At 34.4% G+C, this 70,922-nt stretch overlaps 8 protein-coding genes across 9 annotated transcripts; 3 read left to right on the top strand and 5 right to left on the bottom strand.

Moving 5' to 3' along the window:
• Positions 1–1,558: 1,558 nt before the first annotated feature.
• Positions 1,559–5,437, top strand: LOC130941742 (GDSL esterase/lipase At2g04570-like). Its single transcript, XM_057870319.1, has 3 exons — positions 1,559–1,986; positions 3,864–4,356; positions 4,963–5,437. Exons 1-3 carry the CDS (start codon positions 1,609–1,611, stop codon positions 5,157–5,159), a joined length of 1,068 nt encoding a protein of 355 aa, XP_057726302.1. The 5' UTR covers positions 1,559–1,608; the 3' UTR covers positions 5,160–5,437.
• A 955-nt stretch (positions 5,438–6,392) lies between these two features.
• On the bottom strand, positions 6,393–8,461 carry LOC130941674 (transcription termination factor MTEF18, mitochondrial-like). Its single transcript, XM_057870239.1, has one exon. The coding sequence runs from the start codon at positions 8,361–8,363 to the stop codon at positions 6,603–6,605; it is 1,761 nt and encodes a 586-aa protein (XP_057726222.1). The 5' UTR covers positions 8,364–8,461; the 3' UTR covers positions 6,393–6,602.
• Positions 8,462–9,059: 598 nt separating this feature from the next.
• On the top strand, positions 9,060–14,681 carry LOC130940872 (centromere/kinetochore protein zw10 homolog). Its single transcript, XM_057869145.1, has 14 exons — positions 9,060–9,800; positions 10,144–10,281; positions 10,438–10,596; positions 10,812–10,973; positions 11,299–11,532; positions 11,608–11,757; positions 12,148–12,240; positions 12,481–12,576; positions 12,862–12,990; positions 13,093–13,170; positions 13,327–13,485; positions 13,587–13,731; positions 13,837–13,919; positions 14,331–14,681. The coding sequence occupies exons 1-14, from the start codon at positions 9,228–9,230 to the stop codon at positions 14,412–14,414; spliced, it is 2,283 nt and encodes a 760-aa protein (XP_057725128.1). The 5' UTR covers positions 9,060–9,227; the 3' UTR covers positions 14,415–14,681.
• A 270-nt stretch (positions 14,682–14,951) lies between these two features.
• On the bottom strand, positions 14,952–19,146 carry LOC130940873 (protein disulfide isomerase-like 2-3). Its single transcript, XM_057869147.1, has 9 exons — positions 18,898–19,146; positions 18,237–18,395; positions 17,518–17,631; positions 17,071–17,231; positions 16,841–16,940; positions 16,422–16,598; positions 16,188–16,333; positions 15,565–15,711; positions 14,952–15,462 (listed from the first exon to the last, which is right to left on the bottom strand). Exons 1-9 carry the CDS (start codon positions 19,033–19,035, stop codon positions 15,288–15,290), a joined length of 1,317 nt encoding a protein of 438 aa, XP_057725130.1. The 5' UTR covers positions 19,036–19,146; the 3' UTR covers positions 14,952–15,287.
• A 9,473-nt stretch (positions 19,147–28,619) lies between these two features.
• LOC130940262 (triacylglycerol lipase 2-like) lies at positions 28,620–34,383 on the bottom strand. Of its 2 annotated transcripts, XM_057868363.1 has the most exons (13): positions 34,145–34,383; positions 33,989–34,061; positions 33,829–33,893; positions 33,624–33,733; positions 32,723–32,832; positions 30,955–31,067; positions 30,349–30,489; positions 30,076–30,186; positions 29,843–29,986; positions 29,705–29,745; positions 29,394–29,473; positions 29,213–29,308; positions 28,620–29,077 (listed from the first exon to the last, which is right to left on the bottom strand). In XM_057868363.1, the coding sequence occupies exons 1-13, from the start codon at positions 34,256–34,258 to the stop codon at positions 28,758–28,760; spliced, it is 1,518 nt and encodes a 505-aa protein (XP_057724346.1). In that variant the 5' UTR covers positions 34,259–34,383; the 3' UTR covers positions 28,620–28,757. The 2 variants fall into 2 exon arrangements, with proteins under 2 accessions (XP_057724346.1, XP_057724345.1); XM_057868362.1 differs by lacking the exons at positions 32,723–32,832; positions 33,624–33,733; positions 33,829–33,893; positions 33,989–34,061; positions 34,145–34,383 and adding an exon at positions 31,178–31,448 and having other exon boundaries at positions 30,955–31,065.
• A 1,764-nt stretch (positions 34,384–36,147) lies between these two features.
• On the bottom strand, positions 36,148–44,866 carry LOC130941509 (E3 ubiquitin-protein ligase BRE1-like 2). Its single transcript, XM_057870042.1, has 20 exons — positions 44,825–44,866; positions 44,542–44,656; positions 43,760–43,921; positions 43,466–43,553; positions 43,168–43,398; positions 42,845–43,012; positions 41,170–41,363; positions 41,009–41,092; positions 40,776–40,895; positions 40,476–40,662; positions 40,236–40,396; positions 39,622–39,693; positions 39,366–39,442; positions 38,769–38,963; positions 38,128–38,200; positions 37,956–38,042; positions 37,362–37,499; positions 37,061–37,263; positions 36,599–36,761; positions 36,148–36,492 (listed from the first exon to the last, which is right to left on the bottom strand). Exons 2-20 carry the CDS (start codon positions 44,638–44,640, stop codon positions 36,361–36,363), a joined length of 2,634 nt encoding a protein of 877 aa, XP_057726025.1. The 5' UTR covers positions 44,641–44,656; positions 44,825–44,866; the 3' UTR covers positions 36,148–36,360.
• Positions 44,867–53,088: 8,222 nt separating this feature from the next.
• On the top strand, positions 53,089–54,875 carry LOC130939349 (uncharacterized). Its single transcript, XM_057867459.1, has 3 exons — positions 53,089–53,701; positions 53,780–54,293; positions 54,464–54,875. Exons 1-3 carry the CDS (start codon positions 53,089–53,091, stop codon positions 54,873–54,875), a joined length of 1,539 nt encoding a protein of 512 aa, XP_057723442.1.
• Positions 54,876–60,826: 5,951 nt separating this feature from the next.
• Positions 60,827–62,312, bottom strand: LOC130942085 (ethylene-responsive transcription factor 3-like). Its single transcript, XM_057870770.1, has one exon. The coding sequence runs from the start codon at positions 62,025–62,027 to the stop codon at positions 61,368–61,370; it is 660 nt and encodes a 219-aa protein (XP_057726753.1). The 5' UTR covers positions 62,028–62,312; the 3' UTR covers positions 60,827–61,367.
• Positions 62,313–70,922: the final 8,610 nt, after the last annotated feature.

Here is a 70,922-nt window from a genome sequence, read left to right as displayed (position 1 = left end):
AATTAGCAAGAAATTCATCTTTCATTTTGTTTCTGAGTTATTCTTCACAACATTCATAGCTGAAAAAGATCTCTCGATTGTAGTAGTTGAAACATAGAGAATTAATACCAAATGAATCAAGGATGACGCTCATAAGAAGGAAAAAAAATCAACTTTATGAGATTTAAAAAGTTTTATTTAATTTAAAAATATTAGTAATAATATCTTTTTAAATTTTTTTAATATTGTTACTTACTTTTAGATATTAGAAATTATAAATATTTAAGTTAGATTAGACTTTTATTTATATTGAACTAAATATTAAATAAATTTTTTAAAAAATTAAATTATACTTAATAACTTATTACTATTAATCTTTTTTTTTTTTTTAAAAGCTGGGCCGAGGTTTCCACTCGCCCCGTATCTTCGTCCCTGCAATCACCCACAAACATATTCTTAGACTAACATATATAATATTAATTAAGTTTAATTACTTCCTTAGCTAAAATACACCTCTTTTACATTCGCTTCTGATACCATATTAAAATTAAAATGAGTATATCTAATTTAATTTCAAAAACTAGTTTATAAGATAAAAAATATTTTATATTTATCAACTATTTAAAGGCCTTTTATTCTTAATAGTTGTGAGACATATAATAGAATCAAACTAAATAAGTTGAATTTCTAATAATATAATCTAAAATAAATAAGTATGAATTGAAAATAGGACTAGCAATACTAATCATACTGCATACATCCAGTCAAATCCAAACTATTTATATAGAATTGGCAACTCGACCAGTAATATATTAGGTTAAGAATGAAGCGATTGAGTTGCGAGTAAGATTGGGTGTAGGGTTGTTAAACGAGTTAGTCTGATCATACATTTAGGTCTGATTTGTCTAATTTTATGTGTTATATGGACTGATCCGTTTAAATACGTTTTATTCATAAGCCATAATTTTTCAATCCAAATCGTTTATTATTAGTTTAACAAATTAAATAGACTAATTTATTTATTTATTTATTTATTTTGACTAAAAAAACTTTTTTGAATTAAAAGTTTTAAACATACTGTATTTTTTTAGTTGATAAATTATGTTTTCCTTCAAATAAAGAAAATATTAACAATACAGAATTTTATTATATAAATAAAATTTATTAAAATTTTGTTGCTTTTGATTTTAATATGATTTTTTTGTTTTATTAATATATTTATAAACTATGAAATGGTTAAATATATTTGACTGAACTTTTTTAATTTGTTATGGGTTGGATCGGTGTTAAACTTTAGAATACAAATATAGTTAGATTAAGAAATTTTTGGATTAATAGAATATGATTGAATTTTAGAGAGGATTTAAAATCGTTAACGGAACTATAGAAGAGATACTGAAGGCTAGATTAATTTTAATGTCCAGAGCCATCCAAAAGAACTGTGGGCTTGCCTAAGCAATTATGGTTGCCAACAACTTCTTCACCCAAACCTCAAAAGATCAAAGGTTCCATTAATAGTCCCTAACCAATTAATATATATTTATTATTTCACTTATTCACCCCCACCCTACCTTATAATAATAACTAACTAACTTCACTCCAAATTCATCATATTCACACTCAAAAATAATGGAACTCCACAACAACATTCCAATGTTCATCCTTCTAGTCTTCATGATCATGATCACAAGTAATGGTGGTGCTGCTGCAAATGTTCCAGCAATAATTGTGTTTGGTGATTCATCAGTGGATGCAGGGAACAACAACTTCATTCCAACAATTGCTAGGAGCAATTTCCAGCCATATGGACGTGACTTTGAAGGTGGGGTTGCAACTGGGAGGTTCAGCAATGGAAGAATACCCACTGATTTCATTTCTGAGGCTTTTGGACTCAAACAATTTGTGCCTGCTTACTTGGATCCTAAGTACAATATTACTGATTTTGCCACTGGTGTTACTTTTGCTTCTGCTGCCACTGGTTATGACAATGCAACCTCTGATGTTTTGGTAATTTCTCATCATTATGTGATCATGCCCTGTTTTTTATTTTTATTAGAAAAACATCATGTAACATAAATATTGAGACAAAAATAATAATATATAAATAAGTAGATGATCAAATTTATTTTTGAAAGATCATTTGTTTTTGGAATTGGTATTTAAATTTTTTTTAATCAAATTCGTCCTTAAAAAAATTTAAGTTGATCATTAGTCCTTTTGTCATTTTCATTACTTATGATGTAGAGTTTGCTGATATAATATGATACGTTAAGTGACATCAAAACACACACCTAACAATTCTCATTAGCTATTAAGACGATAAGTTTATGAAATTAGATCAAATTAACTTCAAATGGAAAGATTTTAATGTCTCATAATCTCCCTCAATTTAGAGTTAATTTGATTTAATTGCATAAATTTATTATGTTAGCAGCTAACTAGGACTGTTAGATGTATGGTCTGAACAATGTGATAGCACGTAATATGCCACATCAATACTTAATATTTTTTAAGGATGAATTTAATTAAAAAAGATTAAAAACTAATTTGGAGAATATTTTGACTATTTACTTATATATAAATACTCTGTTCAACTTATTTCTACAAAAATATCTTCATGTAATAATAATAGTTAAGAATTGTTAAATAATTTGATATAATTGATTAAATTACTTAACACAATACATATTTATATTATAACTATTATCTTTACATAAAAATATCTTCGTATGTGTAATCACTTTATATTTTAAGTAGATATTCACATAGCAATCAAACTTTTTATTTCATATTTGACTAAATATGTTTATATTTCAATCTTAAATTACATACTAAACACATTATACATAAAAATCAATATTTTTTAATAAACTCTCATAAGGTCTTATTTTAATATGCTTTTAAAAATTAAAATTACGTTTTACATTCTAATTTGTCTCCTTGTTTTTAATAGTTACTAACTTTGGTATCACTCATAATGTTAGGGAAAAGCTTTTGAAACCCGTGAAATATGTAGAAATGGTAAAAGTATTATTAATGTATGTAGTAATGTAAAGGTATGGAGCGGAGATTCACATGTATGTGCATATCTAAATCAGACGATATAAATATTTATGTGAAAGTGATGTGTTAAGTATGGTGTCCAATACAGAATGATGTGCAGAACTGCAGATATACATTATTTCTCTTATTTTATACATAAAAAAAAAACACAAAAAAATTCCTCACCCATGGCATATATTTAGGTCCCCTCCCTCCCTTTCTGTATTTATATTATTTTACTTTTAATGAGCAACCACTAAATTTATAATTTTAAAAAGAAGCTAAGCTTATTATAATAGTTATTATGTTCTTATTAATCTATTTTTTATTTATTCAATATAAAATTTTTAAAAAGTTTAACTAATATATATTCTAAGAACACATATTAAAGTTACTTATTCAAAAAATTTTATGAAAATATACAAAGTTAAAGTTTTGAATGTATTTATTATGTATATATTAAAAAATTAAAAAAATATTAAAAATATATAAATATATGAATACTTATATGATAAAAGATATTTTAAAAAAAAAAGTTGTACACCAAATTTCTTTCAGTTGGCCAATTCCTTTTGTATAGTATAATATAAGACTATAAGTATATAGGTAAAGGTGAGTTCTATGGTGCCTAAATTGTCTAACTTGCTTTTAAAGGTAAAAAATAAAATGTTTAAAGTAAAAAGTAAAATATTTAAAATTTATTAAATATTATGTATTTGCCTTTTTTGGTAAATTAGGCACAATGTCAAAGGTACCATAGCATTCACCGTGAGAAAAATGTAGAAAGTCAATGTTTGCTTAAATTTTAAGAAAAATGATCCAAAATTTTAATTTGAATGCAGTCTGTGATACCATTATGGAAGCAATTGGAGTACTACAAGGAATATCAACAAAAGCTAATGACATATGTTGGTGAAACAAAGGCACATGAAATCATATCAGAATCACTATACATAATGAGTCTAGGAACAAATGATTTCTTAGAAAACTATTACACCATGCCAGGTGGCAGAGAATCTGAATACACACCACAGCAATACCAAAACTTTCTTGCTTCAATTGCTGGGAATTTCATCAGAAATCTCTATGCAACTGGTGCTAGGAAGATATCACTAGGTGGGTTACCTCCAATGGGGTGCTTGCCATTGGAGAGAACCACAAACATTGTTGGTGGAAATGATTGTGTTGCAAGTTACAATAATGTTGCATTGGAGTTCAATGATAAGCTCAGGAATGTGGCCATTAATCTCAACAAGGAACTTCCTGGGATCAGATTGGTCTTCTCTAACCCTTATTACATCTTGTTGTATATGATCAAGAAGCCTTCTACATTTGGTAAGCTACTTTATTTTTCAACTATATATAAATGAGTCCACCATCCAGTGTGCATCGGTCGATTCGTTCCTTTTGCAATGCGCTCCTGCTTTAACTGGTTAGGTCGTGTCTCCAACGCTGTTACTTTGAAAAAATAATTCATAATACTCAAAGTAAATTTATGCTTTAAAAACATTAGCATGGGATAATATTATAGAATTATGATCTTATTGTGTTGACCTTTGAAATTGGAACGTTTAATTTTCTAAAATAATATTGTATTAGAAAATTAGATTCTCATTGATGCATTTGCAAACACACATGAAGAATATGTGCATATTTTTTACAAAAGATCTAGGGTTAAATAATTTTCTATTTTTATAAAATTAACTATTTATGATTTTAGTGGTTATAAACTTTTTTGTGATTTTTCTGGGATTTTGGTCTAATATATGCTGATATTTAGACTTTATTTTAATCATAAATGTAAAGTTGATTCATATATAAGATGGTAGTTACAAATTTTACTTATGATTAAAAAAATTATAGATTATTGATACCACAGAGGAAAATTGGCTAGTGTTGATTTTGGAAATCCATAATTAACATAATTTTCTCTATACGTAGGGTTTCAATCAACATCAGTGGCATGTTGTGGGACTGGAATGTTTGAAATGGGATATGCATGCAGCAGAGGAGACAGGTTTAGTTGCTCAGATGCCACCAAATATGTCTTCTGGGATGCTTTTCATCCAACTGAGAGAACCAATAGCATTGTTGCTGATTATGTGGTTAAGCATGTTTTAGCTCAGTTCTTAAAATAATTATCATAGTTATAATTAAATAATATCCACTTATTACTTACTAGGGAAATTTTATTTGATCTTATTATGAACCCTTATTCTTCCTCTAGTTTCCTCCTCTATAGTTGGAATTGATGAGATGTGAGGTCATGCCATGTTAGGCTTGTGAATGATTATAATTGGGTTTAGATATTTGTATAATATATAATATATAATGTTAATACAGCACATTCACTGTGAAATGTGCTTAAAATTAAAAAGTGCTTCATGTTGTTTCTAGTTATTTATATTTCTTTTCATATATGACATATCTGCTCTGTTATTGTACCATTAAAGTTTTTAATTAAAAATGGGAATGAAAGTTAGATGAATAAGCATATCACTTCCTCACTCTAGTAATATAATTGAATGCTACTTCTGTGGTTCTATGTCAATATATGGCAAAATTTCATCCTAATTTGTGTTAAAAGTACAAGCAATTTACCTAACTAATTAGACTAATTAGGCCAATTTCTGTGTTTCCTAAAAAAGATTGAAAAGAAAGTAACAGCCATTAGGAATCTGACCTACATGATTGTAAAATTATATGGACATATATTATATTATAGGAAACAGCACCTACCAACCAACCAATAACAGGAATGTCCATTTTCAATTCAAGGAATTTATATCTACCAATTTCACACCAAAGAATTCTGCATAATTAAAGACATTACTCTTTAAAGTAATATCAGGAAGTGAAATGTCAGAAGTCACAAATTCAGTTAGGGACCATAACTTTCACAGCATTGGTTCAGTGCATTATGGAGGACAAGACAAAGAACTTTGCATATCTCAACTCTCAACCAACTCAATCTATTAACCTATTTTTGATAAGATTTGTTATTATAACAGTCTTTTATTATTGAATGTGGTTTACCATCCCAATCAACATTAATACAAAGCAGAGTGAATATATAAAATGTTTCAATGTTTTGATTAATAACTCTGATTGCATTGCACAGTTATTATATCAAGCAAGGTCATATTACCATGCAATTCAATGGTATTATCTAATCAAAGATTTTGCAGTTCAATGCATATAATAGAAGTAAATCTGATCAAGGATCAGCAACAGGGAATCTCAATATGTACTTTTAGGCACTGAATTTGCATATGGTGTGAGCAAAAAAACATATTAAAGATTGTACCCTTTTTGAATTTTATATAACTTGTTTTTTCCTTATATTCCTTTTTGATTTCATCACTTATGGTGGGTAGCAAACAGAAACCCTATTCATTTGAGAGGTATTTCCTATCTTTCAAACAGAAAAAATATCAAGGCATTTTAGGTTAATGGACTTTGCATTAACGTGGGATGCTTGTGCACCCGGCTTCCCTTTAGGTAAAAGGAGTTAGTAAGACTTGTATATATTAGTAAAAATTAACATGTTAAGGAAAATAATACAAAATAAGGAGCTGTTACTACTTGTTCTTGTTTTTCTTTGATAACCTCTTTATATTTTTCCAAATGGTTGGACCTTGAGGATGCACATTTACAAAATATTTTTCAAACCGTTTATCATTGGATGAAACTATGGTACTCAAGGTTAAGGAAGGATTCACTACTTTCCTCTCCTTCAACCATGCATACATTGAAAACCTCTGAGCAATCTTCTCCAAATCATAGCAAAAGTATGTTGGGAATGCCACAATGCTTTCTAAGGGATAGCCTAAGATGTTTGTGGCAAAATGAATCTTCTCTTTAATTACATCTTTCTTTTGGTTCAGAATCGTAGGAGCTCTTTTTATCATTCCAATCACACTGTTATAGTCCAAACCTGCTTCTACCAAACAATCAAACCTCTCCTGTAATAGATCACCTCTCCCTCGAAACACTTTTAATGCATTCGCCATCTCCTCGGAGTTCTCTGCATACCCCAGTTTCAGCAGGAAAGTGATCTTGTCCAAATGTCTGCGCGGATCATAAACTGATATCTGTTTGGGGCTCTTCTTTTTCGAACTTGAAGCCATACTTATAAGTTTCAGTGGATCGTCCTTTATGACTTGGAGTAATTCGGCTTTCTCAACTTTCAACTCCGAGATAACAGTTCTCGGACCTTTGAAGGAATGTGTGCTGAATAGATGCATGTAATTAGACAAAATTCGTGCAATTTCATCTGTTTCCATTCCAATAGCACACAAAATATCAATCACTCTCAACAAATTTTTTGCACACTTGTTTAATAGTATATGAGGATATTCCGTAAAATATGAATACATAACATTCACCTTAACACCTAACTTATGTGATCTAACCAAAAACAAGCGTAGCTTCTTACCAAAACCTTCCAATAACAATTTAGGATTTGCCTTGAACAAATTGTGCATTTGTTCCTCAGAATAACCAACTTCATCAAGAAGTTGAATAGCATCAAGCATTTTCTTCCAACTATATGTCCTTGAACAAGACATGTAACTCACAATCCAATCATCTTCAATCCCAATTCTCTTTAACCAATCAAGAACCACCACAAATTCACCATGATGATCACCAACCAAAATTGAAGGGCAACAAACACCAAGCTTGATGATAAATGATTTACTTAGCCCTAATTCTTCATACTCTCTAAATTTCTCCAACAAGAACCCCTTAGGGTACCCAAATACCTCTTTTGCTTCCTTATAAATCTCTCCAATCCTGTTCCTAGGTACACCATAGTTACACAGAACATGGAAATTATCAACCAAAGCAGAATCATCAGCTAAGAAAAACATGCCACTAGGTAGAAAATCTTGCAACTCAGAGGGGCTAATCCCTATGCTCTCAAAGAATGGTTCAAACTCGTTAATGGGATTGTACCTTAGAAACTTCCTCAATGAATGAGCAACACCATCAACATCAACATCAACATCATTTCCACCAACAAAAATATTTGCAATCAAAGATTTAACAAAGTTGGGGCAATTCTTACTGATATACTCAGCATCCAAGAAGCTGTAGCCACGTGTTGAATGCAAGTAATCCATAAGAACACGCTGAGCTTCAATTTTCACATGACGAGGCACGCGTTTAGACTCAACAGGAGAGAAGTTATTCAAAGTAGCGATATGGGTGGAGTTAAAAACTCGAAAGGTTCGAGCTTTGAAGGAAAAACGTAACCGGGTTTGTGGTTGAAATGGTGGTGGTGGTAGCTTAGGGTTTACGAAGAGAAAGGAGCGATTTTGACTGAGGTGAAGAATCATTTCGGTGAATGTGAGGAATGCCCAAAATTTATTTGAAGCATTGGAAACGGATTTAGCTGAAGAAGATTGAATTTTGCAGTTGAAACTTGAAAGCTGAAGTGGCCTATGGAGTATCGGGAAAGGGGAGTGAGGTTGTAACTGTAATTTAAATTTTGGAGGGAGGGTGTAACTGTAATTTAACATCCAAGGATTGGGTCCATATTTCAGATCATAGGATCCGATCCAAACAACCGGTTTAAGTGTTTGTTTAATAAAAAAAATAAATTACTTTATTAATTTTTATAATTTTATTAAATTTATAATTAAATTTTTATATTTTAAAAAATTTTAATTAAATTTTTATACCAATTTTAAATTTATAATTATGTGTTTAATATTTTTAAAAATATTTTAATATAATAAAATATGTCAAAAATTTAAGATATATTCGTTAGTATTGTAAGGTGGATAAAATGTTTATATAACATTTAATGTTAAAAATATTTAATTATAAATTTAAAATTAGTATAAAAATTTAATTAAAATTTTTTAAAATGTAAAAATTTAATTATAAATTTAAAAAATTATAAAGTTTAACAAAAGAATTTAATTAAATAAAAATCACAATTGAAGATCTGGATCCATTTGTGAACCGGGTCGGACACACACGAACAACGACGCACGTTCCAGTCCATGAAGTCCAAACTCAGTTTACCAGTCTCAACCCTCAACCATCACTCATCACTCGCGGAGCGCACGTTAGCTCTCACCCAAAACATCCCCAAACGAAGGCGCACGTTAACTATCACCACCGTACGCCTCCATTTTATCCAACTGCAGCTACCTGCACCCTCAATCCACCTCTCCCTCTCTCTCAACCGTCCGATGGACTCGATCTTCGACGCGATCAACGTCCGAGATCTCCTCTCGGCGCACGACCTCTCCGATCCAACAACGCCGCTCTCCGCACCGGATCTCCGCCTCCTCATCCAGCGACTAGAATCGCATTCCCTTCAGATCCGATCCAAGGTCCAATCCTACATCCTCTCCCACCGCGACAACTTCGAGTCACTCTTTTCTCTCGCCAATGACGCCGTTTCCCAGTCCCAGCTTCTCTCCGACGACCTCGCCGGAGTCCTCAAGCTCATCTCCGACCAGATGATCGATGCCGAGGTGCGCGAGGTTGTGGCGGAGATTAGGGAGAAGAGGGAGGAGCTGAGGGTGAAGAGGGAGCTGTTAGGGTTGGTGAGGACAATTCTTGCGGCGAATGAGATGTTGGAGAGTGTTAGGGAAGCGTTAAGGAATGGACGGTTTGGCTTCGCTGCTGAAGGGTTGAAGGAGCTGAAGGTGGCGCTTAGGGTTAGTGGAAATGTTGGTAATGGTAATGGTGGTGTTGAGGATGGAGAGCCATTGGTGTATGGATTTTTGCGGAAGGAATGGTTTCAGTGCTTTGATGAGGTATAAAAGAATTACCTTTAATGATTCGTTCATGTTGAATGTTTATTTTGACTGGTTAGAGATGCTGAGAATCTTTTAATTCATATGGAGATAGAGTGAAGTGAATGGATCAGTGTTGGTGCATGAAAATGTTAAAATGAACAGAGACGAACATTCATGGATGTTATGTGTTGCATTGTTTCATCATTATGTCTTTGCCCCGAGCAGAGACTAAGTACAGGTGTAATTAGGTTTACCCATATAATCAGTTCCTATTATTTCTGTGATAGTAATGACGTTTGGATAATTTGTGATTTTTATTTAGTTTGTGATTGTTTTAGAGGAATTCGGTTTGGGTTTGTAGATTCAAGAGGTCCTTTTGAAGTTAATGGAAAAGTCTGTGCGATTTGATGGGGACTTGAATCAAGTTGAAGTTAGATATCACTTACAAGTTGAGAATCTGACTGGGGTTCAGCTACAAACAGTTCTGGAGGCAATGGATGTAAGTTAATTTATCTCCTTTTATTTTTGTGTAAATTTCATTACTGCGGTCATGTAAATTTTAAATTTGAAAAGCTCAGGTTTATCTATTTAAATTTGATAAGCTCAGGTTTATCTATTTGTGCTATTGCTTCCTCTCACTTAAAGCAATTTGTAGGCAGTTGGTATTCTAGAGTATGGGCTTGCTAAAGTTGCTGATTTGATGATCAAGCATGTTATGAATCCATTTGTAAAACATGGGCAACCTCTTTCATTTATAGAGGAACTGAATCCTGAATTAGCTGTACTGAAGCTAGTTCCATCTCCAGATAATAAGGTGAATGTAATGTTCTGCACAGTATTGGTATCAACTTGATGATTTACCCATTTCATGATTATTGTCTTTTTGTGCGCATGTGCACCTGTGTGTGTGTTTGTGTTTTTTACTTTGTTTCTTTACGGAGGTGTGCTTTTGGTTTTATTCTAGACTCAATTGAAGAATTGTAAATTACACTGCTAGTTTGTTTCTAAATATATGATTTCCATTTTCAGCATGAAGATGTTGCTGGGGAGTTGCTTTATTCAGGGATTTTGCTGTTTATCAAATTCATTTACAGGAGCATTTGCTTCCAGAATGATTCTTGGATCCGGTGTTTTGGAAGGTCAACATGGCCAAGGATAGCAGAGCTGATAATATCCAGCTTTCTTTCAAAGGTTAGCCTGTAAGCTCTATTTATATGAATCCTGATTGAACCGAGACTGTATCCATGCATTGAAAGTTGAAACTATTCTAAGAGTTGTATACTAATTATTTTCAGTTGACAATTGGATTGAACCTAGTTATTACTTCATGATATGCAAGCTCAGAAGTAACTAATCCCAGTCAATGAAATATACTTGATGAATTGATCATATCCTTGGGCTATATTATGAACTAGGGCAATTATTTCATTGATAGTTTCACTTTCAGTTTCTAAGAACCATGGTGTAAGTGAGTATTTAACACTTGCAGATAGTCACTCTAGGTGTCTGGTTTCAGGTTGTACCAACAGATGCATCAAAACTTCCCGACTTTCAGAAAATCGTCAAATGTACAATTGAATTTGAATCTGCTTTAAAAGACCTTAAGTTCATCTCCGCATCAGATGACAATGATAGCAGACTGAGCAAGTTTGCTGATGATGTTGAGGTTCACTTTGCACACAAGAAAAAGACCGAGATCATGTCAAAGGCTAGAAATCTGCTCCTAGAGTGTGACTTTTCCATACCTCAAGTGAGTTTCCAGACTGGGCGAATTGTTCTGTTGCTATTTCAATCTTCTAGTTATTGATGGAGAGTATTGCTACAGGAGTATACAAGGAAGGGTTCTATTGGGAAGAATGATGGAGCTTCTATGCAATCATCCAGCCATGTGGTTGATTTGCTTTTCTTGTCAGAAAGGTGTTTAGTATCCAAAGCAGCCAAACAATTGATGGAGCTAGTTCATCAGACTCTGCAGGTATTCTAAAAAAGAATTGTATTTTCTTTTTTTCTCTTTTTTTTTTTTTTCCAAAAAGAATATTGCTGGAAGTACATTGTGTGACATGATGGAGAAAGGAAACTAAATTCCAATAACCAATTTTTCCCTGGTAGAATCCATGATGTTGGAAGATTTAAATAAGTAATTTTGTAGTACTGAACTTAGATTGTGAAGACTTTGAATGATTTGATTTGATAACATACCAGGAGATGGTGAAGTGCATGATTTGTTAATATATTCATCTTTCATGCAATTATTAGTATGATCATACTTTTAGTGTAAGGTTACTTAAATTGCATTCATGTAAATATTTTCAGTTAGTTGACCTACAATTAGTTTCACATTAATAAATGAATGATTAATTTTCAGGATGTTTGTCTGTCATCTACAAGAGTTGCATTGGAATTTTATCGTGCAGCTAGAGATGCTATACTCCTCTATGAGGTTGTTGTCCCTGTCAAGGTCAGTCCATGCTAGTTTTCTTCAATCAGTTACTTCATAGTGTGAATTTTATGAAAGACGAACAATTTTATGTCCAATGTCAAATGTTACTATATATATATATATATTGGCAGATATGCTTATTGTGGTTATGACGTTAGTGTCACTTCGGAGTTCTCAGTCGTCACTGTATTTGACTGTTCAATTTCATCTTTGTATGCTTTGGCCTCACAGTAATAAGTTCTATTTTGACTTGTGAAGCTAGAGAGGCAGCTAGATGGCATCAATCAAGTAGCTGTTCTGATGCATAATGACTGTCTTTATCTTTCACAAGAGATACTTGGTCTTGCATTTGAGGTAAACATACTTCAATAACTAAAGATGAAGTGAATTCATAACATTAACTAAAGATGAAGTAAATTCATAACATTTTTAATCAAAACGGATCTTTTTTTGTTCCTCCTGATTTCGTCTTCACATGGATTATTTTGATAGTAGATTGTAGCTTTTGCTTACATTACTGGCTCTGTTTTGTAAATCACATGAAATAGTTGATATGGATATGCAATGTATACCTTGTGTATTTTATATATTGGTTGGTTGTTTTTCCATGGCTCATTCATTTGGATGCTGTTGTCTCAGTATCGAACAGACTTTCCAAGCTCCTTGAAAGAGCATGCTGTCTTTGTTGATTTGGCTCCAAGGTTTCAGCTTTTGGCAGAAGGAATACTGCAGAGACAAGTTCATCGTGTTATTTACAACTTGAAGGAGGTACTGGCTCTGTTACAATCCCTGTTCATCTGTAGGGATATCTCATATCCATGAAGTTATGTTTTACTCACAGCCTTAAGCCTTTTACACATTGTTTTATAGGCCATAGATGGTGCTGATGGATTTCAAAATACCCATCAGATGAAAGAATTTGAGTCAGCTAAATTCAGCATAGAGCAGGTAAATTTTCTTGCCAGTATAATGTGTGGATGATATCATTTATTAACCTATAGGTTTTTCATTTTTCCTGCTTTTCTTCCATTCCTTATTCTTGCAAGCTACAAGCTGATTTCCTCTAATTTTCATAAATGACATGAAGTTGGGTGTCTTGTTTAGGTTGTGTTCATCCTGGAGAAAGTGCGTATCATATGGGAGCCACTCTTGCTTCCTTCAACTTACCGGAAAAGCATGAGTACAGTCATAGAGTCGGTTTTCTCAAGAATTGCAAGAGATATACTCCTCTTAGATGACATGGCAGCAGATGAGACTTTACAGGTAGAGTCTATACTCTATTCCTTGAATTTATGAAGTAATGCTTGTAATTGTGCCATTGATGTTTCGGAAGTTGGTCTAATAACTTCCACTCACATTTCCAGCTACAAAGACTAATCCAGTTAATGCTGGAAAGCCTATCACCTTTATTCAACTCCCTGGCCACCATGGATCAGAAATCGCACGAGTTCTCTGGAGAATCTCTTGATAACCTTATACCATCTTTAAGTAAAATCCGCAAACTATCAGGCATGTTCCGTCATATATGTAATTATTTGATTAGAAGTTATGTTTGATTATCTATCACTAGCTCATCTCTTCAAAACTAATTTCTTCATCTTTCATGTGCATCAGAATTGTTAGATATGCCTTTAAAATCCATTACAGCATCTTGGGAGAATAAAGAACTGATCTCTTGTGGCTTTACGATAACTGAGGTATAATGATCAATGGCTTCATCACTTGCGACTATAAATTTTATTCCCTTTCTTGGATGCTTTGAAACTTCTGCCATGATCATAATTTCATACAGAACTTTCCAACGGTTAATCATCTGAGTTTTTTGTAATTTTATAACTAAATATAACTTTTGAAATTTCTAAATATAGACTGGATGAAGTTTTCAATCTTAAAATAAAATTCCCAAACAACTATTTTTTTTTATCCAGTGCTTCACCATAAAAATAGAAAGAAAAAGAAAAGAAAGGGAATAACTATTGTCGTTTCTTTTACAGTCTTAGTCATTGTTATAGAACTAAAAATATTGGAACCATGTTTGATATAAGCTTCTTAATTTGTTGTTGCACCTTGTTATGTTACTTACATTTTTGTTGGTAATCTCTTTGTAGGTGGAAGATTTCATCAAAGCCATATTTACAGACTCACCTTTAAGAAGAGATTGTTTATGGAAGATACACAATGCTAACTTTTAGAATTCATCCTGATTCCCACAAAATTCAGAACCAAATAGAAACAATAATAGACAGGATTAAAAGATTAGAATTCCAGAGATGCTCCCTCCAAATTTCAAGACTGGAGAGTGCATTAGAATTAGGAAGCACAAGGCACTTGGTTGTGTAGGTTTTTGCATGTAATGTTTATAGATGTAGGTACATAAACTTTCATGGTTGAAATTTTGGAGATAGCGAATTCTAGTGTATAACCAGTTTCAATATCTATATCAAAAGGGTTTGGCATTAGCGTTTGGTTTTATTTTATGTTGCAATTACTTTATTTTATTAAATCAATGCAGATGGCTTGATAACAGTTAACTGACTTAGCTTATTTATCTTTTACATAAGGTAATAAAATATAAGTAAATTATACCACCCTTTAATAATATGTAGTAATTTAAGTTATGCAACATATTTATTATTCTTATTCTTATATTCTATAGAATATTATACTAATTCTTTCCTCTTAATATGAATGATATGACAAAGCAAGATATGTGTGTTTGATATGACTAATTTTTACTAAAATCAGAGTATAATTTTATCTAAAAATAACAGAGGTTAACCTTGGCACTGTTTATATTACCAAAACACAAGATTTTCTCAATATGTTCCATTGAATATCAGATTTTATGCTCCTCAAAAGATCACCAATTGGTCTTTGGATTGGAACATGAAAAAGAACAGTCAGCACAACATCATGACAACAATCTATATTCCTTCAAGGTAGTCTCCTCTCTAATCATCATGGAAACAATGACCCTGGTACACTAACATTGCCTCCAAGGCTCTAACTTCAAAATCGGTTGACTTGGAACCTCAAATTCTGTATGAATTCCCTTCTTGATTTCATCACAGTTCATCCTTGTTTGAGGAATCTTCCCCCATGAGCTCTTCAAGTGAAAATTCATCCTCCTCCATTATCTCTCCATCTTTCCCATCCCATGGTTCTGTTTTTACAATGGTTGGGGTGCCTCCGAGTGGCAAATTGCCTTTGCCGCCTCGGCCGGCTTCTTTCACGAATTCACTGGAGACAAAAAGAAACCCACGAATATTTAAATACTTTTTCATTTCATTAGAAGGAGTTCTTAGTGTTTGTTATTTTAGGCTAAAATTAGAAGAAACTTACACAATGTGCTCATGCTCATAAGCGCTCTTGAGAGGAGCATATACAGCTTTCTTGAGGTTGAGGGCCACCAAGGCTGGATAACCATAGCCGCCAACGCCGACATGCTTCTCAAGATCCGGCTGCTTACCAGCAGCTGCCCACACATAGCTGTTGAAAACACAAATTCAAAGAGGAAAAAAATCAATAAATATTAACTATAATATAATACTATGAAATTGTCTGATTCATAGACTTTGGTTGTTATTCAGATGTTTGCATTTGTAAGAATTTAAAGTTGGTGGATAGTTAAGTCAAACACTTCCATTGATGTGACACTACATGACTGAAAGTATGTAAAATTACACTGCCAATACATAAAAATTTAAAATGACACTGACATGAAGATATCCGTGAAGATGATAAATGATAACTGTTAGATGATTTGACATGTTTGACTAAACTGTTTAACATAATATGTCAATATTTTAATTATCATCTTCACATGAGTAGCCACCAAAAATTAAATCCATATTATAGCTTTTAAGCATGGATGGAATTAACAAACAATTTTGACATGAAAAGATTTCTCACAAGGTGCAATTAACGGATGGATGAAAAGCAAAAGCCAACCCTTCTTTACTTACCTGTAGGGGCTCCTTTTGAATTTTTCCGCAACTGATAATAGCTGTTGAATGTATCTGTTTCTTCCCTCTGCCTTGGAATCCAAGATGTCAGGAAGGAAGGCGACAAAACAGATTGCGGCAGAACCACATTTCTCTTCCATAACATCCTATATAAACAAGGCTTATGGTACATCATTGATCTCATTCAAACTAAAAATCCCAAAATCAAGTAAAGATGGAAAGGAAACCACTTACTGGACCATGTAGCTCCGTCACTTCTGGGGGAGCAACATTTGTTTCTAGCTGCTCTAGTGCAAACGATTCGATGGCTGCAGCAGTTCTTGCACCCTCATAAGGGGCTGGACTATCTTTATCAGCACCAAATACCAAGATAGTTGGGAACCCTTGAACTTTGAACCTGCTCATTAGGGACTGAGAACAACCACCACATCAGAACAATAGAAATTTAAGAGGAAAATACAAATCTTTTCCTCTGATCAATGATGAATTTAAGAGTCACTAGTTCTTACTCCCGTCCGTTCCATAATATATATCAATTGTAATTTGGTGTCTTCATAATTTATACATTTGAGTTATGAATGTACTGAATTTCCATATTGAAAGATATTTTGGAATTCAGGGTGTATTATTAGTTACGTATTGTGTATTCTTACCTTCTCGGCATCACAGTCAACATGACCCAAGTTAACCTTCCCCTTGAGGTTATTGGCCGCCTTCTTCCACTCAGGAGCCAATCTTTTGCAGTGGCCACACCTTTAAGAGAGAAATGACAATAGATTTTATGAGAACTACGGATAAAAAGGTATAAATACCTCAGGTTCGGCGAGGTTATATATAATGATATCTATCTATGGAATATTTTTAAAGCATAGGCAACGCTTACCAAGGTGCAAAAAACTCCACAATCCAAAGTTCTTTACTTTTGATAACCAATTCGTCGAAGTTGCCGGAGTTCAATTCTACTGAAGCGTTGGTTTCTTCTTTCTTTTCACTTGATCCTCCTGTTGACTTTCCATCCAACCGATCTTTCAAAAGTTGCTTTACCTGAACATAAAGAAATTATTTATAGGGGCAGTTTGGCAACTCTGAGAACTAGTTTGAATTTTGAAAGTGTTTAAGGAAAACTAGTTTAAATAGTCTCTTAGTCTGCTTAAAGTTTTTCTCAACCTGTTCCTATAATGAGATATTGTTAGATATATTCCATAGAAATAGGGTTTATCGAACACACAAGCTATCTATCTAGTCTGCCCAAAGTCCAATATGACATAAATGGTAATTTTTTTTCTTTTGCCAAAAATACGAGAACAACCAAGAAGAGATTCCAACAAACCTGTTTAAGTGCAAACTCTGCGATTGGTTTGACATCTCTTGCTCCTTGGTAATCGACTGGAGGCTTTCCAGGTGCAAACACTTTTATGGTTGGAAATCCTTTAATCCCATATTCCTAAAAGTGATTTGAAATAGCACAAGACACAAATTTAATTTCTTTGAACTGTCAACAAAAACTTATCATTAGAAATGAAGAAAATATCCAAAAAATGACATCCTAACCCCATAAGATTTCCAATTGCGAACAATCAGATGTTATGCAAAAGAAAGGAAGAGGATAATAAAGAATCTCCAAGGGCATACTCACTTATTTCATCAAGAAAATTCACAAAAGAACAATGCAACCAGATATTTTTTTTTTAAACTTTACATACAAAGAGTAGTGTTAAACCATAGGAAGTAAAACTTTAAAATTTAAAACATTTTCATTCTTGTGCACTAGGTTCTTCGATCAAATATGCAAAATGGCAAGTGCTGAGCCTGAGAGGTCTAGTTAATCACATTTTAAATAATACAAAGACATTGATGATGTATAAAAAGGCACTCATTAACATACATAGTGTAGGAATTGTAAAACATGCATTATAGCAAGTTCATATGCCAGAAAAAAACTTACTGCAAGAAATGAACAACAAAGGAGTCATATCTTATTTATTAAAAAGATGTTATCATTTCATCAAACCTAAAATGGAAGTTATGGAGAAATGAACAATGAGTAACCTGAGCGAGAGATTGGTGAGCATCAGCATCAAGTGCTGCCACAGTAGCTACACCCTTTAACACATTAGCTGCCTTCTCCCATGTAGGAGTTAGAGCTTGACAATGGCCACACCAAGGAGCAAAGAATTCAACTAGGACAACTCCATTTGAATTAAGAACCTGCAAATATTCAAATAGTAACCATAAATTCTAATGATTAACTGGATAAATAAAAGGTAACTCATAACAATATCAATGACATATTAAAAACACAATATTTCATCCACCTAAGGCGAAACTGGCATACATTCTGATGAAGAAACTTAACAACATTGTGATACAACAATGGAACAACTCCCAATGAGTTTTCAGCTACCAAATTGAAATCCCAACAATATTTGCTTGCAAGAAAAAATCATCAATCCAACTAACATTATAAAGATTTTGTATGCCAAAATTAAATTCATTTTACTACTACATTCACTAATGGGAAAAATAAAATAATAAATTAAATAAAATACTAAAGGAAGAGAAAAGAAGGGGGGGATTCATAAAGCCCAGATGATTTTCAACTAAAAAGATGCAAAATTTGAAGTTTCAAAGCAATACCCATTTGGAAAAACAGTGGGATCAAGGGCTTAAAGGGTTCAAATATTGAACTTTGGAAGAAATTTGAATTCACCTTGGACTTGAAGTTTGATGGATTGAGCTGAACCACAGGTGATGATGACCCATAGAGTGCATCAGCAAAAGGGCATGATTGGAAGATTAAAATCAGCGCAGAAACGACAACAAATACGAAAGATTGAAACTTTGTCATTCTCTGTTTATGTTTTCGATCACTCTCTTCGGAACTGAATCAGCGCAGCGAAGAAGAAAACCAACGACAGTAATAAAACGCCTTCGTTCCTGAGGGACTCTGCGTGTGCCAACGTGTCTCGTCCAATCGTAAATTGCCACGTCATCATCTCATGTCAATGAGTAATTTTGATTAGGATATTGAGTTTGATTGGCATAGAGTACGAGAAGAGTTTTAAGTGTATATATTAATTGAAATCAACTATTAAAATAATTGGAACAGTGATATTCTTAATACGTTTGAAATTTTTTCTGTATTAAAAGAAGAGTAATGTTAGGGGCAGCAATATTTTTGATTGATAGTTATCAATTAGCTAAATCCACATACTTTCAATACTTGCATTTGCATCAGTTATTTATGTGTCTTTTTTATTTTATGTTATAATGATTTTGATATTCATGTTAATCACAATAATATTTTTTAAAAGGACATGTTACTAATGAAACATCTTTTAAATAGAAAACAAGGAGTGTTATTTATCATTCAATAGTGTATTTCAAACATTTTTTATCAGAGATTAATTTAATAATTTTTCAAGTAATTGTGTTATTTTAAATTGAAAAAATACAGATTTAATCATGTCAGAAGTCCAAATAAAAGATATTGCACTTGCAAAAATTGAGGATTTGCTCCAATCAAATGGCAGGTCATTGAAAGAATATTGTGGAATGCCATATCCTTCAGAAAATTTGGTGTCCAACTTAAAAGACAGAATTATAATGGAAGAGTTGAACTTTGACGTTAATGCTCTTGCGAATGAACTAGGTGGGTATTTAGAAAGGCTAACTAATGAGCAAAAATTTGCATACGATCAAATAATTGGTGCTGTTAGCGGTAATATGGGTGGACTTTTCTTCTTATACGGTCAAGGTGGTTGTGGAAAAACGTTCTTATGGTCAACTATATCATGCTCAATTAGGTCTAAAGGAGGTATCGTTTTAAATGTTGCTTCGAGTGGGATTGCTGCACTTTTGCTGCCTAATGGAAGAACTGCACATTCAAGGTTTAAAATTCCTTTGGCCATAAATGAGGATTCTTTGTGTAGCATTAAACAAGGAAGTCCTCTTGCAAGGTTAATATCCAAGGCCAAATTAATCATATGGGATGAAGCTCCAATGATAAGTAAGTATTGTTACGAAGCTTTAGACAAATGCCTCAGAGACATCTTAAGGTGCTCAGATTCGTATAATGCTCATTTGCCATTTGGAGGTAAAGTTGTTGTTCTCGGAGAAAATTTTAGACAAATTTTACCTGTGATTCCTAGAGGCTCAAGGCAAGATATAATTCAGTCTTCTATTAATTCTTCATATTTGTGGCATAACTGTAAGGTTTTGAAGCTTACAAAAAACATGAGATTGTCACTAGATGAAAACAACAACATACAAGAACACAGAAATTTTGTAGAATGGCTACTCAAAATTGGTGATGGTTTGGCTGGTGATACAACAGATGGTGAATCGATCGTTCATATACCATCTGACATTTTGATTAAGAACTCTGAGACAGCTTTGGATGACCTCATTGATTTCGTGTATTCAGATATGTTATCCAATTTATCCGTTGAAAATTATTTCAAGGATAGAGCAATTCTTGCACCAACTTTGGATTGTGTCAGTGATGTCAACAACAAGATGACTGCAGGATTACCTGGACATGAAAGAGTCTACTTAAGTTCAGACTCTGTGTGTGCTGAAGAGGGAAATATGGAATTTGAGTTAGATGCTTTCTCGCCGGAGATTCTAAATGGAATAAATTGTTCAGGTCTACCACCACACAAGTTGGTTCTAAAGGTTGGCGCTCCTGTTATGTTGCTGCGGAATATAGACCAAACTAATGGTTTGTGCAATGGAACAAGGATGCAAGTTAGAAGAATGGGAAATCATGTGATAGAATGCAAGACTTTAACTGGTAACAAAGCTGGAAGTATTGTTCTTATCCCAAGACTGAATCTGATTCCAAATAATGAAACATTGCCGGTCAGGTTTCAAAGAAGACAATTCCCAATTATTATATCATTTGCAATGACAATAAATAAGTCTCAGGGACAAACTCTATCGAAAATTGGAATTTACCTTCTAAGGCCAGTTTTCACCCATGGTCAATTGTATGTTGCGTTATCAAGGGTAACGAGTAAAGATGGTCTGCGAGTGCTGTTGCAATATCATGGACACTTGGAAGATAACTGCACGATGAATGTGGTATATAGAGAAGTTTTTGAGAGCCTATAATAAAAAGGTAATAACAAAATGTCTTACTAAATCTATTTATTTATTAAACTTTATTACTATCACTTAAAAAAATTTAGAAATTCTAGGAACTAATAGATGAATTTTTATTGTACATTAATAGTTTGAGAATATTAAAATTATCCTAAAAATTCGTATAATTTTATTCTCTTGACAAACAATTTTATAATTACGTTAATCATATAATTTTATATACAAACATTGATACAATGTTGTTTCATGTATATATTTTGCAGGTATCAAAAGATAGCATTGAATTGTTATTCATTAGGTTTAAACTATTTATTGTTTATTACAAAACTTTCTGCATTAGGATTCCCTATTAATTTATTCTTCATTTTGAGCTGATTTTGATATTTTCTTACTTCACAGTAAACTAACATATAAAATTTTGTTGGTAGATTTAAGTATTACTAGATTATTTATGGTCATATTGAGTATATATGCCTGATTTATTAAAAAAAGTAGATTAAATAACTATTTTATAGTTAATACAATTAACACTATATTAAAAAAAGAAAAACAATGCATACAAGTTATTTTTTTATTAACTAAATTATTATAATTAAAATGAAATTTAACATAACAACTTAAAATTATAATTTCAATCTTATCACGTGCATGGCACGGGTGATTAAACTTGTATTAATTGAAATCAACTATTAAAATAATTGGAACAGCGATATTCTTAGTACGTTTGAAATTTTTCCTATATTAAAAGAAGAGTAATGTTAGGGGCAGCAATATTTTTGATTGATAGTTATCAATTAGCTATCAATGATGATTTGATAGTGTGAGATTAGTGTGAGATTTCATCTAATGATTCACATTTCTTTACTTGTTACATGTTGGCCAAAATACAATAAAATTACTGGCCCCTAAACTTTTTCTTAAAAGAAAGTTTTATCGAAAATTGCTAAATAATTATTGTTTATGATGCTTGGTTAAATTATTTTAAAAATAAGTACTTATATTTACTAACATCACATAAGAAAATTTTAATTTGCGTATTCTTTCAACATTAAAAAATATATATAGATTATGAAAAGTTATTAACATTAGTTTTAAGTATTTAATTCAATTATTCAGCATCTCATAAGCTATATGAATATTAAACACTCAAATTGGTCTTAATTAATTTCAGATAGAATATTTTTGTTTTCAATTAATTTTTATTATTTTAAAGTCCTGATAATTACTTATGTTAAACATATTGATTTTTTTTGTAATTTTTAATAAAATTTTTAATATGTATATTAGATAAATAATTTTTTAATTTTTTTTTATAATTTTTATCAATTAAATTCTAAAAATTATCACTATTGAAAATTACTTTTTCTCTTTTAGTTACTCATCCAAACACACTCTTGGAGTACTCACTACACAAAGTGAACTCAGCAAATTTATGCAAGTTGAGACACATTCTTAATTTACTTGGCATGATATGTTAGCTGGTGAATTTCTCGTTCACTACAACTCTATTGTCACTAATCCTTGTTTTAATTTGAATTTTGTTTCTTATAAATTTAATCTGAAAAAAAATTTTAAATAATTTTTGACAATTACTTCGAAAGACAATGAGGTATTTAACAAAAAAAAATCTTTTTCTCTTTGTATCAACGAAATAAGTATACATGACATGTTAAACTGTTGATTTATCTATTAAAAGCTAATTAAAATTAACAAATGCTTTTTTGTTAGAAATCTAGTTGTCTTTTAAAGATAATTGTCAAGGCCATTTAGTTTTTTTAAATATTTTTTGTTATCTTTTTCAAATACATTAGTTAAATTTATTATGTAAAACTAAAAAATATTAGTAGATTTTAAATTATTTTTACTTATAAAAATTAAACGAAAAATATATTAGTGATTAATGTATTACATAAATATGTTCGGAAGAGATCATTAAAAGAATCTCAAAAAATTAAATATCGAAAAGAATATTTTTTTTGTCGGGGCCTCGAAGTGATTTGAGGCTGGGATAGATTCACCCTTTTAATCCTCATCTTTCTGCATTTTTGGCTAGACCCTTCGGAGGTGCCGGGATCATCCTGGAAAGCCCGGTTGGAGTTGTATACGAACAGTCGGTCAGATTCGAGTTTCCCATCTCGAACAATCAGGCAGAATATGAAGCCCTTATAGGAGGCTTAACCCTAGCAGCAGAAGTCGGTGCAAGAAGACTAGAAATATGCAGTGATTCCCAAGTCGTCACCTCCCAAGTAAACGGCAGCTACCAAGCCAAAGACCCTTTGCTACAGAAGTACTTGGAAAAGGTCAGAAGCTTGAGCCAAAAGTTCGAAGAGGTCACGGTCCACCACGTCCCTAGAGAAAGGAACACACGGGCAGACCTCCTATCAAAGTTAGCTAGCACAAAGCCGGGAGAAGGGAATCGGTCTCTCATCCAAGGCATGACGAGAGAACCAGCAATCACACTGCACGTGACAAGCCTAGGCTCTTCATGGCTAGACCCCATCACCGACTTCCTAGAACACGGCAAACTCCCCAGTGATGAAAAGGACGCGGCAAAATTGAGAAGGGAAGCGGCCAAATACGCCGTCATCCAAGGACAGTTGTTCAGGAAAGGGCTCAACCAACCCCTACTGAAGTGCCTACACCCCGATCAAACGGACTACGTCCTAAGGGAAGTCCATGAGGGCTGTTGTGGGCACCACATCGGAGGCAAGGCCCTAGCGAGGAAACTAATCCGAGCCGGATACTATTGGCCGTCGATGATGGCAGACTCCAAAGAGTTCGTCAAAAAATGCGTAAAGTGCCAACAGAACGCCAACTTTGCAAGGGCGCCGGCCTCCGAGTTAAGCTTGCTGACGACTTCTCGACCATTCTCTCAATGGGGAGTCGACCTCTTAGGGCCTTTCCCAGTCGGCCCGGGGCAAGTCAAATACCTCATTGTCGCAATTGACTACTACACCAAATGGATAGAAGCCGAACCGCTAGCTAGCATATCCTCGTCTAATTGCAGGAAGTTCATGTGGAGGCAGGTGATAACTCGATTCGGGATACCGGAAGTCGTCATCTCGGACAACGGCACGCAATTTACTGACAGGAAGTTCACGGAATTCCTCAACGGCCTGGGCATAAAGCAAAGGTTCTCCTCGGTAGAACACCCTCAGACGAACGGACAAGTGGAGTCCGCCAACAAGGTTATCCTGTCAGGGCTAAAAAAGAGGTTGGACAACAAAAAGGGTGCTTGGGCCGACGAGCTAGCATCGGTCCTCTGGTCTTACCGAACAACCGAGCAATCCTCCACCAAGGAAACTCCTTTCCGACTAACGTACGGGGTGGATGCAGTAATACCCGTAGAGATCGGTGAACCGAGTCCGCGGTTGCTTTTGAAAGGAGTGGAGGAAACCGTAGAAAAGGACCTGATAGATGAAGCTCGGGAAATGGCCCATTTGACAGAAACGGCGCTAAAACAAAGAATGGCTCTACGCTACAACACCAAAGTGCTCAAGAGGGAATTCGAGCCAAACGACCTCGTCTTGAGGCGAAATGATATCGGTCTGCCGACCCCCGGAGAGGGCAAGCTAGCGACAAACTGGGAAGGCCCCTACAGAGTCAAAAAGGTGATGGGAAAAGGAGCCTTTAAGTTAGAAAGGCTTGATGGCAAGGAAGTCCCGAGGACATGGAACGCGGACAACCTTAGAAGATTCTACTCCTAGAGGACGGAACGACATGCCGGCTAATCTAGCTAAGTAGTTAATTTGCCATTTGAACTTTATAGTAACTTTCTAGTCCTTTATGTGGTTACCGAATAAGATATACTTGTGCAAATCCTCCACCCTATTTTATCTCCACTTTTCAGATAAACCATCTCGTCATGACTAACGACGACGTGCAGCCCGGGACTGATCACCCCGGGAGATCATCAACTACCGTTGTAATAAATAACTACACGAAAGGCCACGGGCCGCCGGTATAAACGGCTACAAACCAAAAACGGTTAATAGGAACAATAACACGATCAGACGAATAAACGACAACTATAGACCAAAACGGTTAGAAACGATAATGCAATCAGACGAATAAGAAAAGGTTTTATCGCGACAACACGAGCAAGCGACCAAAAAGGTCACTGTTCACAAGCCAAAATAAAAACGGCTAAAATCAAATTGTTCATAAGCCAAAACGGCTAAAATCAAGATTGTTCACAAGCCAAAACAAAACGGCTAAACAAGAACTTTAAAACAAAGGATTCATTTCTTGGGAACATCGACAACTTGGCCATCCTTAATGACTTTGCGAACGCCGATTGCCGATGTGTCGAATTCGGGAGCAATGACTTTGACCTGAGCCTTAAGAGCCTCTTCGGTCGCCAGAATCGCACCCTTCCCCTGTTTGACGACGTCTTTATACTTCGCCTTCCATGTTGCCAGTTCGGCCTCCGCGGCCTGCTTCTCTTTCTCGACTTCGGCCACACGCTTCTGCGCCGCGCCGACCTGCTTCTCCAAAGCCATTTCGCGCTCGACCAAACGTTCAACCGTCGCGTCTGACTCTTTCTATTTTTTCTCAGCAGTTGTGGCCTTCTGTTCGGCGGCAGTAGCTTTCTGCTCGGCAGCGGTGGCTTTCTTCTCGGCAGCGTCCAGTTTTTCCGAAGATTGAGTCAATTGCTCCCGAAGGGTTTCAACTTCACTTTTTAGCTCGTTATTAGCCCTCCCGGCAGAATCCAACCTCCTACGGAGAGACTCCATCCCGGACAGTTCGAACTCGGCCTTCCGAGCTATGACTGCGCCGCGCAGGAGAGTGCGATACATCCACCTCGCCTGCCCGGCAAGGGATGACTCGTGGAAATACTCCTCGGTACCGGGGATCAGCTGGGAGTCTATGAAGTTCCCGGCGTCAAAATTCCTTTCCATGACAGTAAGGACGCCCTCAGGGCTAGACGACGTCGTGGAGGCCTTCCTTTTTCTCTTCAGCTTGGGGACCTCTTCCACCTCTTCATCATCATCCGGATTAGGCACGGAACCCCCAGTTCCAATCACCTCGCGAAAAGGGGAGGCAAGGACTGCTTTGCCGCCTTCAACCGCGGCACCCTGAACCGAGGTGCCAATCTTGTCGGTAGCGGCCCTCTGCTCGGGAGCACCCTTGTCCTCCGGAGGAGCAGCAGGCCCCTCAGGGGCGGGTTGCTCGTCACCCTCCTCGTCATCACCATCGCCTAGAAAGGTTTGAAACAAGTCGGGAAGACCCGTCACCGACGCAGACATATCCACTGCAGGAAAGCAAAGAAGGTCGGTTAATCGCCACATAGTATCAATAAAAGGAAAAAAGGTAAAGGGCAAAGTAAAAAGCTTCTCACAAATATAATTACGACCGGACTCCCGGTCACCCATGAGGAGGTGGGGATTTACTTGGTTCTTCCCGAAAACTGCCATCAACACCTCGGCAATCTGCCTATCCACCGCCGACATGCCTCTATAGGTTACCTTAATAAAAGTATTGGACCCTACCCCGAAACTCTAATAAGTCGGGATGAGCCGTACCCCCTCCAAAGACAACCAAAAGGGAAGACGACCTTTGACAGGGCGGACCTTAAAATATTTGTCCTTAAACCCATGGTAAGAATCTTCAAACAAACCGAAAATCTTCCGACCCTGGGCAGACCAGAAGGACATGAACCCTTTTTTGTGTTTCCCCTCCTTGGAAGGGTTTGTGAGGGTGAAGAAGAAGAGGAAAACATCCACGGACACCGGCAGTTCGAGATATTCACAGACCATCTCGAAACAGCGGATCGAGGCCCAACTGTTCGGATGCAACTGCGACGGTGACACGGAAATTCGATTTAAAAGCGCCATTTGAAAGGCTAAAAACGGAATACGAACTCCGACTTGAGTGAACATGGCTTTGTAGAACCAAATCCAGTCGGCGACCTGGCGGGGTTGGAAGTTGATTTCGTACAATCGCTCGTGAGGAGCCGGGACGAAAACGTCGTAATTGGCCTCCTCATCAGTCTCACCACACAAGTACCCGGCTTGTCGGAACTCGGTGAGCTCCTCCTCGCCCATTTGATTAGGCGAATCCTTCACGTCGGAAACGACCCAAGCATATGGATCGTACGCCGCGGGGTTAACGGAAGCCCGGGAAACCGTGCGAGCCATACCTACATGGGGGACCATCCAGTCAGTCTAAGAGATCGGTTGCTTAGGCCGAATACAGACGCTACCCCCACGACTCCCCGACCAAGGCCAAACGAGACTAAAGCACGAAAAGAACAATAAAAAACCTACCCTGGAATGGTACTTCCCCCCTAACACATCTAGTCGCAATCAAAAGGCTACGCAACAACAGCAAAAGACCAAACAACAACGCGCAGAAATAATGCATAAAAGGGAGATTGATTCGAAAGTTACCTAAATTGATGGGAAGAAGATGAAGTTGCAAGTCTGGGAAAATGCAGGAAGGATGAACAAAGACGCCACAGCAACACTCTGAGATCTTATGTCAAATAAGAAGAAGGAGAGGAATGGGAAGTGTGGAAAAATGCAGAAACACAAAACCGAACAGTTTAAAAACTGCTTCCCCAGAAGCGCGAAACACCTGGGGGCAGAATAGTCTTTTCAGCAAGGGTTTTTCACCCCATTATGAGCATTTAACGCTCGGCACGGGGAACGATGCGACGAAACGGTTGCTGGCGCAACCAAAGGACACGCACGCAGAGGGCACGTCCTTATCACGAACGGCCGACCAGACGACCCCAAGTGAGAGACAAGACAACACGCCATTGATAGCCTCCACGACTACCATTGGCGCGTGGGGGCACTGTTACGGCCTGGCCCAAAGACCCGACGGGTCGACCCTGGCCCGAGCTCCACCCGACCCGACTCCTCGCCTTTCAAACGACCCGGACACGTGTCCTGTACGACCCACACGCGGCTGCAGGACAATGTCCTGGGGAATACGGGCCTGTCCTCGCAAGGGGCCCACGACTGACATGTATATAAGGGGAAGATTGGCTCTTCCCCCGAGGTACGTCATATCCTTTCACCTCATTATTCTGCCCGCCTGCACATTGCTGACTTGAGCGTCGGAGTGTCTTTGCAGGTGGCACCCCCCTCATCGTCTCTCCAAGATAAGTGCTCGGCTACTCGACAACCCGCAAACAGTGCGACCAAAGCTAAGGCGTCCTCACTCCCACATTTGCTTACCCGATCTGTCCGGAACCCGACAACCGAACAGCTAGGTTGGTGATCAATTATTTCCACCATTCACACATAAAGCCATGAGAAGTTACAAATTTAAGATCTAATGGAAAGGGTACTCATAATTCACATGCAATTTGGGTGGTAAATACAGAAAATATATATATATTAACTTTCTTTGATAATATTACTTTTCTGTAAAATTACATTGATATTTCTATGCTATTCAACTCTAACCAAGAATATAAAAATTTCTATAGTGATGAATGTTGTTCTTTAGATATCATTGAAGCTTAAAGAAAGATATGAGAGGTTCATATATATCTCGCTTAGCATTTTCTCCCATAACATAATCTGCATGTGCATAATCATTTCTATATTGTACTACAAGCTTATCTCCATCATGATCATCAAGAGTTTCTAATAGCCGTTGCACGTCTTTGACGTCAGAAAGAGCGTCAGCGCCGCCATAACTCAGGTAGAGAGGAAGGCTGTTTGGAATTCTGGTCATGTCATACACCGGAGGAGTCGGCCGTCCATAATGTCTTGTGTTCTCATCTATGTTCATGTAATCAAACATTGCTATTGTTCCTTGTCTGATCACTGTGATATCAACAGGATTAAAACTCAGTTTCAATTCATATGAAACAAACTATCTAGTTGAATTTTCAGAATCTAAAAGTCCCTTTATCATGATTCAACAACTACTAAAATATTGTTATAAACAGGACTACTTACTCTGAGATAGATGAATCATGTTCTTTGTTGCTGTTGACTGAGGCTCATGATCCAAAAATATATTGACAATTGATGGGCTTAGGCAGCAGTTAGGGCCTAAAAACATTTGAAGGTCAACATATTTTGGATTTGAGAACTGTCAAATATAGAGGTTTGAGAGGAAAAAGAGGGAAAAGGTAACCTGTGAAAGTGGTCAACAAGTTAGTGCAATCAATGCCTGGTTTTTTGCACATGTCCTTAAGAAACTGTATTACAGCATCCCTGTTTCAAACATGAAAAAATTATGAAGTGGAACCAATCATGTTCTCATGTATATATATATATTGCCATCACAGCTGATTCATATGCTCTATTATTCTGAGAAAACTGAAGCAAAAAAGTACTAGAATTAATGGCATGTATTTGCATCAGTTTGGGTGATTCTGATCTAAGTCCAACAACTAAGATAAAGCAAGAACAATAAAAAAAAAAGAGATAATAGGAGGAACTTACCCTCTCAGGCTGAATTCAAAGATCCCAAGTTTGTACAAGTACTGTTTGGTGAAAAAGCAACACAGATTTTCATAATCAAACTTTGGAATTTAAAGCTAAAGATTTCTTTCCTTTTTCAATCTATTTACTAGCACCTACCTCAGCAAAGAAGTTGTCAGCTGCATTTTTAGCGAGTGGCGAGGTCATCTGGCTAACGTATGCGATCGGACTAAGTAAGGCGGCTGATCTTAGCATATTCAGCAACTGATCTTTGGATAAAGCAGCCAGTGCAATCAAAGTTCCCTATTAAAAGAATCCAACACTCTGCATCATCAAATTGTGTTGTGAGGAGAGTCCAAACAACATGGATAAGTGTAGATTGCGAAATTCACCTGCGAGTGACCGATATAGTGCAGCTTCTGTCCAGTTTGATCATGCACATACTGGAATGTTGCTGGAAGATCATATGCAACTAATTCATCCCATGACCAATTCCAATAATCCTAAACATTGAAACTAATATTAGAGACATAGCTAGTGTTACTTAGCTAGTTGAAGTTAATTCTTTTTATTCCATGATAACCATAATGTCTCAACAACTAATGTAAGCAATAATCAAATAACAAAACCATAGAAGTGCAGCAAATTTACACTACAATACTGACTGAGCTGTTAGTAGGTAACGATATATGTTGCCGGCTATACTTCGTGCCACGCGTGTTAGCAATCCAAACATCGAAACCATTATCTGCCAAAAGGAATGCCAGAGATTGGCTTGGAGGTAGCAATAACCACGTTATGCCATCCTGCATCCACAACAGCATTACATTATTTTCCAAAGCATCCCTTTTTGGTAATTCTCTTAGCCAGAAAACAGAGGCATCAGAAAACACAAACCTATATAGAAAATAAGAACTATTCAGAAATAAGCAAAAAATTATCCAATTCTTTGTATACTAAAAAATTGAGGACAATGGCTACAAGGACACTCCAAAGTGGTCCCTAAGATTGGCGACGTACACTAAAATAGTCTGCGAGATCTCAATTGCAAAAAGTGCACCGTGTTAGTTCCTAAGGCATGATAAGTCACTTGATGAAAAAGGGGCTGAGGGACTAGCATGACATACTTTTGCTAATCTCATGAACGTAATTGATGCAATTGGAATATTGGAGACTATTTTAGTGCACACGAAGAATCTCAGGAACTAATTTGGAGCTTAACTCAGACACAGCTTTGAGCCAATATAGTTGCTTTCAAAAGAAATACTTACCATGAATAAACCATGCTGTAGCAGAACCGGTGGCCTATTGCCCCGTGGGCCCCGTGACCGCCCCACCGGAATTCTCGGCACACTGAGAACATAACCATCCACAGTTGTCACCTAAAATCCATTTCACAGTTCACACACACACAAACATATAACTTAGTAACTAGCTGCTCAGAATCTTACTACTGTTTAGTGATCAAAATAGCAACAGATTCAAGAAAAGTACCAAGTGTTCTTCACAAGCATATCCTTGAGTCTTCACCAGTGATGAGCAAATACCTTCAGTGGAGAATGATGGCAATGCAGTAATATCACTACTTTGAGTTCTGAGTGGATACAATCTTCTTCCACCTGCAATTGCTGAACCCCAAAAGAGAATCACAAGGATTATTATTACTATTGGGAATGAAATCTTGTTGGCCATGCTGTTTTCTAGTACATTAATCTTCCAAATACAGACATTAACTTATGCACGCATTAAACAGAAAGAATATAAACAGAACAAAGGAAATTGTTTTAAGAAAAAATGTATTCACATGATGGCTTTTAAACCACCATTTTTGTCAAGAGATTGCACTAGTGGTTAAAACTAAGTATATGTGGGGTCTACTAAATGGACCTACCATAAAATTATATGTATTGCTATGATTCCTTAATAATAAACGCGTGGATGTTATGGACCTAACATTGTGGCACATATAAAAAGCCAAAACATGTGCCTTGATTAAACCATTTTTGCAATAGCTGCTTTTTTGTCCCACTAAAGAGGATACTAATCCATGCTTCCAAAGCAAGGCAAGGATACTTTCTTCTTTCACATTTTGACTAAATTAAACAAGAAAGTTTTTTTTAAAAAAAAAAGGGTGGATACTTCCATGAAAACATCTTCACATGAAAATGGTATTGCAAACCATTAAATGGTTCTGTCAAACATATCAAATCATCTATCAATTCGCAATGACTTCATGTAAAAATGTCTTTGTAAAAGTATCATAAAAAAATGAACATAATGCTACGCAATTGATAGCCTCTAACTTTCCCACATCTAATGGGTACATTGATTTCTTAGCCTGATAGAGAAATTTGTATTGAAACTTTTTAGATTTTGATCATTTGGCATAACCACTAAATATTTTTTAAAGTGTTTTGGAACCATGAATGTTTGTTATCCTGAAGGGAAAATTGAGACGCACTTGCCAAATACCTATATCTTAAGGAGTATGTTTATTTCTTCCATTATAAATTTGAACCAAGAAGAAATGATTTGTGTTGTCCATAACATAAAATTTGACGAAACAAACCTTTTTCTTTAATTTGCAGCATTGCTCAACATAGGAAAAAAAGAATGCATTATAAATGTAATAATGAAAACAACAAAATAGTATCTTAAGCAACTATCTCATGAAGGATGAGGAATATGAATAAATATTAAATAATGGTACAAAATTTCGACTGTGGTTTGTCATATCTGTATTGCTATTCTGTTTTTTTCTGAAAGGCTGGCTTATTCAGCATCTACAGCCATCACTATAAGCACTGAAGCTTGAAAGAACAATTTTATCAAGGCACAGATACTAATGGGTACTCCCAGTTGTATGAGTACTGGATGCATTGTTTACAGTTGTTTCAGATGTTTTCGCAGCAGCATCCAGCACTTTGGAGGATGCATTCTTTACAATTGTTTCAGATGTATTAGCTGAAGTATCTGGTACTTTTGATCTTATTAGGGACCTTTTGAGGAACTGAAATTTCAATCCTCTTGGTTTTATCTTGCCAAGCAATTCCCATCTTCTAGGTTTAATCTGTCCTAGCAGTTTCATCTGCTCTTTTCTGAACTTCTTTGTCGCATACCAGCTCCCACCTCGCCATCCCAAGCCATACCTGTATATCAGCACAGTGTTGACTCAAAAAAATGAATTATACATTTGAACCACTAGACTATAAAATAGAATAACAACGATCAAGTCTTTTCCAACTATGTGGATCAAAAGATGTCATCAAGGACTATCAACCTATCATAAACTGTGCATAGAGTACAGAGAAGTGACTAAATTTAGTATCGAAAATTTCTTTTGGATGATGCTCTAATACACTTAAATTGCATGTGTGATGGAATGGTCTCAAATTTATGAAGAACTAAGTATCAACACATCAACTGAAAAGCATTGTTCATATCAAACTTGTACACCGAAACTCCATAAGTCAACATGTCAATGCAATCCTCCTACCACATAACTGGAATATCTTCCCTACATGTTAAAACAGATGACATATAACTAGGATATATTTCCTTTTACTGGTTGATGCAGTTTGCATGCATGATTTATGAAATATCAACACATCAAAGCAATACTCCTAGCTGTAGCATCTTCAATATCAAGCACAGTTTTGACTAAGCAATAGCAATAGCAATTCAAATAGGAAGTTTGTAAACTACAAATCCTTTAAATTTCAATACATTCAAAATCTTAACAGCAATGATAGTTCAGCTTACAAATTAACCTTACAATACCCTACAGCACCATTGTGCTGTTCCTCAATGAATAACCATATCATTAAAAACCAAAAAGGACTATTGTGAATTCAAATTGACAAGACTTAAATAGCTACATTGGAGAATCACCACAGAAAGCATGATCACAGGTATTAAGTACTAGAAAGAAGGAACAAACCCAATGATCAAGGTGGTTGCGGCAGTGGCGGCACAAGTAGGAACACTGAGACCTCCAGGACCAACAATGTCTTTGATTTCGGAATGTTCCAGATTATGCTTATTCTTCATCTGCCACACAGAAACATATGAAACAGACATATCCATTAGAATTAGAATTAGAATTAGAATTAAGAAGAAAAAAAACGAGATACAGAAAGACTCACAGCTTTTTCAATTGATTCAAGCCTTTGTTCAACCTTTTCATCATGGAAATGGCGCAATGAATACCCTGGAACAAGAGATCAACCAATCTTACAATCAATGAATCCAATCAAATATTCAAATCAGATGATATGAATGGAAAGCACTGAGAAATGAAGAGACCGATCCAAGCAGTGGCAACGGAGGCAATGGAAGTCCCAACAGTGAAGACCACGCGGTGCCTCTCGAACGCATCCTGAAAGAAACAAGAAACACAAAACGACATTGAAGAAGCAAAAACGACAATCAAAATGAATATAGAGAGAGTGAAAAATTGACCTTGGTGAGGAAGAAGGTGTCGTTAACGGCGGCCCAGGAATTAAGGGCTTTGCGTTTGAGGTTGGCAGCGGAGAGTGAAGCCATGCGAGAACCTCTCTGTCTCAGCCGCTGCATAATGCGGCACACTGCTCCACACTCTGAAAAAACCAGAAATTGCGTTTTCAAAATTGAAAGCGTTGTTGAAACGCTGCTTCCGCTTTCCAGAGAAAAAAAAAACCCCAAACGACGTTCAAATGTTTTTTTTTTTTTTTTTTTCTGGTTAATGCATAAAACTGGAATGGAATCTCCAACACTTCATTCAAGTGAAAAGTGATTACTCGATTAATTTAAGCCTGGATGAGATTTCTATTTTTCTAAAAAAATAAAATTAATTAAAAATCGCTCACATTATGTTTGATTTGATGGAAAATGAATGAAAAGGAAATGAATGAAAAAAAATAATATTTTATATTTTTAATATTATTTTTAGTTATATTATTATTGATAAATATTAATATAAATTTAGTTTTAATATATTATTATAATAAAAATTTATATTTAAATATTATATGTATTAGATAAATAATTTAAATCAAATATATATAATTATAATATTTTATAATATTTATAAAATATAATAAAATATGAATAAATAAAAATATTTACACTTTATTTTATGATAAGGGTATTAATGTAATTTTATACTATTATGATTTTTTTTTTTATTTTTCTTTTCATTCAAATAAAGAAATTTTTTTATTTTCTTTTTATTTATTTTTTATTCATCCAAACAACATACAAATATTCAACTTTTTTTATTTTCTTTTTTTTTTTATTTTTTTTTCTTCTATTTTTTTTCTAACATCCAAACAAGGTGTAAGTGATATTTTTACATTGCACATGTTCATCACACGCTTGTAAAACATCAAAGTGCACCATTTTCTAGTAACATATCAGATCTGCTATCACAAAAAAAAATAAGAAAACATATGAATAGATAACGAAAAGATTAATCAATATGAATAATGGATATATCGAATGTTCAATTTATTAAGTGCGCGGATGATTATCCTAATATTAAAATTTTGGTGGATAATTTAGGAGTATAATGTGTTTTTACTTTATTGACCAATTTTAGAGCCTATTATTCACATTGTTTCACAAAAATTATTATTTAACTAGCAAAGTCCAAAAAATAATGTGTCGAATTTGCTATTGCGTTGGTAGAATAGTTGTAAGAAATTTTTACATGACAATAAATGCTAGGACACCAAGTCCAAAACAAAGCTCAATGAGTGAACCGCCAAAATATACAAGGGTGGTGATAACTAAATTCTCATTGTGGTTTTGGAGATCCATAATTTTTAATATTTTAGCCTTTTAAATTTAAAATTTATGATCTTTAAAATTTAGTTTTAGACACCATATTATTTTTAGACCTTTTTTAGTATTGAGTCGGTGAACCAAATGGTGAGCTGGTTCTAACTTACCACGTTAGATATAAAGACTAAATTATATCATTTTATTTTGGTGTTTAAAAAGACAAAAATGATATCATTTTAGAAAATAAAAAGAATAAAATAGTTTTTACATTATATAAATTCTTCTTCATCTTTTTGTTTGTCTTGTTTAAACACCAAAATAAGACGATGTTATTTAGCTGTGTCTAACAAGGCAAGTCAGAACTAGTTCAACATTGCATTCGTTGACTTAACACCGAAAAAAACCCAAGAACCAATATGGTGCTTGGATCTTGAAAACCAGTATAATAAATTTCGAAGGTTACAGTTCGTTCGGACTACTAAAATGAAATGAATTGTTCTTATTTGTTTGTAGTGTTGCAATATCAATTATAATAGAAGCTATCATTTAGAAATATTGTTTTATCTTGACTTTTATGGTTATGCTTATTCATCAGGATGATTGATAGTAAAAAGGAGTTAATTTCAATTTATTTTCGTTGTCATTAATTGTGTATGTTAACGGATTTTACACAAGATAGTAACTTTGCCATTGTGTCAATATTAGAAGTCTTGAACCACGAATGAAATATTTGATGAAGCATGATCCATGGTTTGTAATTATTTCCTCAATTCTTTTTTATGTGTCACCGTGATAATTTGGTAATCCGTTGAATCAACAATGACAGAGAAAAAAGAACGAGCAAGTAGTAACTAAGTACCAATACCAACAACAGTGATCATTAAGTATACAAGGTACACTAACTAACATGAGTCTCATATTTTAACAAAGCGAACATCACTTTGTCCAAATGCTGTTCCACATGCAGGGCACTTGCGGTGCCTGAGCTCTAGATTTCTTTGTATGCATGGATTGCAGAACAGATGATAGCATTTGACAATCACCACCTGTGAAAAATCCAAATCAAGCTCTTATATTTTGCTGGTGCAACAAATTTTCTTTAATATGTCCTCAAAAGGTTTAAATCAATGCAAGTTCAAGAAGAGGTGTTACCTCCTTTGGCCGATCAGAACAGACGGTGCACTTAATCATGTTCTTACAGATCTTTATTTCTGCTTCGAGCTTTTGTATTGCGGTTTCACCGGTTTCAGAACTCAGCTCGGCGATTTGCCTGTTCACTTCCCTGAGTTCTTCCTCGAGCTTCATCCGCGAACTCCTACATGACTTGATAGGATCAATTTCAGTTGAGCCCAAATTCAGAGTACATTTCACAGCAATGGAGTACTTTGATAGATTAGCCAAACTATTTTGCTTTTTCTATTTAGTTTTATTTATACTAAGAAGCTTGCAGATTTTCATGAGCTACTAGGTTGATTTGATGCAAACTAAGCAACCTGGGAAACTAAACCAAATACCAAGCTCCAAGACTACTTTTGCAATCGATTAGTTTTACTGAATTCCTCACCATGTCAAATTCATCAATTTCACAAACACTTAGAATTGAGAGAAATGCACCTTTCACTTTCTAATTCCATTTCAACTCCTGCCACGTCTTTCTGTATTTGGTCGTATTCTTTCTCCGAAGAGGAAAGGGCAGACTTCAGCCACTTTAACTCCTTCTCAGCATCAGCCAATTCCCACTTGGCAAATTCCAGAGTGACATGAAGGTTTTTTTCCTCCTGATTACATTTGATGCCTTCTGATAGAACAGCCTTCATCTGCATGATTCAAATTATTGTATACGCCAGAAAGCACTGGTAAAGTTGTAAAAATAGAATAGAAAATTAAAAAGTATTGGCGAGCAATGGAGGTTGACCTGTTCCTCAACGTATGCAATCCTCATTTTTGAGGCATCAATTAAAGAGTTAATTTGTTGAAGTTGCTTTGCCAAGGCCTGCTTCTCAGCCACTAAAGAACTGTGTACTTGTTTTGTCTTCACACTTTCTGATACAAGCTGCATTTAAGTTTGTAATATGATCAAAACAAGGCCAATCTAACCAACAATGGAATTATTTAAGTAAAAAGCAAATACACCAATTTTCAGAAAATATCACAATTTTCCAGAAATTTAAGTCCCAGTTCGCAACAAGACTGTCTTTGCTAAAACCAAATTGTATCCCCAAAAAGAAACATGGTGGCCAATGAATTATTTTTGTCCAAGTCAATTAGTTATTACTTATTACAAATTTCTAGGCTGTTGTAGATGTAGGCCGGCATATCAGTTTATATAATTCAACTTTAGTTTGATACAAGAAGACTTTCCTTTGTATCAACCAAACAAATATTTCTAATATATTCCTTATCCAAGAAATCAAGAGATAATTTTAATATATTAACTAACAAGACAAAGCATCGATTTCATTAATGTCATTAGCAAAAGCCTGGTAGAATAGTCTGGATAACTTGATACCTTGATATTATAGTCATCCCTCTCAGTCACCTGCTTCATCAGATGTTGGTTCTGTGTCTGCATATCTTCATATGCTTGACCAATAGTCTGGATTAAAGCAAACGATCATTTGAAAAGAAAAGTGTAAGACCATACTTTTGCAGTTCATTCAGTACGGGGAAAGGAAAGTGACCTCGATTTCAGATATATATGCCTCTGCCTCAGCCTCTTTCACTTTAATAGCCTCGGTCAGCTCCAAAATATCTCTGAATCAACACAGATTAAGCACGGAGACAAGTATCAGCAGATTAATAAACAATGGTAGTTTCTGAACATATTGAATATCAAGATCATTTTAAATTAAAAAACAAAAGAGGGAAATGGGATTTGCAAATGCAGTTAGGGCATCAAACAAACTGGAAAAAAAAAATCAACATAAAAATTAATTACCTTTCCCCAATAAGTGCTATAACCTTTGGCAATTATATATCACTACAGATAGGACACAATGGCATCATTTTATCTATGTAGCCAACCCACCTTCCAGGATAAGACTTTGTTGTTGTTGTTGTTATATGTTGAGAGATTTATCATCAAATATTAATTTAAAATATTTATCACACATAAGGTTACAATTAGCTCAATGGAACCATTAATCCTCCACACTTTTCTGTCAGAACCATATGACTACAAATGTAGTGTTTCTACCAAATACCAATGTAATGTTTACCTTCATTTGGGTTAATAAGGAAGAAGATCAAAAAACAAACACACACCATCAATTTTTTAAAACAGCAAATCAAAATTACTGTAGGAGTATACATAAACACAAACCTTTCAGCTGCATCCAGCTTGGCTCTTAAGTCCTCTATTTCAGCTTCTGCAGCAGCAAGCCTTTGTTCACAAGCTTCTTCAGCTTCATTAGCAGCTTTTACTCTTAACTCCAGACTATGTTCATCTAAAGCATTTTTCAGCATTTCAGCTTGAGAGTGGGCTTTATTTTCAGATTCTCTAATTTCTGCCAGAGTACTGAAATCCATGTTTTACAGCATATAAAGATCGAATACAATGTAGAGAGAAGAGAACAAATGTTAAATTTAAAAAAAAAAGAAAAAACAAACAAAACAAACAAAAATAAACAAAAATAAAAGTCCCTGTTCAGTTGCCAACTACAGCTAAAGGCTTAAGAAAAAATTCAATGTAATAGGAAAACATTAAAAAAGTTGGGCACCATCAATGGAATAATGTCAGAGAGAGACAATTTTCCTCAACACTTTCATAGCCCGGATTGTTAAGAAAATTGAAACAAATCTAAATATTAAATGTTCCATTACATATTATCAGCATTTACTTTAAAGTAGGAAGGTTTCCACCTAAATTTTAACTACACAAGACTATTTCCAAAATCTTAGCAACCTCAAATCAGCATACCTTTTATCATAATTCTCTTGTCCATGCATTTCCAGAATGAATTCCAACTCTAGTTTCTCCTTCTGTAACTTTTCAATCTGACATCATTATATGATTTTGAAGATGAGTCATACTCGTACACAACATATAAAATATTCACAATTAACAGGCAAATAGTGTTACAAAAGTAATACAAAAAAAACATATATAGAGTAGGGCAAACACAGATTAAGATAAGAACAAAAATGTATACAGATTAAGACAAATGTAAACTCACCAATGCCCTTAAAGACTTGATTTCCAAATCCTGTTCAGTACATTTGTTTGCAAGGCTGCTAACTTCGCTTGTCTGCTTCAAAAGAAGGGCATTAATAAACTTAGATGCAGAAAAGGTTTGCTCTGTGTGTATCTAGGGGGAATAAATTCTGCCTTTAAACTTGGCCTGCTCAATCCAACATGATTTCTTAAGTCCTTAAATTAAATTACATACTTAGATTTAAATCAACAAAATCACTGGCACCAAATTGGACTATTCCCATTCACTTTCTACAGTTTAACATGCATACAGGACTAGGTCAGTTTCATAAAAAAAAATTGAAAATTGGAATGTTCTCATAAACAATTCTAATTGTTCTAATATTGTTGGTGTTAAAACAATTAGATTTATGTGGAACAAACTCAACCCCGAAAGCTAACTCAATAGGAGAGGGTTGCCAAGCTCCTAGCTATTTAGGCCTTATCTATGCGTGATATGAGACTCTAACAAGAACAATTGACAACTTTGCATGAAACTCCAATCTCTACTAAAAGTAACTAGATAAATTTACGTATAAGTCCTCCAGAAAAGAAAAGGAAACAGCAATAAATATCAGATCAGTTTGTCAGAAGAACCTTCCCACTCAACACGGCTCTTAGTGAATGAGCCTTCTCGCGTAACGATACCGCCTCATGAGCTGCATCCTTCCATCGCTTCACCTGAGCTTCCATCATTCCCATTTCTTTGGACAAAGCTGAAGCCATCACACGGAACTCGGATTTGATATCTTTTCTCCCTGAAACATGTACTGTGAGAATCTAATAATCCAATTATATGAACTGCAAGTCTAAACATAGAACATGTGATATGCAGACCAGTATCTTGTATAGCCTCTTCCATCTTAATTTCAAGATCATTCTTTTCAATAGTACACTTCTGCAACTGAACCTCCAGCTCTTCAATCCTGGAATCTGAACAGTCAATGGCGTGCCTTGCAGTATCAACAGACTCCAATTTGGTGTTCAGCTCTTTCTCCCATTTTGTGACATGGACACTTCCCGCCTGATGTTTCATTTGAGGTGGAAAAATCATAAAAGGAGGAACAACATATAAACATTTACAACCATATGGTTCTTATAATACATCTGATTAAAAAAGGGGAAATCATTCTTAACCTGCAAAGACTCTACCAACATCTTATACCGAGCTAACTCAGCAATCCAATGTTGAAGTTGATCATTCGTCAATGAATATATTCTGGAAGTGCGTATATACTTGTCATCGTTCAGTTCATTCTGAAATAAATATACAGGAGAAACAACTTTTACATAGAACTCTTAAAGTAAAAGCATCTCAAACTATTCAAGAATATATGACAAATTATCTTGGATAATCCAAACTTACGAACCTGAAAATCTTGGAATTGCTTTGTCAAGGTTTCATTTTCTTCATGTGCCTCTTGAAGCTCAGTAAGACGATCAGCATTCAGTATCTATGACATTAAATAAGCATACTTCTCATTAGATGAAGAAAGGAACAACATAAGAAAAGGAAATCATATGACAAAACCTTTGCTTCCTCAATTGAATCCTTCAGCTCACGCGAACTCATAGTCCTGTCTGTGGGTTTTTCAGGAGACAAGTTTCCGTTAACCGAATCAGCACTAGGGGATTGCATTCCTGCCGCTGCATCCTTTTGCATTTTCAGATTGACTAGTTTTCTTCTACTCTCTTCAAGTCCAGTTATGCTCTCTTCAAGGTCACCTTTCAGTTTGAAAATAAGACACACTCAAGACATAACATACAAAACCATTAACCAGGAGAACCAATCACATACTTCCTCAATTTAACTGCAAAGTTCTATAAATACATCTCTGCATAAATCTAAGACATCAGGTCATGGAACCATTGAACGCCCAAACTATCAGCGTGTTAGACCTCATGGTTTCAAATCTTAGTTTTATCCTCACTTAAAAATGTTAACATATGTATTAGCCAACAGATATCGAATCTGAATGGGTGTTCAATTTATCTACCCCTTATCAACCTTTTAAGTAGAGAAAACTCTACATTTCTTACTTGTCACATATCACATAATAATAATAATAATAATAATAATAATAATAATAATAACAACAACAACTACTACTACTACTACCAGAGGCTGCTGGTACGTTACACACCAGAAGATTGACTGACCAACCTGTCGTCTTGTACACGCGACCAACCAGAAGCTGCCGCCACTAGAAGTTTGCAACCCTAGATGTATATGTCAGATGCTAACTGATTTTGATGTAATTTTATTACCTAAATTTTGTTTTGTTAATGATTTGATTTTTTATGCTGATTTATAGGCATTTTTCCTAATAAATATTTACATCACTTCAATGTTCTGGCCATGCCACCTCACCACACAAAAGAGTTGCATCAACCTAGTTTTCACTTTCAAAATCCCTTCCCTTTCCAAGCCAACCCCACAATTTTATTTTCATTCCATTAATGGAAACAAGCAAATACCTTGTTAGACTTAACATTTTATTTATCGTATGCGAAATAAACATTATTCTAAAGAGTGTTAAATATAAATATCATTCATGTTCTATCGCTTAACAATTTAGGCTTTTTAGAGAATAATTCAGAAGGTGATAAAAAGCCTCTATGAGCAAGTGGTCTAGAGTTAGACCTTTGGAACCAGCATTCTTAGATAAAAGGTTGATATTCAGCACAAGATAAAGTGGGATTGAACACTGCCCACACGCATCAAGCTTGGTGGACAATAGCATGAGGGGTATAAAATCTATTGTGTTGCCTTTCAGAAAGATGGTTCACGATTAAAAAAATTAAACTCAAAGGACCAAATTCAGGTTTACACATATGCCATATATCGATAGCACTCATCATTGGCAACAACTAAACTTTGTCCAACTAGGTGAAGTTAGCTGCATGGATCAAATGACGCAAAAGTTCCCTATCATAAGCCGTATCAGAGTTTAAACCATTTATTTGCAAATCTAACTTTCATATATTAATATAACTAACTAAAAAGGTGCCATTAACAAAAGGAACCTCCCTATGTTCCACAATGGTGAAAACTATTATTTTTTCTTTTTTTTTAGCCAAACAGAAAAAGGCGATCTTTGCTGAAAAATACATCCAAATGCACCCTAAAAAGACAGATGTATAATAATAGACTTCACAGTAACTGAAGAAGTTAAAACCAAACACAAAATGAACAACATCAAAACCTGCAAGGCGTTTAACTTCAGACTGATCTTGTAAGCACCAACTGATATAACTTTGAATTCCAATAGTATACTCTTTATGCGAATCGTTGAGAGCATTAATGATTTCACGTAAATTACTTTCCTCTTCTTTCATCATGTCATCAATCTGAGACATCTGAATTATAGCATCTGAAAACCAGCAATGAGTAAACATTAACAGATCATTTATACAAATTTTCTCTTAAATTCCTGCATCAATTATATCTGGAAGAGAAATAAAGATTCAATCGTTAAAAAGAAAAATAAATATATAAACATTTGGATGCATATCGAATGTTTTTGACCTTCTGAAGATAACTCGCCATGCAAAACCTGGGCTATACTGTCAATTCTTTCCATCTGAGCCTCCATGGTATCTTGAAGGAGTTTCAACAACTCTAACGTAGATGACCGGCGTAAAGCAAGGCTTTCTTCAACATAATTAATTCTCTCACCAATACTGTTTCCATCAACAGAATCTTTCTGGATCAATCTACACAGAAATATATCCTCCGCAGGGCATGAAGGAAGTGAACCTAGAGAGATTAACTCATGTCAATCCCTTGAAATTTCTTCATACTACAAGAAAAATGTGTGGGATACCTTGACGGTTATTATGGTAATCTAGTGTTTGTAATGCATCTTTGCTTCTACCAGCTCGTACACCAAGAAGAGTCAGATCATCAGACAACTAGAGGAAAAAAATTATGAAGTTAGCCCAATGTGCATATGCTAGAGGAATATCGCAAAAAGTGCCTTGCCATTCCCCCCTCTCTTACATGGCCAGTAGAACATGGCCTATCTTCTATGGAAGCATTAATTTCAAAAGGCGAAAGAAAAATAAAACTGATTAAATAGGATGAACAATAGAGTGGAAGCGTAACAATAAGGAATAACCTGAATCCAACATTGGTTCACTGCAATTAACAAATCGTCATGGGTATTTTGCCGCTCTTTTAACTCTCTAATTTTTTCTTCAAGGTCATGCAAAGCACGCTTTTGGATGTCAATCTTTTGAACGAGCTGCTGGTTCTGTGCTTGTAAGACTCCAGCATCAGCCTGTATAAAAAGCACAATGATTTCCCATTAAGCAAGAAAAACTTGAAAACTATTCACAACAAACCCAAAAAATTAGAGTCCCAATATCCTATTGCCACAGATGGAGTTGTCATTACACGGAACAAGAAACAAGGCAGCGTTTTAACCTCTAAAAATATTACCAGTAACCTCAAATTCCATAAACTGCATAGCAGATACATATGTTCAAATATCAATGATACCTTTCAAATATCAATGACTTGAAATATCCCTCTCACAAAGATCAAGCATAACAAGAATGTTCAATTTTGAATTCCAAAACTCCATCATCCAATTAAAAACTACACAAAAAAACATAACACATAAGACACTTCACCTTGTTACTAGTCTTTCAGCCCTACCCTGCAGCAAGTTAGTATCAAACACAATGAAATTCACCATCAAGCCCAAAGATCACAACTTGACCATAAAACAAAATCCCTCAGCACCAAAAAGCTCTAAGAACTCAATATCACACTAAATACAATGTAAAACACTGAAATTCAGAATCAGACTATCAAACACACAGACATAAAAACAAACACACAGTGTGCATACAAAACACAGAGAAAAATATGTAGAGAGAGAGGAAAAGGGGTTACGGTTTTGTTGTTCGATGGAGAGTTTCGCGCCACGCGAGAAGAAACAGAAGTGAGGTGAGGCCTCTTCTTTTCGGGTTCGTTGTGGTCTGAGTTTTCCATTTGGTTTTAACGATTTCTGAGATTCTCAACAAAAACCCAACACACATCATTAGGAGGAAGAAAAACAACACAGAATCATGGCTTCCTATCAAGTTCGTTCCTTTGAGGAAAAAAGAAGACATGAAAACGGAGACACAGAACAGAAATGAGAAAACACAGCACTAAAAATAAAAAATACACTCACTCAGAAGAAAGCGGTTCCACACTGTTCAGCTCTTTCTTTTTCTTTTTTTTTTTTAGTTTGAGGTGGTGGACGCTTGTACTTTAACTTCAAATTTCACATCAATGTTAAATTTTAAAAAAGGAAAAAAATACTGAGTTTTGTTTAGGAAATTAAAAAAGCTCGAATATTTTTTTGGAAGGTACAAGAAACGTTAATTAGTAGCAATTTAACTATTTTAAGATAAATAAAAATTAATTTAACTAATAATTTCTCTTATAATTATAATTAAATAAAAATTTATATACAATTATTTTTACATAAAATATTTAGTCAAATAAATTAAATAATCTAATAATTTTTAACTAAAAATTTTATACTTACACGTGGGTTTTTATTTTATAATTAAAATATTAAATGTAAAAAAGTTTGTATTGAAAAATTAAACATTTTAAATTCTTAAAATATGTAAAATCTATATATATATATTATCTTAAGATGGGAGAAACCCAATAAAAATTTGAGGGGCACACAACTTTATGACCAACTTGAAACTCCGCTAGTCTTTTAGTATCATGTGTATCTCTAATCCCAAATCCAATAGCTACACTAGGTACCCTCTATTGTCTATAGTATCCAAGGCGAAAGTTGAAAAGTGCGGCAGGTACTGCTGAGTTTTTAAACTAGACGTTTCACCACCCCCAACTAGATTACTCTATGCTTTGTCATGACCACTATCATTGGCAGTTGTGTCGGGCTTTACATCATCATCGTCATCATCATCTCACAGTATATCGTCCACATCATCCGATTCTCCACCCTGTAATGAAACAGGTGTCGTATCAATAATATCGGCATTCGTTGTGTCACATACTTCTCCATCACGACTGCAGTTTAGATCAGTTGCGAAGGACGAGGAGGCAACCAACATTGCCTTAGGTGCAATGACAGGCACGGATGAAGAGGCACCAACAGGCCTCGAACTAGAATAGGCTGCCATTGTCGGAGGTTGGGAATTTCGATTCGAACCTCCTGAGCTGGAGACCACATCTATAAGCTTAGCCAACAGCTCATCTGCTCAAGGGTTCTGATCTCGAAAAACTGCCGGCAACAATGAAATAGAACTTGCAAATCTTCGTCAGTCCCTATGACGAACGAATCGTATTTCACATCATCCCGCAAAACTGAAATCGAAATTCTATAGAATAACTTCTCAACCCGTTTTATGCTTTGCAACCCCAGTTTTTGGATTATAGAATTCAGGAATTCAGTAAAACTCGTTGAAGGTTTCAGAAAAACACTAAGTGGATCCTTATTAGTAAACTTAATTTTCGAACGTGTTTTTTTCTTAATCGACCCTCTATAGTGCACCAATACTAAAAAAAAATTATCATTAGCCATTGTGTTTCACTCTCATAAGGAATTCACATTCATATTATATTTATATAGGTTGGCTTCCACTAAATCGAATCCCCCAAAATCGATTTATAACTATAGCTCACAAGAATAGTAATTTGAATCAGCTCCATTCAAATTAGTATGAGAACAAAACTATAGTAAATCGAAACAGATTATTTCGAGTTACTTTGTGAATCACGTACATGCATAAATGGAGTCATGGTGATTCGATTTATTAGAGATCATGTTACATGCATAAGTTGACTCATACTATTTCGATTTGCATGTTTGCATAGTAATTTGACTTATCCTGATTCAATTTAGTAGAAAAATTGGTAAATCGAATAAAATTCATTCGATTTACATAGAGACGTGCATTTAAAAGATCTATGTAACATTTTTTCTTTTAGGTGATTTGTGTAATTTAAGATAGTATTTGGTTTATTTTTGCGTTTTACCCTACTTTTAATATTTATATAAAAATATAATAATTATTATTAATTAATTACATATTTAAATTAATTTTTAATTAATAAAATAAAAAAAACACATTAACTCTTAAAATAATATTACTGTCAAAAATAAAAATATTTTCTATTATAAGATTAAAGGTATGAGTAGCGAAGTTTTGATACATTTGTCTGTGATAGTATCCGGGGCAGCTATCATCATGCCTATCATTTATTTATTTATTTATCTTTTTGGATTTTTAAGTGCATAGCATCTGCCTTGTTCAAGCCATGTAATTATTTGAGACCATAAAATTCCCTGGCATGATTTGATCGAGTATCGAATTTATAAGATACCTTATAAACTACCTATTGATAAGAAAAATATTAAACTTTGGTTAATTGTGTACACAAATTGTGTACTTAAAATTCTCAATTTTGTCTTCTTTTTTTTTAATCTAAGAAGCACATACACGTTTAAAATCTTGATGTATTTATGTTGGATACGGATACTCTTACAATAAACTAAATACATAAGGTTAGATAGTTTATACTAATAAATTATAACTCAAATAATATAATCTTTCTGTATTCACCAAAAAAAAGTTTAGATTGTTTATGTTTATGTTTATCATTCTTTTATATATATATATATATATATATATATATATATTAATTATATGCAGCTATATTTTAACAACAAATATTTTTAATCATCTTAATATTATTTTATTATTATTATAATGATAAAATATTTATTATTCATATATTTTATTATATTATATAACGTATTTTAGACGTATCATATCTTATATTTTATAAAAATATTATGAGTATATACTCATTTTAGTTCTCAAAGAATTTTAGATTAGACACTTTAGTCTTTAACTAAAATTAATTTCTCGATTGATCTTTAACAATTAACTCCGTTAGTCACTTAGGTCCTTTACTCTGTTAACTCTAACGGAAGACAAAATAGTTCTTAACAACGCTAACAGGAGACAAAATGGTCCCTAATATCCTCTGTTCGGAAACGACACTGTTATCTTCCAATTTCTATCATATCTCGCATAACACTAATAGTCTAACACTGTAACTTCAAACTATACAATGCACACTCTATAAATTTAATGTTCACAAGAAAAAAAATCTTCAACTTGTTCTCAACCAATTCATACTCAGGAAACTAATGCCTATGTCTCTCAACTAGTTGTCGTCTTCGATGGATCTCATGAATCTAGACAGCAAGTCTTATTTGTTAAGACCTGTCGTTGTCGTTGCCATCTTCCTCCTCCTCTGCCCTATCATCTCCATGACCACATTGTCCACCACTCTAATCGCTTCTTTCAGCTTCCTCTCCGAACCAATATTCAGTAATCGCTTCAGTTTCCATATGAGCGGCAACGACGACATTACTCGTTGTACTAATAGCTTGGATGCGAGGTCGAAGCTGTCTGCCAACTTGGACTCTGGGAAAAAAGGAATGAAGCACTCGGTGTCCATTTCAAATGAGAATTTGAAAGTGGAGAAACGCGTGCCCTTGGAGTAGTTGTGAAACTTGGTCTTGAGGATGTCGTGGACGTTGTCGGGGTTGGAGGTGATGTTATCGAAGACGTGAAAGTGGATGCTTTTGGTGGGTGAAGTGCAGAGGAGGTGAATGTACTAGTCATAAAAATTTAAGAAGTGTGTGGTCCATGACATGTTGAGGTAGGTGCGACACGTGTGACAATTACACCATGGTTTAATCTTGGAGTTAAAGAGGAGGAATGAAAAGATGGAAAAGAAGACTGTGAAGGTGAAGAAAGAGAGTATGAATGTTAAGGTTATGTGAGATATGATAAAAATTAGGGAAGAACAGTGTCATTTTCGAATAAAGGAGTCAAAAATTATTTTGTCCCTTGTTAGAGTTGCTAGGGATCGTTTTGTCCCATGTTAGAATTTTCAGGGACCATTTTGTCTTTCGTTAGAGTTGACGAAGCCAATGACCTAAGTGACTGACGAAATTAATTGTTACAGATCAATCGAGTAATTAATTTTAGTTGGGGACAAAAATATCTGATCTAAAATTCTTTAAAGACCAAAATAAGTATATCCTCAAATATTATATTGCTGTATTCGTATTGTGTCTGTTTGTATTGCATGTCACATTTATGATTTCGAGCTTTTTGTTTTTTTTAATAGCTAAATATATTTTAATAATTATATTTATTTTAGTTTTTATATTTATTTTAAATTAAATAGAAAATTTTGTAGAGTGTAGAGTGTAATTGATGTAAAATGTATAGAAATTCGAAGCCAATAGCCAAATGATTCTTCGAGATATTGTCTTTCTTTTAGATTTGTTCACACACCAAAATCATATATGAACTAATATAATTATCATGTGACAATTTTTTCGCTTTAATAAATGATTTTAATTTTCATATATGTAAAAAAATTTATATAATTATTTAATTATTTATATATTTATATGATATTTTAAATAATAATTAAAAAATTAATTATTTTTAATAATATAATAATATATGGTTAAATTTTTTATGATGACAATTGATGAAAATTAAATTTTTAATAAACACCACAACAAATATATTAAAAATTTAAAATTTGTAAGTTTATTATAATAAATTTTTAAATTAATAACGTTAACATGTATATTCATGTTAGCTAAATTCATCTGAGTTTTATTTAAATTTTGAAATTCTTATATCTTTATTCTTTATTAGCTAAATTATGGAGTTTCAGGATAAAGAGGAGGCCGTGTTAAGCGTAAAGACCTATAACATCCGACGCAGGGTTCGGTATAAAGTGGTGGAGTCTGATTATCGCAAGTACTTTGGAAAGTATAAGAAATTTGGCAACGGGTGCACATAGTTGATTCTTATCAGTCTCCGCCAGTGCAGATGTATTTCAGAAGTAAAATGGTAAAATGGACCTCATACTTATCTGGCCACGTTGATATCGAGTGATCACAGGAGTCTTGATTATCATGTGATCTCGGCATTCATACTGTTTATGGTTAGAGTTGATGCTGCCATGTGTATCAAGGTACTGTTGAATGCGACAGAGACACATTTCAGTTTTAGACCGACTTGCAGGAGGGTTTTGTTAGCTAAGTAGAAAGGTCATGGCACAGATTTATGGAGGTTGGGATGTGACATACAATGAGTTGCTGCGATGGATACTAGGTGTGCAGATAACGATGCCGGGTAGTGTTGCAGTGTTGATGAGGACGAGTCCCGTGCGAGTTGGTGGGAAAGTCGATCAGTCCCATGCTTATTTCCACCGCTTTTTTTGGACATTCCCATTGTGTATTGATGCCTTCCGACATTGCAAGACATTGGTGAGTATTGATGGGACCCACTTGTATGGCAAATACAGGAGGACATTGCTCGTTGCAGTTGTTCAAGATGGGAACTCCAACATCCTTCCTGTTGTATTTGCACTTGTAGAGGGTGAGAATGTAGAGTCTTAGTCATTCTTTCTATCCTACCTCCATCAGCATGTCACTCCGCAGTCGGGTATTCTAGTGATATCGGATCAGCACAACGGGATCAAGGCCGCATTAGAGGCTTCCGACGGAGGTTGGCTACCACCTACTGCCTACGTATGGCAGCCACCGAATTTGAAGCCGAGTACTGGACTTGTCGCCAAATACCTGAGTCCCCAAAAGTATCATAATATAGGCCGAGGAATACCTTCTAACAGTGGCGTCGTTCGCGCCATCAGGATGCTCTCCGAATGTGTCCTGCATCTAACTGCATCTTACCGTGAACTTGTCGATGCAGTTCACAGGAGGGAAAACACCCAGTAGCTCCTCAAACCACACCCAAGCTGGGCAACCACCCTCGATGTATCACTCAAACTCTGTCAGGCATCCACTGACGTAATGTCCATCGATCGGCAGCCCTAACTAGTACGCCATATCCTGCAGTGTAATCGTGCACTCTCCGAACGGCATATGAAACGTGTGCGTCTCCGGATGCCGTCGCTCCACGAATGCATTCATGAACGGCTCATCCAACCTAAATTAAGTCTCATTCAGCCTCGCAAGATGGTATAAACCGGCCATCTGCAAGTATGAAACGATCCTCTCCTCCAAGCGCATACCCTGCTACCGTCTCATACTCGTGATACATCGGTAGAACTGCATAAACTAGATAATAAATTGTCTCTTAGGACCACATCAAAACATATTTCTATAACAATATCAACTAATGCATTTGTTAATTGAAATAATACCATAAACGCAACCAAATAATGTTACCGGTTCAAACACAAAATAAAACCATATATTCATCAAACTATGCCTAATAAAAATAAGTTTAATATTAATAAAAAATTTGACTTAATGTAGATGTCATATGAATTCTAAATAAAACAGCAAGTCACTACCCATACTTTCTTTAATAACAACCCAAATCACAACATAGATTTCAATCACTGTTCTTACTCTAACTAAGTTTCACTACTAATTATCTTCACTATCCATACTCTTTTACACATTTGTAATCACTATTCGAATTAGAAGTTGCTCCGTCAAATCTCTAGTAACCAATAAGTCACTAATCTAACAACTCTATCTAGTTAAAAAATTGTAAATAATGACTAGCGTCAAAAGAAAAATAAAATAAAATATTTAATCCTATTTTTGAAAAAAAATATAAGCACTAACCTCTTAATTGATGACACCAGCAATATGGACAACTCCGTCTAAACGATAAAGATGGTCCGGGTTATCTCCATCAGCAGAGTATTTGAACGTTGGAGTCTTTGGGCTGAGGTTTCTTTGAGATTTGGGTGGGGTAGGATTTATGTATTGTAATTTGAATGAGCTCAATTCGAATTCTATTTATAGAAAAGTTGTTAGCAAATCGAACGAATCTCATTCGAATTACCATGGGAGCACATTGGATGTAATTCGAAACAGTCCAATGCCAATTACAATGTGTAGCAAATTATGGGTAAATCGAAACAGGTTGTTTTGAATTATTGTGAGCTTCACATGCATGGATAAATAGATATATGGTGCTTCGATTTACTAGGATACAACACATGCATGCATAAATCGACTTAACCAGCTTCGATTTGCATATTTCTTAGTATTTCAACTTAGGCTTCTTCGATTTACTATACAAGTTGCTAAATCGAATTAAGCTCGTTCGATTTATATAGAGACGTGCTAATAGAAAATTCATGTAACGTTTTCATGTTTAGGTGAATTGTGCAATTTTGGGTTGGATTTAGTTTATTTATGTGTTTTACCTTTAAAAATATTTTTTATATAAATAGTATTATTAAATAATAGTGTTATTAAAATTTTGGAAAATACTATTCGTACACTATAATCAGTCACTAAAATTAGTCACCAGTATATTTGTGTATAAATATATATATAATATAATTTATTTTTAATGTGTATTTATATTCTAACATGTATTTTATATTGGTGGCTTATACATAACGTAACCCTAAAATTTTTCATAATCCATCACTTATATTTTTAATTAAATTTCTTAGTCCGAAATTGCTAGAGTGAGGATTAAGGGTGAGATATTTTGCTCACACATGTAATCATCTAAATTTTCTGCCATATAGTTGTGAATTGTGAAATATTCCCTTATTTAAGGTGAAGAATATTAAATTCATGTTTCTCATGAAATATTATTTTATGAAAAAATTTTCAGATTATTAAAGTCAATAATTTACTTAAATTCTATTTAGAGACGAACTGCAAAACTACTATGAGTTAAGCGGAGAGTTTAATAACTTTAGCCATAAGGATCTCTCAAAATAAGTGATTATGTTTTAAATTATTGTGAAAATATAATTAAAGTAAATAAATAAGAATAGAAATTTATATATAAAAATATTGAAAAGTTGTATATTGAGGCTCAAGAATTTTAATATGGGAAGTAAAGTGGTGTTTTGGCTAGAAATGGGAGAATATTGTGTTTTACCCAATGGTGGATATATGTTCAACACGCAGGGGCATGTTGACTGCGACGAGTGTCAGGTGAGATGACGTGGCGCAGGTTGAATGGGACACGGTGGCATCACGTGGGGGCGTGCTCACCTAGCACGTGGGGCATGTTGATGACGTGGCGGAGCAAGAATTGGCCACGTAGGCATCACATGGGGGCGTGATAATGATGTGGCAGAAGCTGAATGGGCCACGCAATCACCACGTGGGGGCGTGCTGATGTAGCACGTGGGGACGTGATGATGACGTGGCGGAGCTTGATTGGTACACCTGCGCAGCACGTGGGGGCGTGATGACGTGGCACGTGGGGGCGTCTTGACACGTGGCAAGACGTGATTCGCCTGAGGCAATCAAAATGTGGGGGCGTGGTGAATGCTACTCTCTATATAAGGCAGTGCTCGGGTTCATTTTCATTCTGAGGAAGTGCGTGAGTGTTCTTTGAGCGTGTTTTTGGTGTAATGGAGGGTACCGCAAACTTGGTAGTGTATCGCGACGGTGAGATAATACGTAATACTCATGAGGGAGTGAGGTTTGTTTGCCAGAATCTGTTTTCGTTTGTGGTTCCATGCATCATGACGTTTATGGAACTTCAGAATGGTCTCTCTCAAAGCATGGAGAACGGTACGTTAATGAGAGTGAGCAGAATTCTATACCGGAATCCGGTTATAGTTTTTGGTGGTCTAATACAGTTTGATATCATGCCAATCACTAACGAAGTGACTATGTATAATATGTTTCAAATTCACCGGCAGACTCAGATGCGACAGCCACAGATTGAGCTGTATGTTGAGTTTGAAACCGTAAAGGCGGAAGGGATTCAAAATGACTTAGCGGTGGAGGATGATAGAGCTGCAGTGTACGAGGGAATGAATAGTGACAGCAAAGATGACTTCGAAGCCACTTATGAAGCCGGCGACGAAGACGAGAATGGTGATGTGGCAGTTGAGACAGCAGCTGATAATGTAGTGGTTCACCCCTCGATCAGTCAACCGATGAACGTGCCACCTTTTATGCGTGAGTTGGATCTCGACGCCATGCATGCATCGGAGTTTCCAGAATATTCAAACATAGGTATGTGATGACCGAATAATGTTATATTTAATATATATTTTGGATTGATTAATAAACGATGATGGGCACTTTCTGTAGGCGTTGCTGATCCCAAGGATGGAGAGTTCTGGATTGGAATGGAATACAGTTCTAGAAAGTCAGTCGTGGCAATAATTAGAAGTTACACTATCGCTAGAGGAGTTGACTACGACGTGTATGAGTCTGAGCCACAGACGTTCTATGCAAAATGCAAGATGTATGGGCGTGGGTGCGACTGGCTTATCCGAGCCTGCTCGATACGGAAAAAAGGTTGTTGGAAGATACGCAGATACAACGGTAGGCACACGTGCACAACGAGAGTGATTTCACAGGATCATTCCAAGTTGGACTCGGACACAGTTGTTGAGGCTATAAGGCCATTGGTCGAGACTGACCCGTCCATAAAGGTAAAAACTATAATAGCCGAAGTCCAGTCAAGGTTCAACTATACCATCAGTTATCGAAAGGCTTGGTTAACAAAGCAGAAGTCCATAGCGAAAGTTTTCGGTGATTGGGAGGAGAGTTACCAAGCCTTGCCGTGGTGGCTCTCGGTTATGGTTCAGAAGATGCATGGGTCAGTTGTCCAGATAGAAACACACACACTCTACAATGGGAATGAAGAGGCGCAAGGGGTAAAAATACTTCATCGCGTATTTTGGAGTTTTAATCCATGCGTTAGGGCATTCAGGCATTGCAAGCCCCTAGTTTAGGTTGACGGAACACATCTATATGAAAAGTACAAAGGTACACTTCTGGTCGCTGTTGCATAGGATGGAAACCAGAACATTGTGCCTATCGCTTTTGCCTTGTGGAAGGGGAGACAGCTGATGCGTGGCACTTCTTTCTAAGGAATCTGCGAATGCATGTTGTCAGAAAAGATGGTGTGGGTATGATCTCGGACCGACATGAGTCAATTCGGGCAGCAGTAAATCATTCCGGAGGTGACTGGCAACCTCAAAAAGCATGGTGGATGTTTTGTATAAGGCACATCGGTAGCAACTTCCTACGAGCATTCAAAGTCCCTCACTTGCAAAAGTTTGTGGTCAATATTGGGTATTCAAGAATGGTGGAGGAGTATAACATCAACTATAAGAGGTTAGAAGAGCGAGGCGAGGCATATGCCAGGTGGTGTGATGCCATTGGACTTAGACATTGAGTATTGGCATTCGACGAGGGACATCGATGGGGCCATATGACGATGAACCTTGTCGAGTGCATTAATTCAGTGTTGAAGGGTGCCCGTAATCTACCTGTGTTGGCACTAGTCCGAGCAACATATTATCAGTTAAATGAACTTTTTACACGGAAGAGTGCTGAGTTTCACGAACGCAAACGTGCTGGATATACTTATTTCGTATTCGCGCAACAGCGGATAGAGTCAAGTATGCAACAGGCTGGGAATATAGTTGTACACCGTTTTGACAGACGGAATGAAGTATTTGAGGTTCGTGAAATGACTAGCGGAAAGGTGTTAGTCGTTGATCTTGCACGACTTACGTGTGACTGTGGGTACTTTCAGGTGGAACGAATACCATGTCGCTATGTTATTGCTTGCTGTGCTAACCAGCGAATCGATTGGCAGGTTTATGTGCATGACGTGTACAAGATGACAGAGGTCCGTAAGGTATATAGATTCGAGTTCTCACCGTTAGGTGATGTTGAGACATGGCCTGCGTATGAGGGACCCACATTGGTCGTTAATCCCGCTTTGAGGCGAATGTCAAAAGGTCGCCCGAAATTGACCAGATACATGAACGAAATGGACTCACGCGACATGCGTGGTCCTCGGATATGCCGTCTCTGTGGTACTCAGGGACATAGTTGGAGTCGATGTCCTCAGCGTGCTGGATCGAGTGGTGGGGGGAATGACTTTTATTTCCATTGTGTTTGTATTTTGAATTTGCATTTTTATAATAGATTTTCTTTTTTGTCTTAGTCGTGTTTGTATTTTTAAATTTGAGATTATCCATTGATGTTTAAGACCATGATAATGTTAACATTTACCGCCTTACTGAAGCAAACATACAAATTTTTAACTACAAATAACATCGGCCAACATACAGAATATTAAATACGTATTACATTGAACCCTAGTATGAAATCTAAAAACCTCAACCCGATGTTCACTTCTTATGACCCATCCAGCTCAGTGCCTTACCCATCATGCCCAGACCTGGCTTCGATGGAGTATACCTATCCGGTGAATTTCCTCCGTCCGTAAGTCATATGGGTGACCTGAAACTGAGTCACCCATACCTGCAGCGGCCGACCCAGATGCCTCTGCCGGAGGTGCCGACCCACCCGCCTCTACTGGAAGTGCCGACCCACCTGCCTCTGGTGAAGCGGATGCATCGGGGTTGTACTCGTCAACAAGTGTGTATGTCCGCTGAAGGAATTCACTATCACACGATGCACCCTCTGACGAGAAGCAGGACGCTGCAAACCATGGTTCATACCTACTGATGCCCCACGTGGATCAGCTGAGGCTGACGGTGAATGCATATCACTAAAATCTGACCAACTACCCAAACTAGCATGGCCCAATTCTGTTGTTGCTGATCTCCGTGACACCGGCAGAGAAGTCAAACCAATCATGACCGACTGGAATCGTCAGTATCGGCTGAGAGTGCTGTGAATGGTGGCTGGACGCACTCTAGTCCTGTGGCTGTGGTGGTTGTGGTACATAATAAGAAACCGGCTCAAACACTGCATACTAAGGTGGCTGAGGTGCATGTGGTTGAGGTGCATGTGGCTGAGGAACATACGCTGACAATCTAGCATATGTCCGAATGAGCGCATTTACCAATCCCGATACTCTGGGGTCGGTATGAAGTCCCAGGTCAGAAGGGGGTGCAGATCCCGCAGACGAGTGTTTCACCTGTTGCCCCACTCCGCTATCCACTCCCTAAGCAAAACTGTCCAGTCATAAAGCTGTACTCCGCGAAGAGCCATGAAATGCTACTCCAGTGGAATGTTCCTTGGTATTCGCAGGGGGGCTGTGCGAACCCAAACTGACGCATCACTCGGTCCGCAGAGTGCCATTCGATACACTCGAACGACAACAACGGAGCAATAATATCATACACATCAAGATGTCTATGTAACTCGCCGGGTATGATCATTCCTTCGTATGGCCGCCACTCAAACTGCCACAGATAATTCGAATGTCATAACCCTAACATTAATTTTTGGATCTAGGATTCATTAGAACCATAAATATTTACCTCATGCATGTAGTCTATATCATGCCTAAATGTCACAACGGTCTTCTCTAACCACGCTGTGCTCCGTTCCGAATGACTCCACCTTAAACATGATACAGTAAAAAAATTTACGTAAGTAACCGTAACTGAAACATGCATAATGAATATAATCTCTGACAAGAACCATAAATATTTACCTCATGGCAACTGGTATCTCAGCAGGTGGAAGGATATGTCTCGGTACTGGTGAAATAAACGGCATTCGCTCCCATGCCCAAACAAACAACAGATTAAGAGGGCTATCCATTTCCTTCGTATCATATCGTGATGCACGGCATAGTGCTCTATAAAGATGTGCGAGACACGTTAAACCCCAACTATAAGTATGGATTCGCTCAAAATCGCGAAGTAATGGTAGATACTTCGCATGGGCGTATGTGGTCGACTTATCTGTGAATAGGGTCGACTCTAACAAACAGAAAATCTGACATCTCACGTATCTCCTTATGGACTCTTCAGTGTCCAATGGCTTCTCATCTCTGATACATCGAACCCAACCAAGCTTTATATAGGATTTCGAATTACGACTGAGCACCGGTTCACGTCCGAATATTGCCATGCTCTGACTCTGAACGAAATCACTACTACTGTCAGTCCATCCACTCACAGGCTCTCCATCAATTGGTAAGCCAAATATATGTACGACATCTTTCAATGTCACTGTAACCTCACCCACCGGCAACACAAAAGTGTGAGTCTCCGGCCTCCACCTTTCAACCAGAGCAGCTAACAACGGGTAAGATCCTCTTATCATCCCAATCCTAGATACGTGGTAGAATCCAGTGGCACATAAGTAATTTTCGACCCTCAGGTTCCAACTCCTTGGCAGATCCAGTTTACGCACCAAAAATTTCTGTTGGGCTGCATCAACAAAATTATATTTGTTATATTACTTATAAATATTCATTTATTAATAAACAAACATTAATATATGGATTTAATAAATGTGATCACTTTAATTAATAATATTATTTATATATTTATTTATTTCAATATTTTATTTGTTAGAAGTGCACCATAGTTAAAATAATTTTTTTTCGTGCATCAACATATATTTCTCTAAAATTATTACCCACAACGTATATATATATTTTTAATATTTATTTATTTATTACTTTAACAATTATGTATTAAACTTTTGACTATGTTCAACATACATATTTATTTGCAGAATGTATATTATTTATTTTACTATAGTATTATTTTTATATTTTTATCGTAGAGAAATATATTTTTTTAAAAAAATTTTAGTATGTCGTATAGAATAGTATAGTATAATATATATTCTATTTTAATATTTTTATAACAGAAAATTTATTTAAAATTAACAAAAAAATTATATTTAAACATATTAAATAACAAAAACTAACAGAAATTAAAATATACAATAAAAAAATAATTTACCAACTTACATAAATTGGATAATCCAAATAATTTATAATATGTTCTTTCGGAGTTTTATAATTACGAACCATTCTTTAAAATAAACACTACAAAATAATATTTTTTTCTTCCTATTTTTCACCCTTTCTCCTTCACGGTGAAGCAGCAGCAAACCTTCTGAGAGCAAACCTCCTTCCCCTACCTCTCACAATCACTTTCTTTCTGATTCAAAATGAAGGCTTGCTGTTTATATAGAGGAAGAAGGCATCACGTTGTTTACCGGGGTGAGGCTTGTCCCTTGCATCCCAGCAGCTCCAGCACGCCCCCCGTGGTGCATCGGGACTCCGCGACGCCAGCTCCACCACGCCCCTGCGTGGTGCCAGAACCTGCATGCTGGCCGCGTCACCTCGCCCCTGCGTGGTGAGGACACGTTGCACCGTAGCAGGGTCACCACGTCCCTGCGTGTTGACCGGCAGCTCCACCGCCGGGTAAATCCCCCCATCTTCCAATATTCTTCCAAAACACCAACTTCTTTTCCATAACAAAAATAATTTCTGGTATATTGATAATATTCTTATAATATAATATTTGATAATTTATGAAACAATTTAACTATACATCTAAATATTTTTGTATCAAAGTTCAACTAAATATGTCTAAATTCAACAAAAACTATTTTTATTGTACCAGCGTATACACACACGCGTTTTAATAATGCTTCTTCGTCTTTGTGTTTGCGTGCTTTCTTTTATGCGTTATTTCTTTTTCTTCTTCCCTTTCCTCCTTTTTTGTCTTCACATTCTTTCTTTTTCTTCTTCGCGTTCTTCCTTCTTCTTCTTCTTCTTCTCCTTCCTCCTTCTTCTTCTTCGCGTGTTTTCTCGCAATCATCATTCTTTTATTGTTGCTGTTGTTGCTGCATTTTTTCTTTTCTTCCTTTTAATTGAGGTTCATTTGGATCCAGAAATGAATTCGATATATTTCTGTTGATGATTGAGATTCATTTTTTAGTTTCATTGAGCTTCATTTGGATCTAGAAATAAATTATCTGTGTTTTTGTTGATGATGGAGTCTTTCTGACTACTTGTTCAAAACTGGACTAATTTCAGTTCATTTGTGCGTTAATTGAGGTTCAGTTGATGCTGCTGTTAAGTTTTGACCAAATTTTTTATTCTTTAAGTAATTTCGATTCATTTATTAGTTTATTTGAGGTTCATTTGGATCCAAAAATGAATTCGATGTATTTTTGTTAATGATTGAATCTTTTTTACTGTCCGTTCAAAACTGAACTAATTGAATGGAATGTAGTGAAATCTAATGCCATTGAATAGAGTGATAATGAATAATTTCATTTTTCTTTGTTAAAAAATTTGGTCAATACTTATTAACCGCAGCAAGTGAACCTCAATTAGCACACAAATGAACTGAAATTAGTTCAAATTTGAACAAACAGTTAAAAATATTCAATCATTAACAAAAATACATCAAATTCATTTTTGAATCCACATAAACTTTAATTAAACTAAGAAATAAACCGAAATTACTTAAAGAATAAAAAATTTGGTCAAAACTTATCAACAGTATTAAGTGAACCTCAATTAACACACAAATGAACCAAAATAAATTAAGAAATGAATCAAAATTATTTAATGATGGTATTAGGAAAAATCAGAACTAATAAAGATGTTAGCAAAATGTTAGTATTATTGGTGATGACAAAGAAAAAAAGAAGATGCAACATTAGGAAAGAAGAAAGTCTGCGTATGAGAATTTGGAAGAAGAAGAAAGAAAGAGAAAGAAGAAGAAAACGAAAGAGAATGAGAAGAAGAAGAAAGAAATAGAGAAAGAGAAGAAAACGGAAAAAGAAAAGAAAAAAAAATGCATAATTTAAAAATTTGTTATAATAATTATAATAATTTAATTAGACTTAAGTATTTTGTTTGAATGTAAAGTTTTATTGTTAAATAAAATAACGTATTTACCTAATTCAATTCCTAACGAGTGAAAATACGTTATAAAAATTTATGTGCCATTAATTGATAATATTACATTCTTCATTATATATAATATAATAATACTCCATATTCCATTATGGACGTTAATACTCCATATTCCATAATATAACATCCACATTGATAATCATTTGATAACACATTTATTTTTTGTTGATATGATAAAAGGGAAAAAAAAGGACTAATATTATCAAACCAATTTTGTTAAGTAAACAAATTTGTTCATTGACACATTATGATTAGAAGTTAAAAGTTAAAACACAAAGGAGGTAATCTCCAAATCAAACTAATAGTACCAATCACTGTACTAAAACTTGTAACTTAAGATTTAACCCAAGCAAGTTAAATGAAGATTACATTTCGTTCTATTTCTATTCAATAGAAACTCAACAATACTCAAATTTCAAAGATGTAAAAAAAATAAAACAAAAATTCATCTCAACGAATGAAAATTGTAAATAAGCAGAATGTAATTTTATTCTCTAATCTGATTGCCATAATCTTTTGTACAAAAAAGAAAAAAACTTAACAAAAAATGTAAGTTCTAATCTCTAAGAAGTAGAAATGTAAGTTCTAATCTCTAAGAAGTAGATCCAGAGAGTGATCATGTCCAATGCTTCTATCACATAAGGATCCAAAGTTACAACATTAACACAGATACAGCAACATTAACAACAATCTCTTCATTGTATCTATCCTCATACATAACACACATGGTTATGCCAATTTCTAACAACACCATAATATATATCAATAATATTAATTAATCTAAACAAAGTGGAAATCTTTTTTTCCTTTTGTTTTTACCCAATTTTTTAGTGCCTCAACAAAGTAAAATTGTAAATTTTTTTTTTTAAAAAAAAGGGAAAAACTAAAAATACATGATTTTGCCCCAATTTCCCCAGAAACCATTTTCCCGAGAAAATTAAGAGAAAATCCACACGAGATTATGCACCGGAAACCGAACCTCGTTGTCAAATCTCTCATCCCATATCAGAGGCACAAGGCGGTGGCGCGAATCTCCTCGTCGGTGAAACCGACGTCGTCTTCCTCCGGCGGCGGAAGGTTTAGATCGAAAGTTAGGGTTTTCCGGAACGAATCCTCGTCGTCGATGGTTGATGACGAATCGCAATCACTGTGGCAATCGTCGACCGGAACTACAACCGGCTTCTCCGGTTTCCTCCGGCGACGATCAACCGCTGGAAGCGCCGCCGTTGACGAAACCCTAGGTCCGCTGAACGATTCGACCGTGCTGCTCATGCCGCTGCTCGTTGGCCGGTTCACCTGAACCGGTTCGTACTTTCCGAACCCGTGAACCGGATCATCGTAACCGTGAATCGGAATCTGAGAGTGCGAGATTCCGATTTCGGCGTTGGGGAACGGAAAATTTGTCTTTGCTTTTGGTCCACGGAAGGATCGGGCGGCAGCGTCGTATGCTCTGGCGGCGTCCTCGGCGGAATCGAATGTTCCAAGCCACACGCGCGCCTTCTTCCATGGATCCCTTATCTCCGCCGCGAATCTTCCCCATGGTCGCTTCCTCACTCCGCGAAACCGCGTTTCTCCGACGTTGTTTCTTGAATCGGCGTTTGGATGCGTCGGATCTGCTGCTACGGCTGCGGCGGCGACGGCGATGGCATCTCTACCTCGACGCATCGATGATGATGGGGAAGATGAAGATAATGATGACGATGATGAAGTTGGTGGTGGTGATGAACGAAAAGAAGAAGAAGAGAAGAAGGAGAAGAAAAATTAGGGTTAAAGTTTGAGTCTTTTTTGGGAATAGGAGAGACCCAAAAACACCAGCCACCACCTTCTTCAATGGGCAATTTCTTAATCTTGCTTCTTCTCCATCTCTCTTTTCTCTCTCTCTCTCTCTCTCTCTCTCTCTCTCTCTCAATATCTCTCTTTCACAATTTTTTTCTTTTTTGTTATTTTCGTGTTCCCATGTGGTGTTGCCTAATTCGCTGCGATAGATTATAGTGATTTGAATTGACAAATTTGTCCTTACTTTTCACATAAATACATGGAATGATAAGGGACAAGAGAGGAATTCGCTACTTTATTTTATGTGTATAGCATGGTGGTTGATGGAAATTGGGAATGGAGATAGGTTTAATAATGTGATATTAAAGAAAAGAGTATATTTTTAAATAAGTTATGGGATTTTTTGTTTTTAAAATTTTTTTATTAAGTTGAGGTTTTTAAATTTTATAAAAATAAAATTTATTGATTTTTGTGTTATAATTTTAAAAATTTATTTGTCTAAATAAAAATAATAGATTTAATTAAAATAAGAATTTATATATCTTATTTTTATAAAATTTTATGATTTTGATATAATAAAAAAATTGAAACAAAAATATTTAATATAATTTTTTTTAGAAATCTATTTAAATGTATATTCTTAAAAAAAATCTCATTTAAACAAGTGTAACATTTTAATAATCTATTGACTAACAATAAATTTTTAATTTATCAAATTAAAATATTATAAATAAAAAAAAAGAAAATCATCTTCATTATGCCCCTCATTATCATGTGTAACATTTTAATAATCTATTGAGTAACAGTAAATTTTTAGTTTATCAAATTAAAAAATATTATAAATAAAAAAAAAAAAAGAAAAATGATCTTCATTATGCCCCTCATTATCGTCTTAGTTCATTATAAACATTCTCTTAGCTTCTACAAAATGAAGAGACAGTTTTTTCAGATTAATAAGCATTAAACTATGAGTTTTTATTTTATTCGATATATTTAGAGAGATAATTGAAAATATTTTTAGTTATTATATTTGAGTTTACTTAGAAAAAATTAGTTTATAATATTTTATATTGAGTTAATCAAATATAATTATTTCAATGATCATTCAAATAAGAAATAGAATTAATCCTTTTAGGCCATATACTTTAATTTTGTTTTTTTACAATTTTTTTTTAAGACATTTTAGAGGGACAGTTTCTATTTGAGTGAGTATTTGTTGTAATCTTGGTGGCTCTGGCTGCATGTATATTTTGTTTGCCTCCTCGAATTTAAGTCTTTTATTTATTATTTATCGGAAAATAATAAATAAATTTAATTTTAATAATTACTATAACAATATAGACCCCCCAAAAAAAATTACTATAACAATATAATGAATATACAGTTAAATAATGGTGTAAAATTTGTGGGCATAAAGAAGCATATCCCTTTACGTTAAGATAATGTTTTGGCTATTGTTATCAAGGAGAAATACTACCACGTTGGCTCTAGTTATGGGAGCAACCATTTCTAGACATTTGTGTGTAATATTTGCAAATCAAAACCAACAAGATCTGGTTTTAAGGTGAGTTGTCTAATCTTGCATCACGTTATTGGTAAGGATGGAATTTTCTTTTCATTTCTAGAAAATGTGATTGATTTTCGTATTTATAGCTAATATTTAATCAATGAAGTGTTAAAAATAATAAAAAAAACTAATAACTAAATTTTATAAATAGCACTAATTGTGACATATAAAAATCTTCCATCTTTAAATTAAATTTTGTTCTCAATTTGTTTCATTAGTTCATAATCCTAAAGTAAGATGAATAATTAAATATGGATATATTATTTTATTAAAATTAATAAGTCTTTTTATTTTGTTATTTTTTTTACTGACCTATCACCTATTTACTTGGAGAAAATCTTTATGAACGTACCCAAAAAAAAAAAATAATCCGAGACACTTCTTTCTATCTCTCTTCTGTCTTCTCCTTGTTACTTTGTTACTTTTTCCTTTTTCTTTTTCTTGTTTAATTATTTTTCTTGATTGCTTGTGTCTATAGTATATTAGTGTTTGTAGGCACATTTTTTTTACAGGAATAATATTCGAAGGAAAAGTTTAGGACACTAGTAATTTTATTAAATTTTGGGCAACATATAACTAGCAAAAAAAAATAAGTAATTTCATATTATTGAATAAAATCTCACACTATTAAAAATATTATTAATAACTATAAATCACAAAAATTACTGTCCCTAACACTCTTCATATTCGAATGATATCCTTTATAGACTTCATTTTTGTTAAAATTTTCATCCACAGCTCAAAGCACTTGTGAATTGCTCCTTTGTGTTTAACATTCTATATTGTGATTATGCTTAGCTTACTGCCAAATTCGTATTACACTAATCATTATTATGAATGATTTTACATCACAGTCTAATTATTACTGATCTTACCATTGCTACCACTTAGACATCACTCAAAACAAGATTGAGAAGAAATGACAAGGAATAGGGTATTAGGGTTAGGATAGATGACAAGTAAGATATTAGAATTAGGGTAGGTGAAATACTTTCTAAGGAGTATGGTGCCTTATCTAGACATGGTGTATTATATTCGATATGGAAGGATTTGTACTAGATTTTTTTTTTTCAAATATGATGGGATATGACCTTAGATGAATTTCTCATGGCTCAATTATATATATATATATATATATATATATATATATATATATATATATAAATTCAGAGAGTGTATATATTTTGGGTCGAAGGAAGCCTTTTAAGTTTAATTTAGAGTGTTGAGGTCATAATAGATTTGATTCTTTAATTTTAAAATATATAATTACTTGTTAATAAAATAAGAAACCAATTACAAAATCAATTATCTTTAAATTATTTTTTAGGTCTCTCTAATCAATAAAAATTATTAATTCAGAGCTTAATCTATCTTTTATTTTTGGGTAAAGTACTAAATTAGTTTTTTATATTTGGACGTAATTCTGTTTTGGTCCTTAAAATTTAAAGTGTCATATTTGAATCTAAAAAAAATTATTTAGCTTCAATGTAGTCCCATCGTGAGGTTAAAATTAAATAATTAACGGAATGTCTTACATGACAGCAGTCCAAGAACAAGGTCGATAATCTAAAGAACAAGTACAAACTCCAAAGGTACAAAATCAACCGTAGATATATCAATATATTTATTTATCATTTTTCTTATAATTTAAATAAAATATTTTTCTATAGAACTAATGAGAATGATAAATAAATGTATTGATGCATCCACGATTGATTTTATGCATCTGAAGCTTGTATTTGTTCTCCAAATTATCGACCTTGTTCTTGTACTACTCTATCATGTATCATGTCTATAAAGAGACAATTTACATATAAATCACGTTTAATCACCTTATATATAATCTTCTTAGATCTTCTTCTACCTTTCACCTCTTGTCGCTTTCATCCTCTAAAAACTAAATTTTATTCCCATATTTCTAATTTGAAAGTTGGAATAAAAAACTTTATAATCCTATTTCTCCAGTTTAACCACTGAATTTTTGATTTTCCTTTCCAAAATCATTCCTCTTGCTCAAATACTTTTTCTATTTCAATCTCTAAGATCCGTAATCCAACACTTTTAGCTTGAGCACCTTTTTCTTTTTCTGCTTCAATTCTGCAGCATTTGGATCTTAATTTTTAAGTTTGAGTATGAGTTTCTTTGCTATTCAACAATATTATGCCTACAAGTCTTCAATTTAAACATTGGAGAGACCTTAACTGTACAGTTCTAAGATTGCTTCACTATTTGCACCACCTTGTTATTTCATACCATCTTTCTTGGAATCAAAAACTCCTTTCAGCCTTCCTAACCTCTTTGACTAAATTATTTAGCAGCAAATTAAAGGGCGATGATTGGATCCCGAATCATTTAACGTAAAGACAAATTGCCAATAATCCGTTGACAAAATATTAGATTTAGCCAAACATACTCTTGTGTGTATTTGGATTACAGTTTGTAAACCAGAATTTGTATAAAATTGATTTTGTAAAATTGATTTTGATGATAAGTTAGTTTGGGTTAACGTGATTTATATTTGGTAATCTTTATATCAAAATTGATTATAGTAAAATAAATGTTGTTTGAATTATACTACTATGAAAAATTACTAAAATAGACATCAATTTTATATACCTGCAAAATCAGATACTATAAAAAATAATCTAAAAAATATTTATCATATAAATAAAATAAATACAATAAAAAATAAAAATATAAAAGAGAGTACTATAAATTTTATAATGTCACACAAAACAAAAATATTCTATAATTTTTTTAGTATAGTCAGTACTCTTTAATTTAGTATTATTTTAGACTATAAATTTTTATTATTTATGACTCTATTATTACTTATAATTAATTTTTTATTTATTTTGTCCTTTTTTTATAGGATCATAATTTATATTATTCAAAATTTTGATAATAAACGTAGTATATAATAATTACAATTACAATTACAAATTTTACAAATTTAGAATAAAAAATAAAAAAATTAATACAAAACAAAAATAGAGTACATCAAAGAATAGAAAAAAAAAATTATACAGATAAGAAATAATAAAAATTCCATAAAACCAACAACATATATCATATGAACAAAAAAAATACCATAAAACGTAAATAAAATTCATATGAATAAAATCAAATAAAAATAAAAAAATTTCAATTTGTTAGTGATTGAAATAAATCTGAACGATTTTGATGAAAAAATGGAACTAAAAAATTATGAAGAAGTAGGAAGAACTACAAAGAATGACTGTGAAGATAATAGTTACTAGTATCATTCTTATAGAAGAAAATGAAGGGTAGGGTTGATAAAAAAGAAATATTTTAGCTTCTCCTAAACATGAAACGTGAAACGTGAAATACAGAAGCTACAAATTTGAGCTTCTCCTAAATGTGGGTTCAGAGGCAAAATCAATTCTGCGTTCACAAAGATAAAAATTGCCAAACATCAAAGTGAAACTTTCAAGAAGCCCAAACGAGTTTCTCTCTTCTCCAACATGTTTGCCAAATACACCCCTTGTAGTTAGGAGCTTAATCTATCATTCTCTTAATTACTTAACTAATTAACTTGTATCCTAATCAGAAGTATATTAATGTAGATTATATAAAAAACTTGTTATATATATGGTTACCAACATCTTAATTCTATCTTAGATTTTGGGTTATAGTAATGTCATGGGCGTAACTTTTTTAAAAAATAATAAAAAAGGGTTGGAATTTTTCATCCGGAAAAGTTTAGGGGGCCAGCAATTTTATTGAATTTTGGCCAGCATGTAACCAGCAGAGGAAGGTGAGTCATTGGATGAAATTTCACACCAATCTCACACCATCAAATCATCATTGATGGCTAGTTGATGGCTAACAATCATAAAAATTGCTGGTCCCTTAGCATTGCTCTTTTTCATCCTTATTGAGTGTTTTATTTCTTTTGTCTTTGGATAATAAATTTACCTAAAAAAAAAAAAGAGGGACAATAATGAAAAGATTGTCCGTATAGCCCCAAAATAAGGAGAAAAAGAAACATGCATAGGTTGAGTAGTTGAGAACACCTTATTCTTTCTTCATTTTTGAATTGTAGTAGTAATTAATAATTATTGTATGTGGTGGTGCAGCATGCATCATCTTGGAAGGAATCAATCAGATAAACGTCTTTTCAGTTAGTCCAAGAGACGCGGCTATCTTTTTTTTTTTTTTTTGGGTATATGGCTATTTGGTTTTTATTCCCATCAACATATGCATGCACCTAAGATCCAATTTATGACCATGGTGGGAGGCGATAGTATAGATAAGAATTCAGATATAGACAACTACTCACATAATGTATGTATCTTCATGTGAATATAATAATTAAATATTTTTAAATAATTTAATATAATTAATTAAATTACTTAAATAATACATATTATTAATATCTTAATATGAAATATATAGTCATCTAACATATAAACGGGGCACATCTAACACTGTGTTTGTTTCAAAAGAATATGAGAAAAAGAAAATATAAAGAAAGAAAATGGGTGAAAAATTAAATTTTTCATTGTTTGGTTTATCGAAGAAAATGAAGAGAAAAAGAAAAAAATGGGTAGGATCCACCAAAAACTTTTCTTCTCAAGTATGAGATGAAAACCAGCAAAGGAGGAAGAAATAATGATATAATTATAGATTTGTCCTCTTCTTAATAAAAGAATCAGAATTTTTCGTTTCATTTCCTATCAAATTTGAAAATCATCTCTTGTATTTTATCTAATTTTACTGTCCCATCAAACTTCATCTTTTCCTTATAATTAAAGAAATTAATGGTACAACTTATGAATAATTTTTATCAGTCTTTTATTAAATTATTTATTTGTATATATTTAAAAAATAATGATAATTTTTTGTTTACCATATTTAAAAGATAATAGAAGAGAATAATAAAAAAAATGTTGTTATTAACAAAAATAATATGTTAAAATCTTAAAATTTAATTTGAATGGTTTTTTTATTAAAAAAATAACTTGAATATATTAATAAATTATAATTTACATATAATATAAATAAGGGTATTAATGTAATTTTATACTATTATGATTTTCTTTCTTCTCATTTTTCTTTCGATCCAAACAAAAAAAAAATTTCTCTTTATTTTTTTTTCATTTATTTTCTCTTAATCCAAACAACATACAAATAACTCTACTTTTCTTTTTTATTTTTTTCCTCTCTTTTTCTTTCCTCTTATTTTCTTTCCTTCAATTTTCCTTCCTATATCTAAACAAAGTCTTAGGTACAGTTCAGTTATATGGGCACCAATTCCAAAATTACTCTTTTGCTTGCCAGTGCTATTAAATTTTACATCAAATGGTATTATATTGTGATAAAGATGGATGACCATGTATATTTTAGGTGGCTATCTTTTTCAATGCTAAAGGAATTTTTTTCAAAGACAAAATCCAATTAAATGAAAGTTGAAAATGAAGTGCTCGTACACGTATAAATAGAGATAATATGGCATGTGTATTGGATACATTCAGCAACAAAAAGTAAATACTTCCTCTCTCTCTTTCTTATATAAAACACTTCTTTACTTTCTTTCTTCATATACTACTAATATAATATTAATATATTATCTTTATAGTAGTATAATAGTATTGGTAGATACTATTAATAGTGTTTTCTATTTATACTTTTATTTTATTACTTCTTCCTTATTTATTTTACAACATGTTATCAGCACGAAACTCTAACAAAATTTTAGGAAGACTCTAGGTAACAAATTTTCATTATGTCAAAACTCTCTCATCTTGAATATAATGCTTTTAATATATTTAGAAATAATTATTTATCATGGATAGTAGATGCTAAAATCTATCTTGATTTAATGGATCTTGGAGATACCATTAAGGTTGAAAATAATACATCTCAAAAGGATAAAGCCAAAGCTATGATTTTCCTTCATCGTCATCTTGACGTATGATTGAAAAATGAATATCCCACATTAAAAGATCTTGCAGATTTGTGGAAAGACTTTGAAGAAAGGTACAATCATCAAAAGAGGTGATACTTTCTCAAGTCTGATATATTAGAGAAAATTTTCTCGACCTTCCATGTCTCGAATGTGCTCCTGCAGCAGCAGTATCGAGAAAAAGAATTTAAAAATATTCTGAGTTAATTTCTTGCATTTTTGTTGCTGAATGCAACAATGAGTTACTTTTGAGAAATCATGAAGCGCGCCTAGCTGGTGCCGCCCCATTTCCTGAAGTAAATGCGACAAATTATTACCTCAAAATATGTAAATGACATAGTTTTAGCAACGAGAAAAATTATGAAAGAAAAAGGAATTATGTTCACAAATGATCTCACCAGAAGTGGGATTAAGAAAGAAATAATGGGCAAAGTAAATCAATTGAGGATAAATGCTTCCATTGTGGTGGAAAGGGCCATTGGTCACGTACCTGTCGTACCCCAAGGCACCTAGTTGATCTTTATCAAGCATCCTTGAAAAAGGATGACAAAAGAAAGGAAACAGCTTTTGTTTCAAATGATGAAAATTCTATCACTCATTATGATGTATCTAATTTCTTTAAGGATTCTGAAGGAAATATTGGCTATTTGATTAATGATGGAATAGTTTGATATGTGTATGTGTTTGTTAAGTATTCATGTGAATAATTTTTACTGTGCATGTACTTTTGCTCATTTTATTATTATTATTATTATTATTATTATTATTATTATTATTATTATTATTATTATTATTATTTGTTTTTGAAGAAAAATGGCAATGACATATTGTAAAGATATTTGCCTTGCGGATAGTGCAAGTTCACACACTATTCTTAAAAGTGATATATATTTTACCCATCTTATGCCAAAAGAAGAGTATGTTAATACTATTATTGACTCGAGCAATGTGATAGAAGGCTCCGAAAGAGCTATAATTTTGTTTCCTGGAGGAACAAAATTTATAATAAATAATGCACTATTATCTACCAAGTCTCTGAGGAACTTGTTGAGTTTCAAAGATATTCGCTGAAATAAATATCATATTGAAACAATGAATGAGGAAAATTATGAGTATTTATGTATCACAACTCATGATTTAAATAAAAATGTTATATTAGAAAAGTTTCCCTCACTTTCATCTGGGTTATATTATACCAAAATTAGTGCAATTGAATCACATGCCATTGTAAACCAGAAGGTTACTAGCCCAAATGAATTCATAACTTGGCATGACCGATTGGGTCATC

This window comes from Arachis stenosperma, chromosome 7 (genome assembly GCF_014773155.1).
Source record: "Arachis stenosperma cultivar V10309 chromosome 7, arast.V10309.gnm1.PFL2, whole genome shotgun sequence".
Taxonomy (NCBI): Eukaryota; Viridiplantae; Streptophyta; class Magnoliopsida; order Fabales; family Fabaceae; genus Arachis; species Arachis stenosperma.
The sequence above is the reverse complement of the archived record's forward strand: the minus strand, read 5'-3'. Positions and strand labels throughout refer to the sequence as shown.

Excerpts from the sequence above, each read along its gene's own strand:
- LOC130941742 (XM_057870319.1), top strand. The coding sequence starts at position 1,609 with ATGGAACTCCACAACAACATTCCAATGTTCATCCTTCTAGTCTTCATG. Across the intron at positions 1,987-3,863 it reads ATGCAACCTCTGATGTTTTG|TCTGTGATACCATTATGGAA; the intron begins GTAATTTCTCAT and ends ATTTGAATGCAG. Across the intron at positions 4,357-4,962 it reads CAAGAAGCCTTCTACATTTG|GGTTTCAATCAACATCAGTG; the intron begins GTAAGCTACTTT and ends CTCTATACGTAG.
- LOC130941674 (XM_057870239.1), bottom strand. The coding sequence starts at position 8,363 with ATGATTCTTCACCTCAGTCAAAATCGCTCCTTTCTCTTCGTAAACCCT.
- LOC130940872 (XM_057869145.1), top strand. The coding sequence starts at position 9,228 with ATGGACTCGATCTTCGACGCGATCAACGTCCGAGATCTCCTCTCGGCG. Across the intron at positions 10,974-11,298 it reads TATCCAGCTTTCTTTCAAAG|GTTGTACCAACAGATGCATC; the intron begins GTTAGCCTGTAA and ends GTCTGGTTTCAG. Across the intron at positions 11,758-12,147 it reads TAGTTCATCAGACTCTGCAG|GATGTTTGTCTGTCATCTAC; the intron begins GTATTCTAAAAA and ends ATTAATTTTCAG.
- LOC130940873 (XM_057869147.1), bottom strand. The coding sequence starts at position 19,035 with ATGACAAAGTTTCAATCTTTCGTATTTGTTGTCGTTTCTGCGCTGATT. Across the intron at positions 16,599-16,840 it reads TTGACTGTGATGCCGAGAAG|TCCCTAATGAGCAGGTTCAA; the intron begins GTAAGAATACAC and ends GGTTGTTCTCAG. Across the intron at positions 15,712-16,187 it reads TTCAAAAGGAGCCCCTACAG|CTATGTGTGGGCAGCTGCTG; the intron begins GTAAGTAAAGAA and ends TGTTTTCAACAG.
- LOC130940262 (XM_057868363.1), bottom strand. The coding sequence starts at position 34,258 with ATGCAGCGGCTGAGACAGAGAGGTTCTCGCATGGCTTCACTCTCCGCT. Across the intron at positions 34,062-34,144 it reads ACACCTTCTTCCTCACCAAG|GATGCGTTCGAGAGGCACCG; the intron begins GTCAATTTTTCA and ends TGTTTCTTTCAG. Across the intron at positions 29,746-29,842 it reads CTGACAACTTCTTTGCTGAG|TACTTGTACAAACTTGGGAT; the intron begins GTAGGTGCTAGT and ends TTCACCAAACAG.
- LOC130941509 (XM_057870042.1), bottom strand. The coding sequence starts at position 44,640 with ATGGAAAACTCAGACCACAACGAACCCGAAAAGAAGAGGCCTCACCTC. Across the intron at positions 43,554-43,759 it reads TGAACCAATGTTGGATTCAG|TTGTCTGATGATCTGACTCT; the intron begins GTTATTCCTTAT and ends TTTTTCCTCTAG. Across the intron at positions 38,201-38,768 it reads AAGCTGGATGCAGCTGAAAG|AGATATTTTGGAGCTGACCG; the intron begins GTTTGTGTTTAT and ends GTGTTGATTCAG.
- LOC130939349 (XM_057867459.1), top strand. The coding sequence starts at position 53,089 with ATGGAGGGTACCGCAAACTTGGTAGTGTATCGCGACGGTGAGATAATA. Across the intron at positions 53,702-53,779 it reads TCCAGAATATTCAAACATAG|GCGTTGCTGATCCCAAGGAT; the intron begins GTATGTGATGAC and ends CACTTTCTGTAG. Across the intron at positions 54,294-54,463 it reads ATGGTTCAGAAGATGCATGG|GTACACTTCTGGTCGCTGTT; the intron begins GTCAGTTGTCCA and ends AAAAGTACAAAG.
- LOC130942085 (XM_057870770.1), bottom strand. The coding sequence starts at position 62,027 with ATGCGTCGAGGTAGAGATGCCATCGCCGTCGCCGCCGCAGCCGTAGCA.